We start from the raw sequence: 72,089 nt of genomic DNA, 5'->3' as shown, positions 1-72,089 counted from the left end.
CAAATTTTGAACAAAATATTTTTTTCTTATTTTGAGTAAAAATTACTCAAGTATTGATAATTTCGTTCCTTAACGCAAAAATGATTAGATAGGTGGTAACTCAAGTTTAGAGTACGTGCACTTTTAATGAATATGAGTTATGTGTCACTCAATTTTGAGTTATGTTCAATGAGGGTGTAGCTTCACACCGACGGCCTGTTTGAAGCATTCGGCAGGAGCGGGTAAACTTCCGGACTCACGCAGGCATTCGGTCCAGTTAAACACATGGAAACTTTCATACTGGAATGGTCGATGGAGTAAAAAATTGTAATTAAATAACTCGCAAATATTTACACTACTTACACTTCGAGGGCCACTGCTCGCCATTTTCAAAATCGAGTTTTTTACACTGGAAATTCACGTAGATTGTTTGACGTTTGGTCAATTCACGTAAACCTTATGTGATGACTCTATTCATTTTAGGGGATGTTCGTATAACATTCATTTTCGTCACGTAAAATATTCAATTTGACATTTGAAACCATTCTACACGCTTAGAAAAAAGTTACTCAAAGTTTGAGTACTAGTTACTCATATTCAAATGATACATGGAAACGTCAAAAATTGAGTAGTTATCATCAATGATATTGAGTAACTCCTACTCTAAATTTGAGTTTAACGCATTAACTCGTTTTTTTTTGTTACTATTCGCAAGATCAGTCTAAAAGTTGTAATAACCATTTGTGACAACAGGTTGTATATTTGTTAGTGAGATTGCGTATTTCGAGGGTGAGTCGCTCAACACAAACGGTGTTGTGTCTGCAAAAACCGGAATGATAAACTCCGTGTTGTGCTTTAGAATGAAACCGAATATGCTCAAATGTCATTTCTGAGGAATAAGTGTATGATTGGTGCCTGAGCATAACTGACATGTATGTTAATTTGCGATTAACACACTACTCCAAGCAACCACCACTTGATATAGTATTGAGTTCAATTACTTAATATTTTAATACAATACACTCAGAAAAGGAGCATGTTTTTTGCAAATTTGGTATATGTGAAATAAAATTTCACTCAAAATTTGAGTGATAGTTACTCTATTTTTGGTACATGTACAAATAAAGTATTACTCAGTAAATAAGTAGATTTTACCCAAATATCGTTTCCAGTGGAAGAACTCAAATTTGAGTAACTTCGGAGTTACTCTAAAATAGAGTTGTTCCACTTTTTCTGTAGATGAGTGAGATCTTACTCATTTTTGAGTAACTATTTTTAAGCGTGTTTTTATTTGAGTGTATGATTTTTCAAATGAAGTTGCCCGTATTCATAAGAAATTGTAGAAGCGGTGAAGTAATTAGAAATTTTCCTACCGATTTGACAGCTCTTGCTGAAAGTATTATCTCTTAACAAGCAGCGCCTCTACATTTCAGTTTTGCGACAATATGTCAATTCCTGAAACCCAGACAAACCCAGATAAATGTTTGAGTATTGGTAGGTTTTTGAAAAAATATCCTGGCAACTCTGTTTACACGCAGAGTTATACACTCAAAAAAAAATCACGTTAATTCTACTTGAAAACATACATGAATCTCATCCACCCAACTTTTCACATAAATTCTATGGGGTATCGGATTGTTCATATATCATGCATCTTATTCAATAGGTAAATAATATATCACTTGTCCGTTGGATACAACGTGATTTTCATATGTTTTAACAGAACTTCACGTAATAGTTACATGACTTAAACATCTTTATTGAGCATAGGAAAATCACATAATAATTACATGAAATGGTACATGATTGTATAGTATATAAAACTCAGTTAAAACTAACATTAAAAAGGCATTTATTTGCAGAATGCATTTCTAACGGATCGCTTGTTATTTTACATCTATTTACATATTAATGGTTACATCATCAACCTTAACGAATAGTAACTCAATGAAATTAAACTTATACTTAACTCTAAGTATAAACTTATTATCTACATTTAAAACTATTGTTGGTCGTCGATTAAAATAATCAATACCAGTAATAATGAACCTGATGTTTCAAACGCGACATAGTGCTCATTTTGACCAATGACTACCCATAATTGCAAAATCAAGTGAAATATTTCATCTAACGATAAAATCTCTGATTTCATAGAGTACAGCTTGATCCAATAAAAAAAATATGACAAACTGTCGCTCACCCTCGAAATACGCAATCTCACTAACAAATATACAACCTGTTGTCACAAATGGTTATTACAACTTTTAGACTGATCTTGCGAATAGTAACAAAAAAAAAACGAGTTAATGCGTTAAACTCAAATTTAGAGTAGGAGTTACTCAATATCATTGATGATAACTACTCAATTTTTGACGTTTCCATGTATCATTTGAATATGAGTAACTAGTACTCAAACTTTGAGTAACTTTTTCTAAGCGTGTAGAATGGTTTCAAATGTCAAATTGAATATTTTACGTGACGAAAATGAATGTTATACGAACATCCCCTAAAATGAATAGAGTCATCACATAATGTTTACGTGAATTGACCAAACGTCAAACAATCTACGTGAATTTCCAGTGTAAAAAACTCGATTTTGAAAATGGCGAGCAGTGGCCCTCGAAGTGTAAGTAGTGTAAATATTTGCGAGTTATTTAATTACAATTTTTTACTCCATCGACCATTCCAGTATGAAAGTTTCCATGTGTTTAACTGGACCGAATGCCTGCGTGAGTCCGGAAGTTTACCCGCTCCTGCCGAATGCTTCAAACAGGCCGTCGGTGTGAAGCTACACCCTCATTGAACATAACTCAAAATTGAGTGACACATAACTCATATTCATTAAAAGTGCACGTACTCTAAACTTGAGTTACCACCTATCTAATCATTTTTGCGTTAAGGGACGAAATTATCAATACTTGAGTAATTTTTACTCAAAATAAAAAAATATTTTGTTCAAAATTTGAGTAAGTTCAACTTAAAATTTGAGTTCCTTGCTCTCAAAATGAAGAAATTTTTCTTCGTCAATTTTCATATACAAAGTTATTGTTCTTACTTTTGAATGCACAAATAAGTTATTGAAAACCGTTTCCTTTTGAACGGTTTGGAGTAAAAATTGAATTGTTTTGATATCCTTATGTTGCGCTTTTCACTAAGCATAATTGAAACCACAAAACATCTATGATTAACGTAGATTCATGCTTTTAAAACCGGATCTATGAGCGGCAATGGAAAACGGTGTATTCTTGCATTCATTATTTCGATAAGAATATTCCGAGAATGAAAACACACTGAACTGCAAGAAGTATTTTTTTCACTCAAATGTTTAAAAACTCAACGCTTACTCTAATATATGAATAAATGCATGAGAACTCATGGCAACGAGTTTACATTACTCAAATTTTGACATATTGTTCCAGTTTATGATTTTGAGTCATCGTAACTCAAACCATGAGTTATGTTCGAAGAGCGTGTAGAGACACTGGAACCATGTAATGCGACTTCAACCTGCATCGGTAGTGTTGTGGGAGTTCTTGGATCTTGACTGCGGCTTCGGTTGGATGGCAGTGACAACATAAACGATTTCTGGAGGCTTGTCGATTTGAGATACCACGACGTTATTAGTTGCTTTTTAAGCCATTATAATTGTATGACAATTTTTTGATCATTTAGGGGTTAGCCAAATTTTGTGCTAGGGCACATAACCGTTTTCATTATTTTTACGTTTCGTCTTTGACTCATCAGTGCAGAGCAGTTCAAATTGAACTGCTTAGTGCTAAACTGCCGAGTTTAGCACTAAGCAGTTCAATTTGAACTGCTCTGCACTGATGAGTCAAAGACGAAACGTAAAAATAATGAATTTTTTGATATAAATGTTTTATATTTCATGGCATTTTTCATTTCATAGATTTATATCAAGATCTGGCATCTCCCTTTCGACTTCAACCAATATATAAAATAGTAATTTTCTGGTATCTAAATTTGATATGAACTGATAGATGAATGTGAAATGAACAGTACATTACATTTTATCTATGAAACACGTATCTTTTACTGGATTATGTATAAAACAGCTTTTAAATGCCAGTCCATTAAAACCTACGTGAAATGATGAGTAGAAAATGTAAGTGTTACTACTTTGTAAAATAATTTCTATTCATGTTTCAGTAGAACCAGAAATCAGTAATCATTTTCATCGCTACTAGCTTTGACGCTTTGTTGAAAACGTAGCACATCCCTACATATGCGAGTTGTTTATAGCGAGAAAAGGAAACAAGAAAACCAAATTTAACAAAACTCGCACGAAATCTAGCGAAAGAAAAGCTTTCTAACTAATATTTTTCGCCAAATGCATAGTAAAATCATTTACCTACAATCGTATGTTTTTGATTTTTCATGAATTGGGTTAGTATTTTAGAAATTTGCAATTTAGGGTGAAATTTCAGCGACAAAGCAAGAGGAAGCAGTGAGTTGTCTTGCTTCGACCTGACCATGGCGAAGCGCTACCTTAATACGGATTTCAAAAGAGGCTTAAAAGCTTTTTCGTATGAGCAAACTATTAGTATTAGTGACAAGAAGCAGTCTCGGCATAAAATGCCTTTTGCGGAATTTGATCTTTCTGTTCTTACAGACAGATGGAAAGAATTATTGCTCATCGAATATACAATTCTACAACCATCATGTTTATTTTATTGTCGATATTTAATTTTATTAGTGGAATGCAGATTTTTTATTCAGAGTAAGACAAATTTCCTATGACAAAACCTGGCATCTCTGCTGCAGACAGAGTGGGTGCGAGAAGTTGTTCCGAGCTGGTGACATTAGCACACCTAAAGCGGGAATTATATTAGCATCAAATCATTCAGAACCTACCAGACTCGAGAAATTCGCTCACCTTCCACTCTCCCTTTGATTTGCTATTGCCCCGTTTACTCTTCTGCTTGCTGCCAGTATGATGGTGCCAGTGTACTGCCCTCTTAATAAAAAACGTTCAACTGTGGACCAACTTATTAGATCAAAGAAAGACCACTGTTGAACGTTTTTTTTTTTCTAAGAGTGCAGTACACTGTCACCAGCATGCTGGCAACCAGCAATAGTGTGAACACTACATGTAAGTCAATTTCCCGCGCCAAGTTCGGTTCAACTTACGGCCACCAGACTGTGTCTGCAGGCTAAATAACCAGATCTTTTGCCAGATTAAACCAATATCAGATTAAACATATTTGACTGGATTTTAACACCAGATTTGTACGCTTTTTGCCTTTAGAATTTAAGTGGTGAAACCTTATTATTTGCTCTAAATAAAAAAAAAAGTCTAAAGCTCAGTAAAAATTTCCTTGTATATGTTTTTTTATGCAAAGTTCCAGAGTTAAGCGGTTTTCCTTCTGCGTTTTTTGTATGCGTGGGATCTTGACACCCTGATATTTCGCATAAAAAAAATCGCATAAAAAAGCCGCATAAAAAAGATCACATAAAAAAGACCTTAGTGTATAAAGGGTGAAACAGTCATTCATAAGCCATTTGTTTACGTAAGTTTCGCCTTTCGTGTTCCATGCCAACAAACAATTGTTAGTAAGGAACTAGGACAAGACCTGACAATTGTTAATCCACTTTTATGCCTCGTTTACACTTCTGCTGGCTGCCAGCATGCTGGTGTCAGTGTACTGCCCTCCTAGGAAAAAAAACGTTCAACGGTGGTCCTTCGTTGGTCTAATACTTTGGATCATTGGACCACAGTTGAACGTTTTTTTCCTAAGAGGGCAGTACACTGACACCAGCATGCTGGCAGCCAGTAGAAGTGTAAACGGGGCATTAGGACCAATTTCGGACCAGCTCGTGATTGGTTGAAACTGACATAAGCAAGTACAAGTTGTTGAAATCAAGATTACTGCAGGATGGTAGAAAAAGTGTTGTCAGTATCGTCGGTAACAATGTAGCTTGACATTTGATATTTTATTTTTCGGGTCATCTTCAAAATTATTGATTTCAATAGGATTTAAGTTCAATTTGTTTTTAAATTCTGTCAATGCGGAAAGTATACGAGTACATTCAACAATCACTGGATGATACAAAGAGAAAGCCTGAAATCACGAAGTGTGATATGGACGAGAATATTGATTATGTTGGTTGAGAATAGCACCCAATCTTTGGATACTTCTGTATGTTATTAATTTTCTCAAATAGAATATGTTGAATACTTTAGTTAATAAAGCTGCAAAAAATAATTATTCAAAATTGAGTGTTTTAGAAAAATTTTATTAAGCTGTTTCAACTAAACGTTTTCTTCAAAACAAACATCTGATCAAAATGAATCCAGAGCTATATTTTTGACCGATATAACATTTGTCTAAGTGTTTTCAAATGATAAATAATTACATGTTATAAGGGGAGTAAGTTTTCAGAATGAACAATTATCTCTACTGGCAACAGTGATCGCGAGGCTTTTATTATTTACAGCAGGGAGAAACCAGAATAAGAAGAGAAATATTTATCTGGAAAAAGAAGCCAGTTGTCTGGTCCTGTCCTAGGTAAGGAAGGGCAATCTATGTTAGTTTCGCCCTTCTTTGAAAACCAGCTGAAGTCAGAAACAGATTTTTCCATTAATAGTACACTCAAAAAATAAATCACATTAGTTTTATGGGATTACTCACGTAAATGCAGTGCTTCATTTATATTTGATATTCTACGTGATGTCTATGAATAACATCTGGAAACCAAGTACAAGCTATGTGATTTTCACATAATCTTCAAATGGAGAGTCCCATGATCGAAGTTTAAGTGAATTTGCTCTATGAAAATTCCAAATCTCAAAATGGCTGACATGTTAGTGGCAGGCTTGAACATAATGCATTCGTTATTGGAAGTTTTTAAAGGTAAGTAAAGTTTCAAAACAGCCCTGACCTGGAAGGATTCTTAGTGTCAGTAGGATCTATAGTACTAGCCATGCAATGATTATGTACAATAAGAATCGGCTGCGAAGTCTGTTGAAACAGAAAGGCCAAATTCCACGAAACGAATGTAATGCCCGGACGTTGCTTCTACAGTTTCAAAACTAGTGTAGTACTCAATATACAATTTTGCGCTTAGTTTTAGTAGAATGCGATATTGGCTTGTTCGAGCTCTTGATCTCCGGATGTATTTAGAACCAACAGCATACGAAAATATTTTCGATCTTATAATTTCCGTGAGAAAACAAAATGTAATTCAAGTTTGAAGTAAGAATTTTTGATTAATTGATTTATATTTTCAGAAATCATAAATAGAAAAACTTCTGTCGGTACCGCCGACTCTATTGTTTACAAAGGAATTAACTACAAAATAGGACAGTTTGTCATAATTTTTTTATTGGATCAAGCTGTACTCTATGAAATCAGAGATTTTATCGTTAGATGAAATATTTCACTTGATTTTGCAATTATGGGTAGTCATTGGTCAAAATGAGCACTATGTCGCGTTTGAAACATCAGGTTCATTATTACTGGTATTGATTATTTTAATCGACGACCAACAATAGTTTTAAATGTAGATAATAAGTTTATACTTAGAGTTAAGTATAAGTTTAATTTCATTGAGTTACTATTCGTTAAGGTTGATGATGTAACCATTCATATGTAAATAGATGTAAAATAACAAGCGATCCGTTAGAAATGCATTCTGCAAATAAATGCCTTTTTAATGTTAGTTTTAACTGAGTTTTATATACTATACAATCATGTACCATTTCATGTAATTATTATGTGATTTTCCTATGCTCAATAAAGATGTTTAAGTCATGTAACTATTACGTGAAGTTCTGTTAAAACATATGAAAATCACGTTGTATCCAACGGACAAGTGATATATTATTTACCTATTGAATAAGATGCATGATATATGAACAATCCGATACAATTCATTTATCTACCCCATAGAATTTATGTGAAATGTTGGGTGGATGAGATTCATGTATGTTTTCAAGTAGAATTAACGTGATTTCTTTTTTGAGTGTATAACTCTGCGTGTAAACAGAGTTGCCAGGATATTTTTTTCAAAAACCTACCAATACTCAAACATTTATCTGGGTTTGTCTGGGTTTCAGGAATTGACATATTGTCGCAAAACTGAAATGTAGAGGCGCTGCTTGTTAAGAGATGATACTTTCAGCAAGAGCTGTCAAATCGGTAGGAAAATTTCTAATTACTTCACCGCTTCTACAATTTCTTATGAATACGGGCAACTTCATTTGAAAAATCATACACTCAAATAAAAACACGCTTAAAAATAGTTACTCAAAAATGAGTAAGATCTCACTCATCTACAGAAAAAGTGGAACATTTCTATTTTAGAGTAACTCCGAAGTTACTCAAATTTGAGTTCTTCCACTGGAAACGATATTTGGGTAAAATCTACTCATTTACTGAGTAATACTTTATTTGTACATGTACCAAAAATAGAGTAACTATCACTCAAATTTTGTGTGAAATTTTATTTCACATATACCAAATTTGCAACAAAAATTGCTCCTTTTCTGAGTGTATTGTATTAAAATATTAAGTAATTGAACTCAATACTATATCAAGTGGTGGTTGCTTGGAGTAGTGTGTCAATCGCAAATTAACATACATGTCAGTTATGCTCAGGCACCAATCATACACTTACTCCTCAGAAATGACATTTGAGCATATTCGGTTTCATTCTAAAGCACAACACGGAGTTTATCATTCCGGTTTTTGCAGACACAACACCGTTTGTGTTGAGCGACTCACCCTCGAAATACGCGATCTCACTAACAAAATATACAACCTGTTGTTACAAATGGTTATTACAACTTTTAGATTGATCTTGCGAATAGTAACAAAAAAATACGAGTTAATGCGTTAAACTCAAATTTAGAGTAGGAGTTACTCAATATCATTGATGATAACTACTCAATTTTTGACGTTTCCATGTATCATTTGAATATGAGTAACTAGTACTCAAACTTTGAGTAACTTTTTCTAAGCGTGTAGAATGGTTTCAAATGTCAAATTGAATATTTTACGTGACGAAAATGAATGTCATACGAACATCCCCTAAAATGAATAGAGTCATCACATAAGGTTTACGTGAATTGACCAAACGTCAAACAATCTACGTGAATTTCCAGTGTAAAAAACTCGATTTTGAAAATGGCGAGCAGTGGCCCTCGAAGTGTAAGTTGTGTAAATATTTGCGAGTTATTTAATTACAATTTTTTACTCCATCGACCATTCCAGTATGAAAGTTTCCATGTGTTTAACTGGACCGAGTGCCTGCGTGAGTCCGGAAGTTTACCCGCTCCTGCCGAATGCTTCAAACAGGCCGTCGGTGTGAAGCTAGAGACACTGGAACCATGTAATGCGACTTCAACCTGCATCGGTAGTGTTGTGGGAGTTCTTGGATCTTGACTGCGGCTTCGGTTGGATGGCAGTGACAACATAAACGATTTCTGGAGGCTTGTCGATTTGAGATACCACGACGTTATTAGTTGCTTTTTAAGCCATTATAATTGTATGACAATTTTTTGATATAAATGTTTTATATTTCATGGCATTTTGTCGTGAATACGACTTACTTTACTATGGGGCGCCTTTTCAAAATTAGCCATATGGAAGAATGGGCAGAACTTAATCGCGAATATCTCGACTTGTATTAATGGTAGCAACATAATTCTTTCACCATTTCATCAAAAATATGATCAGGAATTCAGGATAATATTTTGAACAGCGTGCGATAACCACAAACAACTTAAAAATTAAGTTTTCTTAAAATTTGAAAACAACGCGGAAAACTTTTTACTTTCGCTTGGGTTTTTCGCGCAAGGACGACGATTTTGAGATAGTCAGGCACATATCTTCAACTGAATGCGTATAAAAGGGGAACCGTGGTCGAAAATCGATCATTTCTTCTTGTGTGTTCGATGGAAGCAGACGTCGTGGGAGTGGAATCATCAACCAGCAGCGAGAGAGAATGCACCTTCTGCGTGGTTAATAAAAACCTCAAACGCTCAGGTCGCATCTCTCATTCGCTTGCTGGCCATCGAGGCGCGAGGACCAGCCAGCAGCAGCAGCGGGAGTTAAACTTTCCACCAGCAGCGAGAGAGAATGCACCTTCTGCATGGTTAATAAAAACCTCAAACGCTCAGGTCGCATATCTCATTCGCTTGCTGGCCATCGAGGCGCGAGGACCAGCCAGCAGCAGCAGCGGGAGTTAAACTTTCCACCAGCAGCGAGAGAGAATGCACCTTCTGCGTGGTTAATAAAAACCTCAAACGCTCAGGTCGCATCTCTCATTCGCTTGCTGGCCATCGAGGCGCGAGGACCAGCCAGCAGCAGCAGCGAGAGTTAATCAGCAGCGAGAGAGTATGCACCTTTTGCGTGGTTCATAAAAACCTCAAACACTCAGGTCGCATCTCTCATTCGCTTGCTGGCCATCGAGGCGCGAGGACCAGCCAGCAGCAGCAGCGAGAGTTAACCAGCAGCGACGGAGAATGCACCTTCTGCTTGGTTAAAATCCTCAAACGCTCAGGTCGCATCTCTCATTCGCTTGCTGGCCATCGAGGCGCGAGGACCAGCCAGCAGCAGCAGCGGGAGTTAAACTTTCCACCAGCAGCGAGAGAGAATGCACCTTCTGCGTGGTTAAAATCCTCAAACGCTCAGGTCGCATCTCTCATTCGCTTGCTGGCCATCGAGGCGCGAGGACCAGCCAGCAGCAGCAGCGAGAGTTAACCAGCAGCGACGGAGAATGCACCTTCTGCGTGGTTAATAAAAACCTCAAACGCTCAGGTCGCATCTCTCATTCGCTTGCTGGCCATCGAGGCGCGAGGACCAGCCAGCAGCAGCAGCAAGAGTTAACCAGCAGCGAGAGAGAATGCACCTTCTGCGTGGTTAATAAAAACCTCAAACGCTCAGGTCGCATCTCTCATTCGCTTGCTGGCCATCGAGGCGCGAGGACCAGCCAGCAGCAGCAGCGAGAGTTAACCAGCAGCGACGGAGAATGCACCTTCTGCGTGGTTAATAAAAACCTCAAACGCTCAGGTCGCATCTCTCATTCGCTTGCTGGCCATCGAGGCGAGAGGACCTTAACCACCAGCAGCAGCGAGAGTTAACCAGCAGCGAGAGAGAATGCACCTTCTGCGTGGTTAAAATCCTCAAACGCTCAGGTCGCATCTCTCATTCGCTTGCTGGCCATCGAGGCGAGAGGACCTTAACCAGCAGCAGCAGCGAGAGTTAACCAGCAGCGAGAGAGAATGCACCTTCTGCGTGGTTAAAAACCTCAAACGCTAAGGTCGCATCTCATTCGCTAGCTGCTGGCCACCAAGGCGAGAATCAGCAGCGACTGAAACTGGATTTTGAGTGTTACTGGATCTAAATTTAGGTCTTGAACTCAGGGTCCAGTTCTCTATTCCAGACTTCTATTCGGTTGTTCTTAAAACCATAATAATACTCCTAAAGAATTATGCGGAATTTACTTTACTGTACCTCTATACAACCCATTTTTTGTCGTGAATACGACTTACTTTACTATGGGGTACCTTTTCAAAATTAGCCATATGGAAGAATGGGCAGAACTTAATCGTGAATATCTCGACTTGTATTCAAGGCAGCAACATAATTCTTTCACCATTTCATCAAAAATATGATCAGGAATTTAGGATAATATTTTGAATAGTGTGAGATAACCACAAACAACTCAAATATTAAGTTTTCTCAAATTTTGAAAACAACACGGAAACTCTTTACTTTTGCTTGGCTTTTTCGCGCAAGGACGACGATTTTGAGGTAGTCAAGCACATATTTTCAACTGACTGTGTATAAAAGGGAAACCGTGGTCGAAATTCGATCATTTCTTCTTGAGTGTTGGATGCAAGCAGACGTTGTGGGACCAGCAGCTTCGGAGAGTGCACCTTCTGCGTGGTTAAAAACCTCAAACGCTCAGGTCGCATCTTTCATTTGGACTTCAGTCGTCAGGTGGAGCAGTCGGCAATGAAAGCAGAACTTCTGTTCTTGGTTCTAAATTTAGTTCTTGAACTCAGGTCCAGTTCCTTATTCTAGAATTCTATTCGGTTCTTTTTAGAACCATAATAATACTCTCAAAGTATTATGCGAAATTTTGCTTTACTGTACTTTATACAACCCATTTTGATGGTCGAGGCGAAAAACCGTCTTCAAGTTTGAGAGCTTAGCTCCGGGTTTAGAATTCAGAGCCTGTGTGCTGAACTGGATTCTGGAAAAAGATTTCGGAACTGAATTCAGTTTCGAAATTGTAGTTCTAGAACTAAAATCAAACTGAATTCTGAGTCCGTTCTAAGTTCTGAATTTAGTTCTTGAGCTCAGGTCCAGTTCCTAATTCCAGAATTCTTCAAATCGATTCTTTTTAGAACCATAATAATACTCCTAAAGAATTATGCGAAATTTTACTTTACGGCCCATTTTTATTATAAAGAACTATCTATCAAATTTTATTAAGCTGTTTCAACTAAACGTTTTCTTCAAAACAAACATCTGATCAAAATGAATCCAGAGCTATATTTTTGACCGATATAACATTTGTCTAAGTGTTTTCAAATGATAAATAATTACATGTTATAAGGGGAGTAAGTTTTCAGAATGAACAATTATCTCTACTGGCAACAGTGATCGCGAGGCTTTTATTATTTACAGCAGGGAGAAACCGGAATAAGAAGAGAAATATTTTTCTGGAAAAAGAAGCCAGTTGTCTGGTCCTGTCCTAGGTAAGGAAGGGCAATCTATGTTAGTTTCGCCCTTCTTTGAAAACCAGCTGAAGTCAGAAACAGATTTTTCCATTAATAGTACACTCAAAAAATAAATCACATTAGTTTTATGGGATTACTCACGTAAATACAGTGCTTCATTTGTATTTGATATTCTACGTGATGTCTATGAATAACATCTGGAAACCAAGTACAAGCTATGTGATTTTCACATAATCTTCAAATGGAGAGTCCCATGATCGAAGTTTAAGTGAATTTGCTCTATGAAAATTCCAAACCTCAAAATGGCTGACATGTTAGTGGCAGGCTTGAACATAATGCATTCGTTATTGGAAGTTTTTAAAGGTAAGTAAAGTTTCAAAACAGCCCTGACCTGGAAGGATTCTTAGTGTCAGTAGGATCTATAGTACTAGCCATGCAATGATTATGTACAATAAGAATCGGCTGCGAAGTCTGTTGAAACAGAAAGGCCAAATTCCACAAAACGAATGTAATGCCCGGACGTTGCTTCTACAGTTTCAAAACTAGTGTAGTACTCAATATACAATTTTGCGCTTAGTTTTAGTAGAATGCGATATTGGCTTGTTCGAGCTCTTGATCTCCGGATGTATTTAGAACCAACAGCATACGAAAATATTTTCGATCTTATAATTTCCGTGAGAAAACAAAATGTAATTCAAGTTTGAAGTAAGAATTTTTGATTAATTGATTTATATTTTCAGAAATCATAAATAGAAAAACTTCTGTCGGTACCGCCGACTCTATTGTTTACAAAGTAATTAACTACAAAATAGGACAGTTTGTCATAATTTTTTTATTGGATCAAGCTGTACTCTATGAAATCAGAGATTTTATCGTTAGATGAAATATTTCACTTGATTTTGCAATTATGGGTAGTCATTGGTCAAAATGAGCACTATGTCGCGTTTGAAACATCAGGTTCATTATTACTGGTATTGATTATTTTAATCGACGACCAACAATAGTTTTAAATGTAGATAATAAGTTTATACTTAGAGTTAAGTATAAGTTTAATTTCATTGAGTTACTATTCGTTAAGGTTGATGATGTAACCATTCATATGTAAATAGATGTAAAATAACAAGCGATCCGTTAGAAATGCATTCTGCAAATAAATGCCTTTTTAATGTTAGTTTTAACTGAGTTTTATATACTATACAATCATGTACCATTTCATGTAATTATTATGTGATTTTCCTATGCTCAATAAAGATGTTTAAGTCATGTAACTATTACGTGAAGTTCTGTTAAAACATATGAAAATCACGTTGTATCCAACGGACAAGTGATATATTATTTACCTATTGAATAAGATGCATGATATATGAACAATCCGATACAATTCATTTATCTACCCCATAGAATTTATGTGAAATGTTGGGTGGATGAGATTCATGTATGTTTTCAAGTAGAATTAACGTGATTTCTTTTTTGAGTGTATAACTCTGCGTGTAAACAGAGTTGCCAGGATATATTTTTCAAAAACCTACCAATACTCAAACATTTATCTGGGTTTGTCTGGGTTTCAGGAATTGACATATTGTCGCAAAACTGAAATGTAGAGGCGCTGCTTGTTAAGAGATGATACTTTCAGCAAGAGCTGTCAAATCGGTAGGAAAATTTCTAATTACTTCACCGCTTCTACAATTTCTTATGAATACGGGCAACTTCATTTGAAAAATCATACACTCAAATAAAAACACGCTTAAAAATAGTTACTCAAAAATGAGTAAGATCTCACTCATCTACAGAAAAAGTGGAACATTTCTATTTTAGAGTAACTCCGAAGTTACTCAAATTTGAGTTCTTCCACTGGAAACGATATTTGGGTAAAATCTACTCATTTACTGAGTAATACTTTATTTGTACATGTACCAAAAATAGAGTAACTATCACTCAAATTTTGTGTGAAATTTTATTTCACATATACCAAATTTGCAACGAAAATTGCTCCTTTTCTGAGTGTATTGTATTAAAATATTAAGTAATTGAACTCAATACTATATCAAGTGGTGGTTGCTTGGAGTAGTGTGTCAATCGCAAATTAACATACATGTCAGTTATGCTCAGGCACCAATCATACACTTACTCCTCAGAAATGACATTTGAGCATATTCGGTTTCATTCTAAAGCACAACACGGAGTTTATCATTCCGGTTTTTGCAGACACAACACCGTTTGTGTTGAGCGACTCACCCTCGAAATACGCGATCTCACTAACAAAATATACAACCTGTTGTTACAAATGGTTATTACAACTTTTAGATTGATCTTGCGAATAGTAACAAAAAAATACGAGTTAATGCGTTAAACTCAAATTTAGAGTAGGAGTTACTCAATATCATTGATGATAACTACTCAATTTTTGACGTTTCCATGTATCATTTGAATATGAGTAACTAGTACTCAAACTTTGAGTAACTTTTTCTAAGCGTGTAGAATGGTTTCAAATGTCAAATTGAATATTTTACGTGACGAAAATGAATGTCATACGAACATCCCCTAAAATGAATAGAGTCATCACATAAGGTTTACGTGAATTGACCAAACGTCAAACAATCTACGTGAATTTCCAGTGTAAAAAACTCGATTTTGAAAATGGCGAGCAGTGGCCCTCGAAGTGTAAGTTGTGTAAATATTTGCGAGTTATTTAATTACAATTTTTTACTCCATCGACCATTCCAGTATGAAAGTTTCCATGTGTTTAACTGGACCGAGTGCCTGCGTGAGTCCGGAAGTTTACCCGCTCCTGCCGAATGCTTCAAACAGGCCGTCGGTGTGAAGCTAGAGACACTGGAACCATGTAATGCGACTTCAACCTGCATCGGTAGTGTTGTGGGAGTTCTTGGATCTTGACTGCGGCTTCGGTTGGATGGCAGTGACAACATGAACGATTTCTGGAGGCTTGTCGATTTGAGATACCACGACGTTATTAGTTGCTTTTTAAGCCATTATAATTGTATGACAATTTTTTGATATAAATGTTTTATATTTCATGGCATTTTGTCGTGAATACGACTTACTTTACTATGGGGCGCCTTTTCAAAATTAGCCATATGGAAGAATGGGCAGAACTTAATCGCGAATATCTCGACTTGTATTAATGGTAGCAACATAATTCTTTCACCATTTCATCAAAAATATGATCAGGAATTCAGGATAATATTTTGAACAGCGTGCGATAACCACAAACAACTCAAAAATTAAGTTTTCTTAAAATTTTAAAACAACGCGGAAAACTTTTTACTTTCGCTTGGGTTTTTCGCGCAAGGACGACGATTTTGAGATAGTCAGGCACATATCTTCAACTGAATGCGTATAAAAGGGGAACCGTGGTCGAAAATCGATCATTTCTTCTTGTGTGTTCGATGGAAGCAGACGTCGTGGGAGTGGAATCATCAACCAGCAGCGAGAGAGAATGCACCTTCTGCGTGGTTAATAAAAACCTCAAACGCTCAGGTCGCATCTCTCATTCGCTTGCTGGCCATCGAGGCGCGAGGACCAGCCAGCAGCAGCAGCGGGAGTTAAACTTTCCACCAGCAGCGAGAGAGAATGCACCTTCTGCATGGTTAATAAAAACCTCAAACGCTCAGGTCGCATATCTCATTCGCTTGCTGGCCATCGAGGCGCGAGGACCAGCCAGCAGCAGCAGCGGGAGTTAAACTTTCCACCAGCAGCGAGAGAGAATGCACCTTCTGCGTGGTTAATAAAAACCTCAAACGCTCAGGTCGCATCTCTCATTCGCTTGCTGGCCATCGAGGCGCGAGGACCAGCCAGCAGCAGCAGCGAGAGTTAATCAGCAGCGAGAGAGTATGCACCTTTTGCGTGGTTCATAAAAACCTCAAACACTCAGGTCGCATCTCTCATTCGCTTGCTGGCCATCGAGGCGCGAGGACCAGCCAGCAGCAGCAGCGAGAGTTAACCAGCAGCGACGGAGAATGCACCTTCTGCTTGGTTAAAATCCTCAAACGCTCAGGTCGCATCTCTCATTCGCTTGCTGGCCATCGAGGCGCGAGGACCAGCCAGCAGCAGCAGCGGGAGTTAAACTTTCCACCAGCAGCGAGAGAGAATGCACCTTCTGCGTGGTTAAAATCCTCAAACGCTCAGGTCGCATCTCTCATTCGCTTGCTGGCCATCGAGGCGCGAGGACCAGCCAGCGGCAGCAGCGAGAGTTAACCAGCAGCGACGGAGAATGCACCTTCTGCGTGGTTAATAAAAACCTCAAACGCTCAGGTCGCATCTCTCATTCGCTTGCTGGCCATCGAGGCGCGAGGACCAGCCAGCAGCAGCAGCAAGAGTTAACCAGCAGCGAGAGAGAATGCACCTTCTGCGTGGTTAATAAAAACCTCAAACGCTCAGGTCGCATCTCTCATTCGCTTGCTGGCCATCGAGGCGCGAGGACCAGCCAGCAGCAGCAGCGAGAGTTAACCAGCAGCGACGGAGAATGCACCTTCTGCGTGGTTAATAAAAACCTCAAACGCTCAGGTCGCATCTCTCATTCGCTTGCTGGCCATCGAGGCGAGAGGACCTTAACCAGCAGCAGCAGCGAGAGTTAACCAGCAGCGAGAGAGAATGCACCTTCTGCGTGGTTAAAATCCTCAAACGCTCAGGTCGCATCTCTCATTCGCTTGCTGGCCATCGAGGCGAGAGGACCTTAACCAGCAGCAGCAGCGAGAGTTAACCAGCAGCGAGAGAGAATGCACCTTCTGCGTGGTTAAAAACCTCAAACGCTAAGGTCGCATCTCTCATTCGCTAGCTGCTGGCCACCAAGGCGAGAATCAGCAGCGACTGAAACTGGATTTTGAGTGTTATTGGATCTAAATTTAGGTCTTGAACTCAGGGTCCAGTTCTCTATTCCAGACTTCTATTCGGTTGTTCTTAAAACCATAATAATACTCCTAAAGAATTATGCGGAATTTACTTTACTGTACCTCTATACAACCCATTTTTTGTCGTGAATACGACTTACTTTACTATGGGGTACCTTTTCAAAATTAGCCATATGGAAGAATGGGCAGAACTTAATCGTGAATATCTCGACTTGTATTCAAGGCAGCAACATAATTCTTTCACCATTTCATCAAAAATATGATCAGGAATTTAGGATAATATTTTGAATAGTGTGAGATAACCACAAACAACTCAAATATTAAGTTTTCTCAAATTTTGAAAACAACACGAAAACTCTTTACTTTTGCTTGGCTTTTTCGCGCAAGGACGACGATTTTGAGGTAGTCAAGCACATATTTTCAACTGACTGTGTATAAAAGGGAAACCGTGGTCGAAATTCGATCATTTCTTCTTGAGTGTTGGATGCAAGCAGACGTTGTGGGACCAGCAGCTTCGAAGAGTGCACCTTCTGCGTGGTTAAAAACCTCAAACGCTCAGGTCGCATCTTTCATTTGGACTTCAGTCGTCAGGTGGAGCAGTCGGCAATGAAAGCAGAACTTCTGTTCTTTGTTCTAAATTTAGTTCTTGAACTCAGGTCCAGTTCCTTATTCTAGAATTCTATTCGGTTCTTTTTAGAACCATAATAATACTCTCAAAGTATTATGCGAAATTTTGCTTTACTGTACTTTATACAACCCATTTTGATGGTCGAGGCGAAAAACCGTCTTCAAGTTTGAGAGCTTAGCTCCGGGTTTAGAATTCAGAGCCTGTGTGCTGAACTGGATTCTGGAAAAAGATTTCGGAACTGAATTCAGTTTCGAAATTGTAGTTCTAGAACTAAAATCAAACTGAATTCTGAGTCCGTTCTAAGTTCTGAATTTAGTTCTTGAATTTATGCGAAATTTTACTTTACGGCCCATTTTTATTATAAAGAACTATCTAGTTATTTCATTACATTTAATTGCGTTTCAGAATGTTTAATGTAACTAATCTGTAATTTAGTCAAGGCGCATCGCTTAAAATTCTAGTAGTGAAAAAGGGGAAAGTAGCACAATTTACACAATCGATCAACTACCAGTTCGAATTCGGAAGTATAAAGAAAGTGTGTCAGTTTTTATTCGTATTCACGACATCCAGTTATGTCTCTGACATTACACACCCGTACTTTTTCATTTCATAGATTTATATCAAGATCTGGCATCTCCCTTTCGACTTCAACCAATATATAAAATAGTAATTTTCTGGTATCTAAATTTGATACGAACTGATAGATGAATGTGAAATGAACAGTACATTACATTTTACCTATGAAACACGTATCTTTTACTGGATTATGTATAAAACAGCTTTTAAATGCCAGTCCATTAAAACCTACGTGAAATGATGAGTACCAAAATTGCTTGTCTGGATTTGAGCTTCTCTCATAGTGGAAAAGGCTTACTTTTTGTTTTGTAAATCTATTCGCATAGGTAGAAACATGCTCATTCCATCTTCAGATAACCCTGACAAAAATGAAATATGAAATGAAATATCAAAATAACAGAAACAAATGTATGTTCTAACCACCAATTACCACGCACAGGCACGGGACTTTTTGTGCAATAAAAATTACACACTTTGAAAACCTAATATCCGTTTTTTTTAATAAGTACGATCTGGCTATGTCTTGAACCGACAACACTTTTCGAATAATTTTATTATTCTGAGATACAGAGGACACAGATTTACAGTGTGTCTTGTTTTTTGGTATTAACTGATTCAATTTTTGTTAGGAGCTTTCTTTTACGTGATTTCGTTTGTAGCTTTTTCACTAATGGGCGGTCCTGACGGCTGTAAAAATAGCCGCATACAGAATTTTAATGTCGATTATTTCATTTCAGATTTGCATAATTTATTGAAAGAAACTATCAATATGCTGTAGGGATTCGTATCTAGCATTCAGAAGGACCAAATTGAGGAACTCACTACGATATTCATTACTTTTCGGAACATTTTTCTCGAACGATTTGTTGTACAGCAGCAGATATTTTGTTCTCTTTCTCAGAACGCGTTCTGATTGGCTGGTGTTGACATGGGTCAAATGAGACAGGTTTTTCAATAATGTACTATTGAAATACTTCAATGCTATACACGTTTAAGTTGAAAAATTTCGATTCTATTGGTAGTTAGATTATATAAATCCTTCCACAGATCACTGAGCTATGAGCTTTAAAAATACGAGAAAGGCAAACGCGCCGTATGAATTATCCTCTTTGATACTCGTTTATACTAAACATTTCAGAAAAGTTTAATTTTGAACTATTTGAGATTATGTCACACAACTGAAAATTTTATCATAAAATTGTGATCATATTTCCGATGGCAAGTAGAAAAAATTATGTTGATTCGTTAGATACAACAAGAGATATTCACGATCAAAAACTTATCACTCTCTCAGAGGGTAAATTTTGAAAAGGCACCCCATAGTAAAGTAAGTCGCATTCACGACAAAAATTTTGCATCTGAAGCCCTGAAAAATTCCTAAAATTTGAGTGATGAACATCGTTGAACTCAATGTAATTATTAGTTCTTTTATTCGAAATCTGTGTGAAATTTACGTCAATTTATTTCATTGATACAGATCCCGAACAAACATAAATTACTCTGCTATACATTCCAATGAACAATAAGAAAATATTAAACTTTCACATATTGAATGCGAAACAAAAAATGTGTTTATATATAATGAAACGTCTGTGTGTTTGGCAGCCTTGTCGAGCCAATTTTATTTCTCTCTCCTCTTTCAGAATCCTATCAGAAAATCAAAGCGAAGAAAATGGCGGATGCATTGAAACTGACTTTGTTTCGCAGAAAAATACAAGACTTTATTTTTATTGCGATAACGTATATGTTTTTATGTACTAATCGCATCTAAACTAAATTATCTAGACTTTGTCTCGGTAGATTTATGATACAAGCCTTCAAAGCCGATATATTCGATGAGCAAGTAGAGGTATGCATTTCCGAGCGTTCCAATTTTCAGCATTTCTTCAGTTAGATAAAAATACAACATGACCGCTAAACTCGATGAATCATTCTGAAAATTTCACAGAATATTCTCAACTAAATTTCAAAAACATTGTCAGGTGGGTTTTTCTATATTCTGCACCGTTTCCAAGAAAATTTTATTTGAAACTGGAAAATAGCAAAAAACCTACCACTTTACTGTACTGTCCTCAGCCCTTAAGCTGCGATTGACACACTACTCCAAACGATCGACACTTGATATGATATATCGAAGTTAGAAATCAATTGTAAACGGAATAATAAATAAACACAGTATAATTATTTTATGTATTGCGTGTAATATTTTAATACAATACAATTGAAAAAAAGGAGCAATTTTAGGCAAATTTACTCTTTTTTTGGCACATGAGCAAATAAAGCATTACTCAGTAAATGAGTAGATTTTACCCAAAAATCGTTTCCAGTGGAAGAACTCAAATTCGACTAACTAAGGAGTTACTTCTAATATCCACTTTTTCTATACACTCAAAATAATAATCATATTATATTTACGTGAAAAGTTATGTGAATATTTTCCACCCTACTTTTCACGTAGGTTTTAATGGAGTGGCATTTAAAAGCTGTTTAATGCATAATCCAGTAAAAGTTACGTGTTTCATAGGTATAATGTAATGTACTGTTCATATCACATTTATCTATCAGTTCATATCAAATTTAGATACCAGAAATTACTATTTTATATATTGGTTGAAGTCAAAAGGGAGATTTCAGATTTTTATATAAATCTATGAAATGAAAAATGCCATGAAAAATAAAACATTTATTTCAGAAAATTGTCATATAATTCGATTGGCTTAAAAAGCAACTAATAACGTCGTGGTATCTCAAATCCAGAATCCAGAAATCGTTTTTGTTGTCACTACCAGCCAACCGAAGCCGAAGTCGAGATCCAAAAACTCCCACAACACTACCGACGCAGGTTGATGTCGCATTACGTGGTTCCAGTGTCTCTAGCTCCATACCGACGGCCTGTTTGAAGCATTCGGCAGGAGCGGGTAAACTTCCGGACTCAAGCAGGCACTCGGTCCAGTTGAACACATGGACACTTTCATACTGGAATGGTCCGGTCGATTGAGTAAAAAATTGTAATTAAATAACTTTTCTCACAAATATTTACACTACTTACACTTCGAGGGCCACTGCTCGCCATTTTCAAAATCGAGTTTTACACATTGAAAATTCACGTAGATTGTTTGACGTTTGGTCAATTCACGTAAACCTTATGTGATGACTCTATTCATTTTAGGGGATGTTCGTATAAAAATCATTTTCGTCTCGTAAAATATTCAATTTGACATTCAAACCATTCTACATGATTTTTCAAGTGAATCGAACGTGAATTTTTATTTGAGTGTAGACCAATCCACGTGCGAATGTGTTGGTGTGGCTATTCTCAGCAGTTGAAAGGTTAATGTTAGTGTGAGTATGTCGGAATAACCCAGTGAATTTTGTCGAGCCGCATCGTGTCAATTATTGAAGACATATATGCAATAAAAAACACTGCAATGTCAAGAGAGCAGTTGAAAAAGACATAAAATCGTTCATGAAACGTAATGGAACTGTCTTCTACTTGGTTCATTAGTTCATAGCTTACGAAATTCTATATGAATTTTTCGCAGTGTATAATTTGAGTCAAAAATGTTCTACCTCAGTGTAAAATTGAGCCCACAACAAACTTTGACTTCAGCTCGCACACATTCTAATTTCGTATATGAATAGATCTGCGCACTCTGCATCGGTGTGAGTAACAGAGACGTCAAATTGCTCAATAAATGAGATCTTACTCATTTTTGAGTAACTATTTTTAAGCGTTGAAAGTATCATCTCTAAACAAGCAGCACCTTTAGGGCATATTCAGGAGTGTTCTAGTTCTAGATGCATAATTTATGTCAGTTTCAAAATTTAAATCTAGAAATTATAACAAAATAAACTGGCAGCCTCAGCAGCGTTTTATCTGTGTTTCAAATATAGAAAAAATAGAACGGCAATGTATACCAGTTTTAAATTTGACAGTAGAACTGGTCGAATAAATAAAACTAAAACGGATTGCTGGGGATACGTTTGTTTCAGTTTCATTTACATTTTAGATCACCCATATGAATCTTGCAGCTGCTGAATTTGCTCTTACATTTCAGTTTTACGGCAATGTGCCAATATGCACATTGTCGCAAAACTGAATTACTGGTAGCGACACCTGCAAATGAAAAACGGAAAAACAAGAAATGGAAGATTATTCTAAACATGTTCATATCAGCTGCAACGATTTGCAACATTTTTTCGTTTATTCAATAGTGCAAATATCAGCAATGAAATTAAACTCGAAGTAGGAGAAAATCGATTTCAAATTTAACACTACTTTTTTTAGCGTAAACTGCGATTAAATATGAAAAATCATTAGAAATGTGTGAAATTGTACAAGGTTACGTTTCACCGGATCAACATTGTTGTAAACAGAGGCAAGTGTAATGTTGATCGAGTACTAGAATATATAGATCGAGTACCGTTTGTTTTTTGCACGATACTTGTTTTTTACGGCATTTAAAAAAGGTAATGAACTAAATTGAATGCTTCATCCTTTAGTTTTTGTTAGTTTCCGCACAAAAAATTAGGATCAACGTTACCACCACAGAGTAAAATCATTTTCTACCACAGCTACTATGATTTTTATAAAAAAATCGCTAAAAAGTAATTTAAAAAATTCTTTGCGATTACTGAAAGTATCATCTCTTTTACTGAAAGTATCATCTCTAAACAAGCAGGGCCTCGACATTTCATTTTGGCGTCATTGTGGCAATTATACATGATTATTGGAAACGTGCAATTATTTTGCACAGATTATTTTGCACAAATTTATGAAAAATTTTATTCTGATCGGCACCGCAGAGTAAAAACTTTTTCTTCAACTTCTACTACACTCAAAATAATAATCATATTATAATTACGTGAAAAGTTAAGTGAATATTTTCCACCCTAATTTTCACGTAGGTTTTAATGGACTGGCATTTAAAAGCTGTTTTATACATAATCCAGTAAAAGTTACGTGTTTCATAGGTAAAATGTAATGTACTGCTTATTTCACATTCATCTATCAGTTCGTATCAAATTTAGATACCAGAAAATTACTATTTTATATATTGGTTGAAGTCGAAAGGGAGATGCCAGATTTTGATATAAATCTATGAAATGAAAAATGCCATGAAATATAAAACATTTATATCAAAAAATTGTCATATAATTCCAATGGCTTAAAAAGCAACTAATAACGTCGTGGTATCTCAAATCGACAAGCCTCCAGAAATCGTTCATGTTGTCACTGCCATCCAACCGAAGCCGCAGTCAAGATCCAAGAACTCCCACAACACTACCGATGCAGGTTGAAGTCGCATTACATGGTTCCAGTGTCTCTAGCTTCATACCGACGGCCTGTTTGAAGCATTCGGCAGGAGCGGGTAAACTTCCGGACTCAAGCAGGCACTCGGTCCAGTTGAACACATGGACACTTTCATACTGGAATGGTCCGGTCGATTGAGTAAAAAATTGTAATTAAATAACTCGCAAATATTTACACTACTTACACTTCGAGGACCACTGCTCGCCATTTTCAAAATCGAGTTTTTTACACTGGAAATTCACGTAGATTGTTTGACGTTTGGTCAATTCACGTAAACCTTATGTGATGACTCTATTCATTTTAGGGGATGTTCGTATAACATTCATTTTCGTCACGTAAAATATTCAATTTGGCATTTGAAACCATTCTACACGCTTAGAAAAAGTTACTCAAAGTTTGAGTACTAGTTACTCATTTTCAAATGATACATGGAAACGTCAAAAATTGAGTAGTTATCATGAATGATATTGAGTAACTCCTACTTTAAATGTGAGTTTAACGCATTAACTCGTTTTTTTTTTGTTACTATTCGCAAGATCAGTCTAAAAGTTGTAATAACCATTTGTAACAACAGGTTGTATATTTTGTTAGTGAGATCGCGTATTTCGAGGGTGAGTCGCTCAACACAAACGGTGTTGTGTCTGCAAAAACCGGAATGATAAACTCTGTGTTGTGCTTTAGAATGAAACCGAATATGCTCAAATGTCATTTCTGAGGAATAAGTGTATGATTGGTGCCTGAGCATAACTGACATGTATGTTAATTTGCGATTGACACACTACTCCAAGCAACCACCACTTGATATAGTATTGAGTTCAATTACATAATATTTTAATACAATACACTCAGAAAAGGAGCAATTTTTTGCAAATTTGGTATATGTGAAATAAAATTTCACTCAAAATTTGAGTGATAGTTACTCTATTTTTGGTACATGTACAAATAAAGTATTACTCAGTAAATAAGTAGATTTTACCCAAATATCGTTTCCAGTGGAAGAACTCAAATTTGAGTAACTTTGGAGTTACTCTAAATTAGAGTTGTTCCACTTTTTCTGTAGATGAGTGAGATCTTACTCATTTTTGAGTAACTATTTTTAAGCGTGTTTTTATTTGAGTGTATGATTTTTCAAATGAAGTGGCCCGTATTCATAAGAAATTGTAGAAAAGGTGAAGTAATTAGAAATTTTCCTACCGATTTGACAGCTCTTGCTGAAAGTATCATCTCTTAACAAGCAGCGCCTCTACATTTCAGTCTTGCGACAATATGCCAATTCCTGAAACCCAGACAAACCCAGATAAATGTTTGAGTATTGGTAGGTTTTTAAAAAAATAACCTGGCAACTCTGTTTACACGCAGAGTTATACACTCAAAAAAGAAATCACGTTAATTCTACTTGAAAACATACATGAATCTCATCCACCCAACTTTTCACATAAATTCTATGGGGTAGATAAATTAATTGTATCGGATTGTTCATATATCATGCATCTTACTCAATAGGTAAATAATATATCACTTGTCCGTTGGATACAACGTTATTTTCATATGTTTTAACAGAAATTCACGTAATAGTTACATGACTTAAACATCTTTATTGAGCATAGGAAAATCACATAATAATTACATGAAATAGTACATGATTGTATAGTATATAAAACTCAGTTAAAACTAACATAAAAAAGGCATTTATTTGCAGATTGCATTTCTAACGGATCGCTTGTTATTTTACATCTATTTACATATTAATGGTTACATCATCAACACTGAAATGAAAATATTATTTATATTCATTAGATTTGTCATATGAATCATATGCAGAATATAATTCATAGAAATTATATGGAAACTTATAATCTTTATTTAATGTGTACGTCAAATCTAAATGGACGTTATCATAATGAAAGCTAAAAAATATCCCATATAATTTATATGGAAATCCGATGAAAGTCGTAAATAGTTGTGTCCTCGATAGTCATCAACTGCTCCAGACCATTTTTTTCAGGAAGTTTCGCATCTCAATGTAATTTTAAATCGCTGACAAGACAGCTCATCCAACTTCGTTCAAGGATATGCGTTAACGGACCATGAAATATATATCCGGTACGTACATTTCATTACTCTATCTGTCTAGTAAGATTCATTGTTTTATTTTCAGTCTCGGGATCTCACTTCTCTTTCGCAAATATCATGAGGTTCCCTTACCGAATGGAATACTAGTATAGCTTGAATCCTCAAAGAAAAGTAGTAGTTGGCAATTATCTGCTATTCGTATGACCTCCATTGAAAGTTATATATATATATATATATATATATATATATATATATATATATATATATATATATATATATATATATATATATATATATATATATATATATATATATATATATATATATAAAATTTTATAAAACTGGTCATATGGTATATATGAACCTATATAAATAAATTCGAAGTGAATATAATATGCGCTTCATAAATTGTTCCAATGTATGTTGTGCGGATATCTAGTAATGGTTATAAGACGCGCCAATAAATTTGACTCAGACTGTAAATTTCATTCGTTATATGGAAATCCTGTAAAAATAACGTGAGAGAAGAGTTTTATGTTTCATAAGATTATCTCATATATTTGACATGATGTTGAACACATCTTGTAACTATGATTGGAAATGCTCGTCGGTGTTGAACAGTCGTTCGCACCGCACGCGTATAGCTCTTGGCTCCTGGAATTTTTTTTCTGGCTACCTAGAGTTTCATTGATTCAAGGCTTCAGTCTTTTTCAAGGCTACCTGAATCACTAACTAAGTGACTAAGTGATAAAAAGAGTGATATTAGAGTGACTAAGTGATACAAAGAGTGATATTAGAGTGACTAAGAAATTAATCAGCCTTTTTTAAGGCTAGCTAGGAGTCTAATCGAAGACTAATTTAGCCTAGTTAATTTAATTTAAAATTTTCATTAATTTCAAAAATGCCTGCGTCCAACCGGAAAGGCAACAAGCCTAAGTCTAAAAATAATTCAATACGGAATAAATCACAATCCGTTATTCAACATTTTTCTAATAACATTCACGATCTTATAGAATCTGAATGTAAAAATAAAAGACAACGGACGGATTTCCCTTCCGTTGATCCTATGCCGTCTAACAATATTTACGAGATTCTTCCTGAATCCGATTGTAGCGACATAGAAGAAAATTCTTCAAAAATTCCCAAAATGGACGCTTGTCGTTCTGGGAAGAAACAACAATCTATGCCACCAGTGACGGTGATGATTTCCGACTTCAAAGCATTCCGTACTGAGCTTTCTACTTTTCTCCCGGAAGTAAAAGTCTCATTTCAAATCGGACGAAGAGGAGAATGTCGAGTCTTGGTTGATGGATTGGAAGATTACGAACGACTTATTCGATATTTGTCCGAGAAACTTCATAAATTTTATTCATATGATATAAAATCAGACAGACCCTTCAAGGCTGTCTTGAAAGGATTATCAAATGATCAAAGTATTGATGAAATTAAAAATGAACTAAAAGAATTGCTTGGTTTTGCCCCTTCCCAAGTAATACTTATGAAAAAAAGAGCGAATTGTACTTCTAAACCACGCTCTGGAATTTCCCATGAACTTTACCTAATACACTTCAATCGAAGTGATGTGAACAATTTGAAAACTTTAGAAAAAGTACGTTTCATTTCCCACATTAAAATTCATTGGGAACATTATAAACGGCATAATCGTATTGCAAACTTAACGCAATGTCGTCGTTGCCAAGGCTTCGGTCATGGAACCAAAAATTGTCATATGGATATACGGTGTTTGAATTGTGGTAAATCGCATTCGGAAGACGTTTGTCCAATGAATGAAACCACTGATAAATTTTCATGTTCAAATTGCAATGGAAATCATAAATCCAATTATTTGAAATGTCCTGTCAGGGAAAAAATTTTAAACGCTCGTTCGCTTCGACAACAAGTCAAATCAACGACCTTAAATTTACAGAACATACCTGAAAATCAAAAAACCGTTACAAATGCCACGCCTAATTCTTTTAAGGCACTGATTTCTTCGGAACAAAAAACAGGTACGCCTGCGAATTCGTCTTCTAACGAAAACAATTTATTGACAGGTAGATCGACCTCGTCATCATCTTCTTCTAATGTCAGTTATGCTGGTATATTAGGTAGAAATCTATCACCTATTTCTTCTAATGTAAATAATCAAAACACAGGACCGCCTTGCAGTTCTTTTTCTAACGAAAACAATTTATTAATAGGTAGACCGGCCAAATCATCTTCTTCTAATGGCAGTCTACCTACAAATATTCCTTCAATGCCATTCGCTTCTTTAAATGAAGTCGATTTAGGCGATATAACTGAAAATAAAATGATCTACCTACAAGATCAACTTTTTCAAATGATCATCCAAATGAATTCGACTTCATCACTTTTTGAAGCATTTCAAATCGGATGGAAATTTACAAATAATATTATAATGAATTTAAAATTTAACAGTGATGTTAAATAATTATTTGAATATTTTAAATTGGAATGCTCGATCTTTGAAATCGAGTGAAGATGAATTTTATAATTTTCTCAAAGTACACAAAATTCATATTGCCGTTGTGACAGAAACTTTTCTTAAACCAAATGTAAAATTGAAAAGTAATCCACATTATGTGGTTCATCGATTTGACAGGTTTACTGGAATGGGTGGTGGAGTTGCCATTTTTGTCCAACGGCAAATTAAACATCGAATTTTACCTCACTAAATTTCTGTTTGAGCTGTTAGTAGAATGTTGTCACTAATAGTACTGTTGTTGTACCGTTGAATTCCACTATGTTATATCACGTCATTACACTCTCACAAAGTCACTATTTTCACAGTCACTATTTTTCCGAAAGTGTATCAAACGTTACAATACAGATACGTATTTCGGAATGCTATTTGCATCCTTCTTCAGTGTATCGGTTTTATAAGTTTATTGAAAGAATGCTGCAATGAAGTTCCTTTTATACAAACTTAAGTAGGTAGAAACGTAAGTAGGTAAACCACAAAATGAAAGGTAAAAACAGGTAACAGAAAACTGGAAGAGTTAAATGTTTTCTATGTTTGTTTTTATCTTGGATATGGGTAGTAACTGGAAAAGCCAAGAAGATCTATTCCCTTGGTCTCGGTTTAATAAAGAGATGGAGTTATTTTTGAAAATTTCTAAACTTTCTGCTGAATTTAATTTCCATGGATTGGAAATTTGTCTTAAGATTTTTATGTCATTAGTAGAGAGTTCATGATCTTCAAAAAAGGCATGTTCTGCTACTTTTGACTTGAAGTGATGTGGTAGTCCCTTTTCCAATTCTTTGGATGCTTTCGCTATTTCTGAGATATGTTCCATGAAACAAATGTCCAGTGTTCTCTTTGTTTGTCCGATGTATATTTTATCGCAATGAGGACACGAGATTTTGTATACCCCAGACTTTTTCAAATTCTCTGTAGGATCTTTTGTAGAACCTAGTAGAGTTTTCAATTGGTAGTTCATACTGCTGAACACTAAATCTAAACCAAATTTTCTTAGTTTTGATTTTAGTGGGTGTGAAATGTTTTGATTGAAGTCCACTGATATTCTTTTAAAATTTTCAGAAGGGGGGGTCAAAGTTGTAAGTGATTGTTTTTTCAACAGTCTTAATTTTTTATCGAAGATGGTTTGAATTGTATGCTCTGGATATCCATTGAACTTTCCAATTTCGAAAATAAAGTTTTTCTCTTTTATCGCAGCATCTTTTCTAAGGGGCAAGGATAGCATTCTGTGAATCATATGTTAAGGCTGATAAGGGAAACAAAGTGGTAATTATGGACAAAGAAGATTATGATAATCTGATAATTAAAAAAAATCAATGACGGCCCTTATAGGAAACAAAGAGCCGACCCCCTTCCAGATATTATTAAAAAAGTAGATAAAACTCTTCATGAATGCAACCCAAACTTCGATATCAATCTCAGTAGTCTCAAAGTTTCTAACCCTTCTTTATCCAAAATAAAAGGACTACCAAAGGTTCATAAACCTGGTAACGAAATAAGGGAAATCATTTCTTCAGTAGGGGCCCCAACTAAAAAAATATCCAAATGGCTAGTAAAAGAATTCCAATCTATGCCAAAAAAATTCTTCAGTAAATTAGTTCCTAACACACAGACATTCGTTACTCAACTTCAGAATTCAGGCGATATCAAAGATGACGAAATGATGGTATCTTTCGATGTAACCGCCTTATTCCCAAGTGTCCCAGTGAAGGACTCAATCAATCTGTTGGAAGATTGGTTACTTCAACAAAATAGTAGTAGTTTATGGAAATGCAAAGTACGGTCTTATCTTACTCTAACCCGGCTTTGTATGGATGTAAATTATTTCAAATTCAGAGGGGAATTTTATAAACAATTACAAGGGGCACCAATGGGCAATCCACTCTCCCCGTTTTTATGTGAATTATTCATGGCAAACCTTGAAGAACTTCTAAATAAGCAGGGATTATTACCTAATCGCTGGTGGAGATACGTAGATGATATATTTTGCATCATCAAACGCAACGATTTATCGAACTTTTTAGAAATAATTAATAATTTACATAAAAATATTAAATTCACCTATGAGGAAGAGAAAGACAACAGTTTACCTTTCTTGGATATTCTTATTGTCCGGGAGGCAAAATCCTTAACTTTCGAAATATATAGGAAGCCAACCAATACGGACCGTGTCATACCAAATACAAGGTGAGATGAAAAAACTGCAACAAAGTAAAACGCCATAATTTTTTCATTTTTTTTTTAAATTTTATTGAATGAAAGCAAAAAATGTCGGAAATAACATCAAATTTGAGAATCGGTTTAGATTTGTTCGAATTGGCCACCTTTGGCACGAACTATGGCCTTCAAACGGCCAATGAAACCATCACACGCTGCCCGAAAGTGGCTCTGCGGTATTTTGTCCCATTCTCGGCGAAGCGCTTGCTTGAGATGATCGACACTTTGGTATTTTTTAGTGCCAACCTTGCTTTCCAAAATACCCCAGGCACAATAGTCCAACGGATTGGCATCCGGAGATTTTGGTGGCCATTGTGCGGTGGAAATGAAGCGAGGAACCTCATTTCTTAACCATTCTTGGGTGGCGCGTGCTGAGTGCGATGGTGCTGAGTCCTGTTGGAATGTCCAAGGTCTGCGGCCGAAATGTTTGCGTGCCCAGGGCTTCAGAACTCCCTCCAAAATATTTTCGCGATAGATTTGCGCATTTATTTTGACCCCACGGTCGATGAATACGAGCGGCGAGCGACCATCGGCTGTTATGGCGGCCCACACCATCACCATGGCCGGCTTTTGAGTTCTGGTGGCCAACCGAAGTTGCAAATTTTCAGCTGACCTCTCTGGCAAGTAAACACGATCATTTTGTTTGTTTACAAACTGCTGGATAACGAATGGTTTCTCATCGGAGAAAACCAAATTCGGCAGTTCACCACTTTCGGCCAAGCGAAGCAACTCTTTAGCTTTTTCGAGTCTAACTTTTTTTTGCGCATCAGTAAGATCTTGCACTTTTTGGAACTTCAATGGCTTTAGTCCAAGCTCATTTTTCAATATTTGCCGAATGGCATATTGCGATATGTTCAGCTCACGAGCCATTTTTCGGCCACTGCGACGCGGATTTCGTTCAATTCGCTTCTTCACTTTTCGAACCATTTCTGCCGATGTTGCTGTTTTTTTTCGTCCACTTCCTTGACGTCGGGCTACGCTACCAGTATCACGGTAACGAGCGATGGTACGAGACACAAAAGATTTATTCACTTTTAAATGCTGGAGGGCTCTAACGATAGCCACTTGTGGTTTTCCAGCCAAATGCAAAGCAATCACACTATCACACTTGAATTCCATCACAAATAACTTTTTTTCTGAAAAATTCCCACCAAAATGCTTTTGTGCGCTTGTAAATAATATAATGAGCTGTCACTAGAATAAATCTGACAGCTGTGGGACGAGCGGTTTAGAAATGACAGCAGTCTGAAGTTGGTTGCAGTTTTTTCATCTCACCTTGTACTTCTAATCATCCCCATCAACACAAAATGGCAGCATTCCACCATATGATTCACAGAATGCTATCCTTGCCCCTTAGAAAAGATGCTGCGATAAAAGAGAAAAACTTTATTTTCGAAATTGGAAAGTTCAATGGATATCCAGAGCATACAATTCAAACCATCTTCGATAAAAAATTAAGACTGTTGAAAAAACAATCACTTACAACTTTGACCCCCCCTTCTGAAAATTTTAAAAGAATATCAGTGGACTTCAATCAAAACATTTCACACCCACTAAAATCAAAACTAAGAAAATTTGGTTTAGATTTAGTGTTCAGCAGTATGAACTACCAATTGAAAACTCTACTAGGTTCTACAAAAGATCCTACAGAGAATTTGAAAAAGTCTGGGGTATACAAAATCTCGTGTCCTCATTGCGATAAAATATACATCGGACAAACAAAGAGAACACTGGACATTCGTTTCAAGGAACATATCTCAGAAATAGCGAAAGCATCCAAAGAATTGGAAAAGGGACTACCACATCACTTCAAGTCAAAAGTAGCAGAACATGCCTTTTTTGAAGATCATGAACTCTCTACTAATGACATAAAAATCTTAAGACAAATTTCCAATCCATGGAAATTAGATTCAGCAGAAAGTTTAGAAATTTTCAAAAATAACTCCATCTCTTTATTAAACCGAGACCAAGGGAATAGATCTTCTTGGCTTTTCCAGTTACTACCCATATCCAAGATAAAAACAAACATAGAAAACACTTAACTCTTCCAGTTTTCTGTTACCTGTTTTTACCTTTCATTTTGTGGTTTACCTACTTACGTTTCTACCTACTTAAGTTTGTATAAAAGGAACTTCATTGCAGCATTCTTTCAATAAACTTATAAAACCGATACACTGAAGAAGGATGCAAATAGCATTCCGAAATACGTATCTGTATTATAACGTTTGATACACTTTCGGAAAAATAGTGACTGTGAAAATAGTGACTTTGTGAGAGTGTAATGACGTGATATAACATAGTGGAATTCAACGGTACAACAACAGTACTATTAGTGAATTTTACCTTCTTTCAATACTAAAGTTATTGAAAGCTTGGGAATCGAAGTTGAAACCATTCATGGAATTTATTTCATCGCTGGAGCATATTTGCCATTCCAATGCACCGGCGAACAATTAAATTTCTTTAAAGGCGATTTGCAAAAACTCACAAGATATCGATCGAAATTTTTCGTAATGGGGACTTAAATGCTAAGCATGTCCAGTGGAACTGTAGGCAAAATAACAGTAATGGTAAAATACTTCATAATCAACTCTCAGCTGGTTACTTCACAGTTCTTCATCTCAGTAATCCTACTTGTTTCTCTTCCGTGAAAAACCCGTCTACAATTGATCTGGTTCTAACAGATCAAAGTCACATTTGTAGTGAACCGATTACTCATGCTGACTTTGACCAGACCCTGTCAGCTTGGAGCGAAATCAATCTTCAGTTCACCAACGCCATCGCACGGCATCACATTCAATATATTATGTCAATTGTATGGGTGCGCAGTGCTGCTATTTTGGCGCGCACGAATTTGACATTTCTTTCCCCTACTTCTATGTACTAGATTCGATGCGATCTCGTCTGAGGGCGCCATGCTAGCAAAAAATGATGTTGCCAAAGATTTGTTCGGGAAATGTGAGAGCTGGCTATCTTGTTGATATGGTGTCTTTGCTTTGACTCAGACCATCTTCCTGTAACATTCAGACTTTCCAACGAAGCTATAATTAATCCAATTAGTTCTATTTTCAACTATCATAGAGCTAATTGGTTGGATTACAGATCTCACATTGAAAATCATGTGGATCATGAAACTATTTTAGAAAATTCTGCGGACATCGACACAGCAATTGATAATTTGAATCATTATATTATCGAAGCTAGAAATCTTTCAGTTCCCAAAGCTCAAACTAAATTAAATTCTCCTATCATCGATGACAATCTTCAACTGCTCATTCGGTTGAAGAATGTTCGTCGACGACAATATCAACGTTCTCGTGATCCTGCTATGAAAAACATAGTTAAGGATTTACAAAAAGAAATTAAACATAGATTTACTCTTTTGCGAAATGAAAATTTCGCTAAAGAAGTTGAACAAATTAAACCATATTCTAAACCTTTCTGGAAACTTTCTAAGGTTCTTAAGAAACCTCAGAAACCAATTCCTGCTCTCAAGGAAGGAAATCAAATACTTCTTACAAATGGCGAAAAAGCTCAAAAACTTGCTCAGCAGTTCGAGAGTATCCACAATTTTAATTTAAACGTTGTGAGTCCTATTGAAAATGAAGTCTCACTGAAATATGATCATATTTCAACCCAAGTGTTATCACACGATGACATTATTGAGACGAATTTTGATGAAATTAAATCAATTATTAGGAAACTCAAAAACATGAAGGCTCCTGGTAATGATGGAATTTTTAATATTCTTATTAAAAATCTTCCCGATGTTGCCTTGAGACTCCTGGTTAAAATTTTCAACAAGTGTTTTTCATTAGCTTACTTCCCAAAAAGATGGAAAAACGCTAAAGTAATTCCTATCCTAAAACCTGATAAAAACCCAGCAGAAACATCAAGTTATCGCCCAATTAGTTTACTTTCTTCTATCAGTAAACTTTTTGAAAAAATTATCTTGTTGAGAATGATGACTCATATAAATGAGAATTCAATTTTTTTACCAGAACAGTTTGGATTTCGTCATGAACATTCAACTACTCATCAACTTGTCAGAGTAACGAACATGATAAAATCAAATAAATCTTCTGGGTTATCCACTGGAGTTGCTCTTCTAGACATAGAAAAAGCATTCGACAGTGTTTGGCACAAAGGTTTAATAGCAAAAATGTCTGATTTCCAGTTTCCTATTTATTTGATCAAAATGATTCAAAATTATTTAACTGATCGTACTCTTCAGGTTAGCTATCAGAATTGTAAATCTGAATTGCTACCCGTACGAGCCGGTGTTCCGCAGGGTTCGAGTGTAGCTCCAATCTTGTATAATATTTTCACTTCTGATCTTCCAAATCTACCCGTTGGTTGTCAGAAATCGCTATTCTGTGACGACACAAGTCTGTTAGCCACAGGTAGAAATCTAAGAGTGATCTGCAGTCGCCTACAAAGAAGTTTAAATATTTTCAGTGATTATCTGTCAAAATGGAAAATTAAACCAAATGCAGCAAAAACGCAATTAATTATCTTTCCTCACAAGCCAAGAGCTTCTTTTCTTAAACCAAACAATAATCACATTCTCAAATTGAATGGCTTGGAATTGACATGGTCTGATCAAGCTAAATACTTAGGTTTAACGTATGACAAAAAACTCACTTTCAAGGATCACATTGAAGGAATCCAGGCAAAGTGTAATAAATATATTAAATGTTTATATTCTCTTATAAACAGAAATTCTAAGCTCTGTCTAAAAAACAAATTGTTAATTTATAAACAAATTTTCAGACCAGCCATGCTTTATGCGGTACCAATTTGGTCAAGCTGTTGTTCCACCAGGAAGAAAACGCTTCAAAGAATTCAGAATAAAATTCTGAAAATGATTCTGAAGCGTCCTCCCTGGTTTAGTACAAATGAGTTACACAGACTCACAAATATAGAACCATTAGATGTAATGTCACATAATATTATAAGCAAATTCCGACAAAAATCGATGCAATCTTCAATTGAATCGATTCGCCCTCTGTATTAGTTAGTAAGTTAGTATATAAGTTCCTTTTCCCCATTACACAATACAAGTAGGTTTAGAATTTTCCCTACACAAAAATCTCAGAATTGCGGAAGCAAATAATGTCCTCATGGTATCAACCAAATCATATATATAATAGGGCTGAAAAGTCACCACTTGTGGCTGAACACCCAATTTAAATCTTAATAATCTAATTTTAACTCATATTCCAATAAATAGTTATTTAAAAAAAAAAAAAAAATGATTGGAAATGCTAATAGTGCAAAATCATTAGAATATCATATAATGTGAAAAAGAAAATTTAGCTCAGTGAACCTTAACGAATAGTAACTCAATGAAATTGAACTTATACTTAACTCTAAATATAAACTATTGTTGGTCGTCGATTAAAATAATCAATACCAGTAATAATGAACCTGATGTTTCAAACGCGACATAGTGCTCATTTCGACCAATGACTACCCATAATTGCAAAATCAAGTGAAATATTTCATCTAACGATAAAATCTCTTATTTCATAGAGTACAGCTTGATCCGATAAAAAAATTATGACAAATTGTCCTACTTTGTAGTTAATTCCTTTGTAAACAATAGAGTCGGCGGTACCGACAGAAGTTTTTCTATTTATGATTTCTGAAAATATAAATCAATTAATCAAAAATTCTTACTTCAAACTTGAATTACATTTTGTTTTCTCCCGGAAATTATAAGATCGAAAATATTTTCGTATGCTGTTGGTTCTAAATACTTCCGGAGATCAAGAGCTCGAACAAGTCAATATCGCATTCTACTAAAACTAAACGCAAAATTGTATATTGAGTACTACACTAGTTTTGAAACTGTAGAAGCAAAGTCCGGGCATTACATTCGTTTCGTGGAATTTGGCCTTTCTGTTTCAACAGACTTCGCAGCCGATTCTTATTGTACATAATCATTGCATGGCTAGTACTATCGATCCTACTGACACTAAGAATCCTTCCAGGTCAGGGCTGTTTTGAAACTTTACTTACCTTTAAAAACTTCCAATAACGAATGCATTATGTTCAAGCCTGCCACTAACATGTCAGCCATTTTGAGATTTGAAATTTTCATAGAGCAAATTCACTTAAACTTCGATCATGGGACTCTCCATTTGAAGATTATGTGAAAATCACATAGCTTGTACTGGGTTTCCAGATGTTATTCATAGACATCACGTAGAATATCAAATATAAATGAAGCACTGCATTTACGTGAGTAATCCTATAAAACTAATGTGATTTATTTTTTGAGTGTACTATTAATGGAAAAATCTGTTTCTGACTTCAGCTGGTTTTCAAAGAAGGGTAACATAGATCGTCCTTCCTTACCTAGGAGAGTTGAAACAGCTTAATAAAATTTTTCTAAAACACTCAATTTTGAATAATTAATTTTAGCAGCTTTATTAACTAAAGTATTCAACATATTCTATTTGAGAAAAATAATAACATACAGAAGTATCCAAAGATTGGATGCTATTCTCAACCAACATAATCAATATTCTCGTCCATATCACACTTCGTGATTTCAGGCTTTCTCTTTGTATCATCCAGTGATTGTTAAATGTACTCGTATACTTTCCGCATTGACAGAATTTAAAAACAAATTGAACTTAAATCCTATTGAAATCAATAATTTTGAAGATGACCCGAAAAATAAAATATCAAATATCAAGCTACATTGTTACCGACGATACTGACAACACTTTTTCTACCACCCTGCAGTAATCTTGATTTCAACAACTTGTACTTGCTCCAATCACGAGCTGGTCCGAAATTGGTCCTAATGCCCCGTTTACACTTCTGCTGGCTGCCAGCATGCTGGTGTCGGTGTACTGCCCTCTTAGGAAAAAAACGTTCAACTGTGGTCCAATGATCCAAAGTATTAGACCAACGAAGGACCACCGTTGAACGTTTTTTTCCTAGGAGGGCAGTACATTGACACCAGCATGCTGGCAGCCAGCGGAAGTGTAAACGAGGCATAAAAGTAGATTAACAATTATCAGGTCCTGTCCTAGTTCCTTACAATTGTTTGTTGGCATGGAACACGAAAGGCGAAACTTACGTAAACAAATGGCTTATGAATGACTGTTTCACCCTTTATACGCTAAGGTTTTTTTTAATGTGATCTTTTTTATGTGGCTTTTTTATGCGATTTTTTTTATGCGAAATATCAGGGTGTCAAGATCCCACGCATACAAAAAACGCAGAAGGAAAACCGCTTAACTCTGAAACTTTGCATGTTTTTTTTATGCAAAGTTTCAGAGTAGTACAAGGAAATTTTTACTGGGCTTTATGTTCCAGAGCAAATAATAAGGTTTCACCACTTAAATTCTAAAGGCAAAAAGCGTACAAATCTGGTGTTAAAATCCAGTCAAATATGTATAATCTGATATTGGTTTAATCTGGCAAAAGATCTGGTTATTTAGCCTGCAGACACAGTCTGGTGGCCGTAAGTTGAACCGAACTTGGTGCGGGAAATTGACTTACATGTAGTGTTCACACTATTGCTGGTTGCCAGCATGCTGGTGACAGTGTACTGCACTCTTAGAAAAAAAACCTTCAACAGTGGTCTTTCTTTGGTCCACAGTTGAACGTTTTTTATTAAGAGGGCAGTACACTGGCACCATCATACTGGCAGCAAGCAGAAGAGTAAACGGGGCAATAGCAAATCAAAGGGAGAGTGAAAAGTGAGCGAATTTCTCGAGTCTGGTAGGTTCTGAATGATTTGATGCTAATAGTGGCCCTTACACGATCATTAAAAGTGTCATTACTAAGTAATGACACTTCTGCTCAAACGCTCGTCATTACTGCATTACTGTACATCATTACTTTTTAGCATTACACGTTCATTATTAATGATGAGTATTTGTAACTACTCCAGCAATAGAAATAGCAATATTTTTATTTTCGTTTAGCTGAAAATAAATTTATTTGCCATTGAAACGTTAAGGGTAATGAAATAATAACAATTTAAATCTACACTTTGTCATTTTTTCGCGTATAGTTCTAAAAGTATTTAGCACTTCCACAAAAAAAATAAGAAGAAGAAATAATGTTGGTAATGATGGAAAATCCGCAATTCCATCATTACTGAACTCGTAGACCTTACACGATCATTAAAAGTGCCATTACTTTTTAGTAATGACACTTTTAATGATCGTGTAAGGGCCGCTAATATAATTCTCGCTTTAGGTGTGCATATGTCACCAGCTCGGAACAACTTCTCGCGCCCACTCTGTCTGCAGCAGAGATGCCAGATTTTTTCATAGGAAATTCGTCTTACTCTGAATAAAAAATCTGTATTATCTGCATCCACTAATAAAATTAAATATCGACAATAAAATAAACATGATGGCTGTAGAATTGTATATTCGATGAGCAATAATTCTTCCCATCTGTCTGTAAGAACAGAAAGATCAAATTCCGCAAAAGGCATTTTATGCCGAGACTGCTTCTTGTCACTAATACTAATAGTTTACTCATACGAAAAAGCTTTTAAGCCTCTTTTGAAATCCGTATTAAGGTAGCGCTTCGCCGTGGTCAGGTCGAAGCAAGACAACTCACTGCTTCCTCTTGCTTTGTCGCCGAAATTTCACCCTAAATTGCAAATTTCTAAAATACTAACCCAATTCACGAAAAATCAAAAACATACGATTGTAGGTAAATGATTTTACTATGCATTTGGCGAAAAATACCACTGCTTCCTCTTGCTTTGTCGCCGAAATTTCACCCTAAATTGCAAATTTCTAAAATACTAACCCAATTCACGAAAAATCAAAAACATACGATTGTAGGTAAATGATTTTACTATGCATTTGGCGAAAAATATCAGTTAGAAAGCTTTTCTTTCGCGAGATTTCGTGCGAGTTTTGTAAAAATTTGGTTTTCTTTTTTCCTTTTCTCGCTATAAACAACTCGCATATGTAGGGATGTGCTACGTTTTCAACAAAGCGTCAAAGCTAGTAGCGATGAAAATCATTACTGATTTCTGGTTCTACTGAAACATGAATAGACATTATTTTACAAAGTAGTAACACTTACTTACATTTTCTACTCATCATTTCACGTAGGTTTTAATGGACTGGCATTTAAAAGCTGTTTTATACATAATCCAGTAAAAGATACGTGTTTCATAGGTAAAATGCAATGTACTGTTCATTTCACATTCATCTATAAGTTCGTATCAAATTTAGATACCAGAAAATTACTATTTTATATATTGGTTGAAGTCGAAAGGGAGATGCCAGATCTTGATATAAATCTATGAAATGAAAAATGCCATGAAATATAAAACATTTATATCAAAAAATTGTCATACAATTATAATGGCTTAAAAAGCAACTAATAACGTGGTATCTCAAATCGACAAGCCTCCAGAAATCGTTTATGTTGTCACTGCCATCCAACCGAAGCCGCAGTCAAGATCCAAGAACTCCCACAACACTACCGATGCAGGTTGAAGTCGCATTACATGGTTCCAGTGTCTCTAGATTCATACCGACGGCCTGTTTGAAGCATTCGGCAGGAGCGGGTAAACTTCCGGACTCACGCAGGCACTCGGTCCAGTTAAACACATGGAAACTTTCATACTGGAATGGTCCGGTCGATGGAGTAAAAAATTGTAATTAAATAACTCGCAAATATTTACACTACTTACACTTCGAGGGCCACTGCTCGCCATTTTCAAAATCGAGTTTTTTACACTGGAAATTCACGTAGATTGTTTGACGTTTGGTCAATTCACGTAAACCTTATGTGATGACTCTATTCATTTTAGGGGATGTTCGTATAACATTCATTTTCGTCACGTAAAATATTCAATTTGACATTTGAACAGAGATGCCAGGTAAAAATTTAAAATATCTGAAGATAGGGTCTGTAAATCTGAAAAAAATTCTGCAGTCACAAGATGTCTTGCTGGCAGCAATTTCTCTATAAAGTATGACACGCAAAACTGACTTGACGAGCAAAAAAAAACGGTCGCGGAAATTTCAAAAGTCTGTTAATATAGACGAAAGTCTGCGAGAATTTCAAAAGTCTGCAAAAGTCTGCGAGAATTTCAAAAGTCTGCAAAAGTCTGCACAACAAAAAATGTCTGCAGCACTATACTCAAATCTGCAGATTTACAGACAAATCTGCAGACCTGGCGTCTCTGCATTTGAAACCATTCTACACGCTTCGAAAAAGTTACTCAAAGTTTGAGTACTAGTTACTCATTTTCAAATGATACATGGAAACGTCAAAAATTGAGTAGTTATCATGAATGATATTGAGTAACTCCTACTTTAAATTTGAGTTTAACGCATTAACTCGTTTTTTTTTGTTAGAATTTGCAAGATCAGTCGAAAAGTTGTAATAACCATTTGTAACAACAGGTTGTATATTTTGTTAGTGAGATCGCGTATTTCGAGGGTGAGTCGCTCAACACAAACGGTGTTGTGTCTGCAAAAACCGGAATGATAAACTCCGTGTTGTGCTGTAGAATGAAACCGAATATGCTCAAATGTCATTTCTGAGGAATAAGTGTATGATTGGTGCCTGAGCATAACTGACATGTATGTTAATGTGAAATAAAATTTCACTCAAAATTTGAGTGATAGTTACTCTATTTTTGGTACATGTACAAATAAAGTATTACTCAGTAAATAAGTAGATTTTACCCAAATATCGTTTCCAGTGGAAGAACTCAAATTTGAGTAACTTCGGAGTTACTCTAAATTAGAGTTGTTCCACTTTTTCTGTAGATGAGTGAGATCTTACTCATTTTTGAGTAACTATTTTTAAGCGTGTTTTTATTTGAGTGTATGATTTTTCAAATGAAATTGCCCGTATTCATAAGAAATTGTAGAAAAGATGAAGTAATTAGAAATTTTCCTAACGATTTGACAGCTATTGCTGAAACTATCATCTCTTAACAAGCAGCGCCTCTACATTTCAGTTTTGCGACAATATGTCAATTCCTGAAACCCAGACAAACCCAGATAAATGTTTGAGTATTGGTAGGTTTTTGAAAAAATATCCTGGCAACTCTGTTTACACGCAGAGTTATACACTCAAAAAAAAAATCACGTTAATTCTACTTGAAAACATACATGAATCTCATCCACCCAACTTTTCACATAAATTCTATGGGGTAGATAAATGAATTGTATCGGATTGTTCATATATCATGCATCTTATTCAATAGGTAAATAATATATCACTTGTCCGTTGGATACAACGTGATTTTCATATGTTTTAACAGAAATTCACGTAATAGTTACATGACTTAAACATCTTTATTGAGCATAGGAAAATCACATAATAATTACATGAAATGGTACATGATTGTATAGTATATAAAACTTAGTTAAAACTAACATTAAAAAGGCATTTATTTGCAGAATGCATTTCTAACGGATCGCTTGTTATTTTACATCTATTTACATATTAATGGTTACATCATCAAACTTAACGAATAGTAACTCAATGAAATTAAACTTATACTTAACTCTAAGTATAAACTTATTATCTACATTTAAAACTATTGTTGGTCGTCGATTAAAATAATCAATACCAGTAATAATGAACCTGATGTTTCAAACGCGACATAGTGCTCATTTTGACCAATGACTACCCATAATTGCAAAATCAAGTGAAATATTTCATCTAACGATAAAATCTCTGATTTCATAGAGTACAGCTTGATCCGATAAAAAAATTATGACAAACTGTCCTATTTTGTAGTTAATTCCTTTGTAAACAATAGAGTCGGCGGTACCGACAGAAGTTTTTCTATTTATGATTTCTGAAAATATAAATCAATTAATCAAAAATTCTTACTTCAAACTTGAATTATTTATATACATTTTGTTTTCTCCCGGAAATTATAAGATCGAAAATATTTTCGTATGCTGTTGGTTCTAAATACTTCCGGAGATCAAGAGCTCGAACAAGCCAATATCGCATTCTACTAAAACTAAACGCAAAATTGTATATTGAGTACTACACTAGTTTTGAAACTGTAGAAGCAAAGTCCGGGCATTACATTCGTTTCGTGGAATTTGGCCTTTCTGTTTCAACAGACTTCGCAGCCGATTCTTATTGTACATAATCATTGCATGGCTAGTACTATGGATCCTACTGACACTATAAATCCTTCCAGGTCTGGGCTGTTTTGAAACTTTACTTACCTTTAAAAACTTCCAATAACGAATGCATTATGTTCAAGCCTGCCACCAACATGTCAGCCATTTTGAGATTTGAAATTTTCATAGAGCAAATTCACTTAAACTTCGATCATGGGACTCTCCATTTGAAGATTATGTGAAAATCACATAGCTTGTACTTGGTTTCCGGATGTTATTCATAGACATCACGTAGAATATCAAATATAAATGAAGCACTGCATTTACGTGAGTAATCCCATAAAACTAATGTGATTTATTTTTTGAGTGTACTATTAATGGAAAAATCTGTTTCTGACTTCAGCTGGTTTTCAAAGAAGGGCGAAACTAACATAGATCGCCCTTCCTTACCTAGGACAGGACCAGACAACTGGCTTCTTTTTCCAGAAAAATATTTCTCTTCTCATTCCACTTGCTACATTGTTACCGACGATACTGACAACACTTTTTCTACCACCCTGCAGTAATCTTGATTTCAACAACTTGTACTTGCTTATGTCAGTTTCAACCAATCACGAGCTGGTCCGAAATTTGTCCTAATGCCCCGTTTACACTTCTGCTGGCTGCCAGCATGCTGGTGTCAGTGTACTGCCCTCTTAGGAAAAAAACGTTCAACTGTGGTCCAATGATCCAAAGTATTAGACCAACGAAGGACAACCGTTGAACGTTTTTTTTCCTAGAAGGGCAGCTTTCTAACTGATATTTTTTACCAAATGCATAGTAAAATCATTTACCTACAATCGTATGTTTTTGATTTTTCGTGAATCGGGTTAGTATTTTAGAAATTTGCAATTTAAGGTGAAATTTCGGCGGCAAAGCAAAAGGAAGCAGTGAGTTGTCTTGCTTCGACCTGACTACGGCGAAGCGCTACCTTAAGAGGGCAGTACACTGGCACCATCATACTGGCAGCAAGCAGAAGAGTAAACGGGGCAATAGCAAATCAAAGGGAGAGTGAAAGGTGAGCGAATTCCTCGAGTCTGGTAGGTTCTGAATGATTGGATGCTAATATAATTCCCGCTTTAGGTGTGCTAATGTCACAAGCTCGGAACAACTTCTCGCGCCAACTCTGTCTGCAGCAGAGATGCCAGATTTTTTCATAGGAAATTTGTCTTACTCTGAATAAAAAATCTGTACACGCAGGGAAATAGAACACATTAGATTCTAATATATTGAGTCTTTAAGTCAACTTCAAACAATTTTTTGAATCAAATAAAACAATTTTTGAACTGAAATTTAAATCTAATAAAACACTTTTTGAATCAAATTTAGTGTGGCAAAGTATATTAGATTCAAATATATTGAGATATGGATTCAAATTTCCAAATTTTATTGAAACAAATCAAAAATGTATTTGATTCAAATGCTTGTTACAGTACATTAAATGTATTTGAATCAAATATGTCGTTGAATAGATTCGAATAAGATAATATGTTGACGCTTGAGTTTAATTGAATTAAATGTACTTAGTCTTAGATTCAAATTCTTGGAATGAAACTTTTCGTCCTTGAATCAAATGCCAGAGATTATTGATTCTAAAACATTTTCATTGAATCAAACGTTTGTACTGGCTGATTTTATGAAATTTAACACAACTTTGGCTAAGATTGAAATCGATCGAATTGTGCGATACTATAGTGAGTGCTTTCATAGGATAGGTAGGTTATGAATTCTTATCTAACATTTGTATTCATTCCAGACAGCGGTTTCACATTAGAGCTTTTGGAAATTATTGAACGAAAGGAATCAGAGGAGTCAATCCCGCAACCGTACTCAACTGAGCGCACAAAATGCATTCAATAATAAATAAAAAAATAATTTACAATAATTAATATTTAATTTACAATAATTAGTCAAAAATTCTTTTCAAATAACAATTTATTGAATTAAAAAAAACATCATTGAATCTACACACAGTCGCCCGAAAGCCTGATTTTAGAAACAAAACTAATTTGCTTTGAATCAAATAACAATTGTATTTAAATCAAAGTGAAATGATTTTAGAAACAAAATTATTTTGTTTGAATCAAATAACAATTGTATTTGATTCTAAGTGAAATGAAATTCAGGTGGAAATAAAATATATTTGAATTCAAAACACAATTTATTTGAATTTAATGTTTATTTTGTTTATTTCTGTGTGCGTAGAAATAAAAATAATTTGCTTTGAAGTAAATATCAAATGTATTTGAATCAAAGGAAAATGAAAATAAGCGCTGATTCAAAATAAAATATCTTTGAATTCAAAGTGTAATATATTAAAATTTAAAATAAATTTTTCTGCGTGTATTATCTGCATCCACTAATAAAATTAAATATCGACAATAAAATAAACATGATGGCTGTAGAATTGTATATTCGATGAGCATTAATTCTTTCCATCTGTCTGTAAGAACAGAAATATCAAATTCCGCAAAAGGCATTTTATGCCGAGACTGCTTCTTGTCACTAATACTAATAGTTTGCTCATACGAAAAAGCTTTTAAGCCTCTTTTGAAATCCTTATTAAGGTAGCGCTTCGCCATGGTCAGGTCGAAGCAAGACAACTCACTGCTTCCTCATGCTTTGTCGCTGAAATTTCACCCTAAATTGCAAATTTCTAAAATACTAACCCAATTCACGAAAAATCAGAAACATAGTAAATGATTTTACTATGCATTTGGCGAAAAATATCAGTTAGAAAGCTTTTCTTTCGCGAGATTTCGTGCGAGTTTTGTTAAAATTTGGTTTTCTTTTTTCCTTTTCTCGCTATAAACAACTCGCATATGTAGGGATGTGCTACGTTTTCAACAAAGCGTCAAAGCTAGTAGCGATGAAAATCATTACTGATTTCTGGTTCTACTGAAACATGAATAGAAATTATTTCACAAAGTAGTAACACTTACTTACATTTTCTACTCATCATTTCACGTAGGTTTTAATGGACTGGCATTTAAAAGCTGTTTTATACATAATCCAGTAAAAGATTCGTGTTTCATAGGTAAAATGTAATGTACTGTTCATTTCACATTCATCTATCAGTTCGTATCAAATTTAGATACCTGAAAATTACTATTTTATATATTGGTTGAAAAAAAAAAAAGATGCCAGATCTTGATATAAATCTATGAAATGAAAAATGCCATGAAATATAAAACATTTATATCAAAAAATTGTCATACAATTATAATGGCTTAAAAAGCAACTAATAACGTCGTGGTATCTCAAATCGACAAGCCTCCAGAAATCGTTTATGTTGTCACTGCCATCCAACCGAAGCCGCAGTCAAGATCCAAGTACTCCCACAACACTACCGATGCAGGTTGAAGTCGCATTACATGGTTCCAGTGTCTCTAGCTTCACACCGACGGCCTGTTTGAAACATTCGGCAGGAGCGGGTAAACTTCCGGACTCACGCAGGCACTCGGTCCAGTTAAACACATGGAAACTTTCATACTGGAATGGTCCGGTCGATGGAGTAAAAAATTGTAATTAAATAACTCGCAAATATTTACACTACTTACACTTCGAGGGCCACTGCTCGCCATTTTCAAAATCGAGTTTTTTACACTGAAAATTCACGTAGATTGTTCGACGTTTGGTCAATTCACGTAAACCTTATGTGATGACTCTATTCATTTTAGGGGATGTTCGTATAACATTCATTTTCGTCACGTAAAATATTCAATTTGACATTTGAAACCATTCTACACGTTTAGAAAAAGTTACTCAAAGTTTGAGTACTAGTTACTCATTTTCAAATGATACATGGAAACGTCAAAAATTGAGTAGTTATCATCAATGATATTGAGTAACTCCTACTCTAAATTTGAGTTTAACGCATTAACTCGTTTTTTTGTTACTATTAGCAAGATCAGTCTAAAAGTTGTAATAACCATTTGTAACAACAGGTTGTATATTTTGTGTATGATTGGTGCCTGAGCATAACTGACATGTATGTTAATTTGCGATTGACACACTACTCCAAGCAAACACCACTTGATATAGTATTGAGTTCAATTACTTAATATTTACACTATTATTTATAATACACTCAGAAAAGGAGCAATTTTTTTTGCAAATTTGGTATATGTGAAATAAAATTTCTCTCAAAATTTGAGTGATAGTTACTCTATTTTTGGTACATGTACAAATAAAGTATTACTCAGTAAATGAGTAGATTTTACCCAAATATCGTTTCCGGTGGAAGAACTCAAATTTGTGTAACTTCGGAGTTACTCTAAAATAGAGTTGTTCCACTTTTTCTGTAGATGAGTGAGATCTTACTCATTTTTGAGTAACTATTTTTAAGTGTGTTTTTATTTGAGTGTATGATTTTTCAAATGAAGTTGCCCGTATTCATAAGAAATTGTAGAAAAGGTGAAGTAATTAGAAATTTTCCTACCGATTTGACAGCTCTTGCTGAAAGTATCATCTCTTAACAAGCAGCGCCTCTACATTTCAGTTTTGCGACAATATGTCAATTCCTGAAACCCAGACAAACCCAGATAAATGTTTGAGTATTGGTAGGTTTTTGAAAAAATATCCTGGCAACTCTGTTTACACGCAGAGTTATACACTCAAAAAAGAAATCACGTTAATTCTACTTGAAAACATACATGAATCTCATCCACCCAACTTTTCACATAAATTCTATGGGGTATCGGATTGTTCATATATCATGCATCTTATTCAATAGGTAAATAATATATCACTTGTTCGTTGGATACAACGTGATTTTCATATGTTTTAACAGAACTTCACGTAATAGTTACATGACTTAAACATCTTTATTGAGCATAGGAAAATCACATAATAATTACATGAAATGGTACATGATTGTATAGTATATAAAACTCAGTTAAAACTAACATTAAAAAGGCATTTATTTGCAGAATGCATTTCTAACGGATCGCTTGTTATTTTACATCTATTTACATATTAATGGTTACATCATCAACCTTAACGAATAGTAACTCAATGAAATTAAACTTATACTTAACTCTAAGTATAAACTTATTATCTACATTTAAAACTATTGTTGGTCGTCGATTAAAATAATCAATACCAGTGTTAGCCGCACTTGTGGGTTCTTCCGCGAAGGAAAGAAGAAACACCACGCTAACTGTTAGAATTTTGGGCGCCCTTTCAGATAGTGGATTTAGACGTTTGCTTAAGAGATACTACGTTCAGTATTCTAGTCGCAAGTACAAAATTGCACACTGAAGACGCTTTCGGATCGTGCGGTTGTTTTCGGATAATAACACTGACACCGTGATTTAGACTTAGACTGAACTTTATTAAAACACAAATAGAATTTATATACAAATGAAATTAATTTAGTACTTCTAAAATGAGACAGAAACTTGAATCAGATAGACGTTTTTACATATACATCCATATTTCGGCTCTACCGAACATCGTGATCAAACTGTCATTCGTAACCGAATGTTCGAAGTGAGCACACGCGTTTTTTAACAATCGACATCGGTAAGACGAAGGTGCCTATCACAGCAGAGGCTGTAGTATAGGCATTAAATAAAAGTGATAAAAAGTAGCATCCCCGCAAGTGAGTTCTGTCTGTGCACCGGTTTTGTATCGGTATCGACAGTAGGCGCTATTGTGCTATCCTCGGGCAGCAGTTATTTCTATTGTTTGCTACCCGCATCGCAGCAGCCAAATCCTGAGTCAAGGTCACGCTGAAGCACAACGAAGGAGTGAAGGAGCAACTCACCTAACAGCTTACCGTGACATACTGTTAAGTATTTTCTCAAACTTTTTCTTTCAACTTTTACTATTCATATATTTTCTTTTCATTTTATTTCTTTCTTTTTCATTTCAAGTGCGGGAGACTTCTTTACTCCCGCACTTTAAATATGAATATTGATGACAGTGGGGGTGTCTCGGAGGAGGGCGAAGCTGAACGAATGAACGAAGAACATTTAGAGGCTGAGTTTGCTTCCGAGATGCCATCTACCCCTCCTATACCATCTCCCCCTCCGATACCATCTCCCCCTCCGATACCATCTCCCTCTCCGATGCCATTTCCCTCTCCGATGCCTCCATCTCCCTTTAAGATATTGCCTGCTCGCCAAAAAGTTTACCAAGACGATGGCTCGGGGGGTCCGTGGGTGGTATACTTCCGGCCCAAATTAAAGTCTCTCAGAGTTTTAAATATTGCTCGGGACCTGGAAAAACATTACTCGGCAATAAAAACAATAGATAAGGTTTCGCCAAACAAGTTACGCGTTGTTGTGTCCGACCTGAAGCAAGCAAACGGGATTGCTACCAACGAGTTGTTCACGAAGGAGTACCGCGTGTACGTCCCGTCTCATGTGGTGGAGATCGACGGTGTGGTCCGTGACGAAAGTCTGACAATCGAAGATCTGATGAAGGACGGGGTAGGCCGTTTCAAAAACCCCGACCTTCAACCAGTGAAAATTTTGGAGTGCAAGCAATTGCACTCCAAATCGATAGATGGTAAATTTTACCAATCGGACTCATTTCGCGTGACTTTTGCCGGATCTGCACTTCCAAATTATTTGGTAGTGAGTGGAGTTCGTCTACCTGTTCGGCTGTATGTACCGCGGGTAATGCATTGTACAAGCTGCAAACAGCTAGGTCATACGGCAACCTATTGTTGCAACAAACTGCGATGCGGCAAATGCGGAGAGGCCCATGAGGACGATCTCTGCAGAAGAGCAGTGGAAAAGTGTTGCTACTGCGGGGAGAATCCTCATGATCTTTCGGTGTGCCCTACGTACATACAGCGTGCGGAGAAATTGAAGCGATCCGTGAAAGAACGTTCCAAACGTTCTTATGCGGAAATCTTAAAAAGAACCACTCCATCGACCCCTGAGAACCCGTTTGCAATCTTGCCAGTTGAAGAGGATACCTCTGACGACCCAGGCGAAGGACCTTCCTACACACAGGTTGAAGGAAGCAGGAAAAGACAAAATCTGGCTTCTCCCAAGCTTCCTCGTAAAGGCCTCAGACTGTCCTCTTCGTCACAAAAGAACCAAACGGAAACAAAAAGTGCTGACTCAAAACCGAAGCAAACACCTCCTGGGTTCAAAAAACTTAGGGATGATAAGGAGTACCCAGCACTTCCTGGGGCATCAAAAACCCCGAATGACCCCAAAGCACAACCAGAAAATCCAACAAACGCTGGATTATTGAAATTTTCTGATATCGTGGACTGGATATTAACAGCCTTCAATATTACTGATCCTCTGAAAAGCTTCCTAACTGCTCTACTGCCAACAGTAAGGACATTTTTAAAACAGTTGACTGAACAATGGCCCCTCCTTGCAGCGATCGTATCTTTTGATGGATAATTTACCACTGAGAATCGAAGATATGATCATTGTGCTTCAGTGGAATTGCAGAAGTATCATCCCAAAACTTGATTCTTTCAAACACTTAATACATACTCATAATTGCGATGTATTCTCCTTGAGTGAAACTTGGCTTACTTCTAACATCAACCTCGACTTCCATAATTTTAACATAATCCGCCTGGACCGAGAAGACTCTTATGGAGGGGTACTTTTAGGGATTAAAAAGTGCTATTCATTTTATCGTATTAACCTCCCCTCGACACCGGGAATTGAAGTTGTTGCTTGCCAAATTAATATTAAAGGCAAAGATCTATGTATAGCTTCTATCTACATTCCTCCCAGAGTCTCGATAGGGCATCGTCGGCTTGCAGACATCATAGAACTTCTTCCTTCACCGCGGCTGGTTTTAGGGGACTTTAACTCGCATGGTACAGGATGGGGCTGCTTATATGATGATAATCGTTCTTCGTTAATTCAAGATCTGTGTGACAACTTCAATTTGACAATTCTAAACACGGGAGAAATGACACGGAACCCTAGACCACCAGCACAACCAAGTGCGCTGGATTTATCCCTTTGCTCGACTTCGCTACAGTTAGATTGCAAGTGGAAGGTAATCTGTGATCCTCACGGTAGCGATCACTTGCCGATCATAGTTTCTATCACCAACCGTGGAAGACCATCGGAAACAATCAATGTTTCGTACGATTTCACACGAAACATTGATTGGAAACGTTACGCGAGCTCGATGTCTGAGAAACTGGAAACATCACAGGAGCTTCCTCCGGAGGAAGAGTATACATTTTTGGCTGGCTTGATTCTTGACACCGCAATTCAAGCTCAGACGAAACGAGTACCTAGCGCGCAAACTAGTATGCGTTCTCCCAACCCATGGTGGGACAAAGAGTGCTCAGAGCTGAAAACGAAAAAAGCTTCAGCCTTCATCTCGTTTAGAAGGAACGGAACTCCAGATAATTATCGGAAATACGCGGCGTTAGAATTTCAAATGAAAAGTCTGATTAAAGCTAAGAAACGCGGTTACTGGCGAAGGTTTGTTGACGGATTAACGAGAGAAACAGCAATGAGCACTCTTTGGAATACGGCCCGTCGCATGCGCAATCGAAATCACGCGAACGAAAGCGAGGAATATTCTAACCGCTGGATATTTGATTTCGCTAAGAAAGTATGTCCTGATTCTGTTCCGGAACAGAAGATATCCCGCGTCGCGACATTGAATACAAACGAAACACCGTTTTCGATGGTAGAGTTCTCACTTGCGCTCTTGTCGTGTAACAATAGAGCCCCGGGGTTAGACAGAATTAAATTCAACTTGTTGAAAAATCTGCCCGACTCTGCCAAAAGGCGCTTGTTGAATTTATTCAACAAGTTCCTCGAGGGTAATATTGTCCCACACGAATGGAGAGAAGTGAGAGTTATTACTATTCAAAAACCTGGAAAACCAGCCTCCGATCACAATTCGTATCGGCCGATTGCTATGCTTTCCTGTATTCGGAAATTGTTGGAGAAAATGATTCTCTTCCGTCTAGACAATTGGGTCGAAACAAATGGATTGCTTTCAGGTACACAATTTGGGTTCCGCAGGGGCAAAGGAACGAACGATTGTCTAGCGTTGCTCTCAACAGAAATTCAAATGGCATTTGCTCGTAAAGAACAAATGGCATCAGTTTTCCTCGACATCAAGGGGGCATTCGATTCAGTTTCCATTAACGTTCTATCTGAGAAGTTGCATCAGCATGGTCTTTCACCAGTTTTGAACAACTTTTTATATAATCTATTGTCCGAGAAACACATGCATTTTGAGCATGGTGATTTGACGACAAAGCGATTCAGTTACATGGGTCTTCCTCAGGGCTCATGCTTAAGCCCCCTTTTATACAACTTTTACGTAAATAACATTGATGAATGTATCAACACATCTTGCACGCTAAGACAACTTGCCGACGACAGTGTTGTGTCTATTATAGGACCCAAAGCTGCCGATCTCCAAGGACCATTGCAAGATACCCTCGACAACTTGTCGACATGGGCTTTTCAAATGGGTATCGAGTTCTCTACGGAGAAAACTGAGCTGGTTGTATTTTCAAGGAAGCGAGAACCTGCGCAATTACAGCTACAACTAGGGGGTGAAACCATAGCTCAGGTTTTCACATTTAAATATCTCGGGGTCTGGTTCGATTCCAAAGGTACCTGGGGATGTCACATTAGGTATTTGAAACGAAAATGCCTACAGAGAATCAATTTCCTTCGTACAATAACCGGAACTTGGTGGGGCTCTCACCCAGGAGACCTGATCAGGTTGTACAAAACGACGATATTGTCAGTAATGGAATATGGATGTTTCTGTTTCCGCTCCGCTACGAATATTCATTTCATTAAACTGGAAAGAATTCAGTATCGTTGTTTACGTATTGCCTTGGGTTGCATGCAATCAACCCATACGATGAGTCTTGAAGTGCTGGCGGGCGTCTTACCGTTGAAAAACAGGTTCTGGGATCTCTCATATCGACTGCTAATCCGATGCGACATTTTGAATCCGATGGTGATAGAAAATTTTGAAAAGCTCGTCGAGCTTAATTCACAAACCCGTTTTATGTCCTTGTATTTTGACTACATGGCTCAGAATATAAATCCTTCTTCGTTTGTTCCCAATCGTGTTCATTTTGTGGATACTTCTAATTCTACTGTGTTCTTCGACACATCCATGAAAGAAGAAATTCGTGGAATCCCGGATCCTGTACGCCCTCAAGAGATCCCAAAAATTTTTAATAATAAATTTAAAGAAGTCGACTGTAATAAAATGTTTTACACTGACGGATCATATCTAGACGGGTCCACTGGCTTCGGTATATTCAATGTAAATTTCACCGCTTCCTATAAACTCAGTGATCCAGCTTCAGTTTACGTCGCAGAACTAGCTGCAATTCAGTATACCCTTGAGATCATTGACACTCTGCCCACAGATCACTACTTCATTGTATCGGACAGTCTCAGTTCCATTGAGGCTCTCCGTTCAGTGAAGCCTGGAAAGCACTCACCGTATTTCCTGGGGAAAATACGGGAACAATTGAGTGCTTTATCTGCAAAATCATACCAGATTACCTTGGTTTGGGTCCCCTCACATTGTTCCATACGGGGCAATGAGAGGGCGGACTCGTTAGCCAAGGTGGGCGCACTAGAAGGTGATATCTATGAAAGACCAATCTGCTTCAATGAATTTTTCAGTTGCTGTCGTCAGAAAACTCTAGCTAGCTGGCAGAATACATGGAATAGTGGAACTCTGGGACGATGGTTACACTCAATAATCCCACAGGTATCGACGAAAGCTTGGTTCCGGGGGTTGGACGTGAGCCGAGACTTTATTCGTGTAATGTCAAGGCTCATGTCTAATCATTATATGTTCAGCGCGCATCTCCGTCGTGTGGGGCTCGCTGAGAGTGGTGTCTGCGTTTGCGGTGAGGGTTATCATGACATCGAACATGTTGTTTGGACATGTGTCGAGTATTGTGATGCCAGGTCCCAACTCATAGGTTCCCTTCGGGCCCGAGGTATACCACCCTTCGTACCAGTCCGCGACGTCTTGGCAACTCGAAATCTTCCTTATATGACTCTCATCTATAACTTCTTGAAAACTATCAATGCTCAAATTTAGTGCTCTCCCTATCTCTTTCTCTTCTACAGCTCTACCGCACTCTTCTTTACGTTGCTGGAAGTATGGCCTGTGTAAACGATGCTTCGGAGCATGCACCTGCCTTGAACTGACTGAGTTGCTGGAAGCTACCCAAAAACGTCACATCAACGTCAGAACACACCAACGAAGCATCCCAATCCAGAATAATCTCTTCATTGCTACAAGCTGAAAAACATGAAGATTCATCGAACGCAAAATGTGTCTAAAAGATGTATGCCACAAACCAACGATGTATTCAAATTTCAATTCAATACTGTGTAGGTCCCACCCTCCCTATGTCCCCTTACTAACTGGGGAGTATGCCGCCCCGTAATACGGCATCCCTTTCTCTCTCCCTAACAACAAGACAATCGGCCACGTTAAGCTAAAGCAAATGAGCCTAATAAAAATTTTATTTGAAAAAAAAAAATCGTGATCAAGTGCATTATCGTGTTCCTTTTCTAGCCTTCGATCATAAATCAAATAAACATAGATTTCTCACAGTACGTTGACACTAACAGCACCTCTAGTGACAAACGGGTGTACTTTTTTCCATTAGCTACTGTGGTTGTGTTAAATGCGCAGGCAACTTTTTGCATGCATTTTAGGAGCATTTACGCACCCATTCTCCACCAGACGGTGCTTTTGGTGTCACGGGTTTCTCAACTACATTACTATTACACTGGGAAATCTATGTTTATTTGATTTATGCTTCGATGGTACCTAGCCTTCGACCGAGCTAGTTCGGTCGGCCCTTATCTTTCTTTTTGGGTCTGAGCTGAGCAATAAAAAAGTATCAGATACCGAGTCCAAACGGCGTGTCGGCTCATACAAAGTTTCATCCCTTGAAGAGGGATGAAACAAACAATTCATGTTTATTCAGGATAAGGTCGGATAAGGTTATAAACAAAGTTAAGTTTGGTCTGTGTTTATGACTCAAAGGTCTGCTCATTTAGTATATGACCTTGTTTGTTCTATGTGTGTGGTGCATACTTTATTTGTTGTACAGTTCTGCATTTTGAGTCTGAAACTGATTTTTCGTGTCTTGTAAACTAAAGAAATGTACCCGAATTGAATGAAATAGATTCTGATGAATTAATCGTAACGATCGTCATCGTTATAACCAGTAATAATGAACCTGATGTTTCAAACGCGACATAGTGCTCATTTTGACCAATGACTACCCATAATTGCAAAATCAAGTGAAATATTTCATCTAACGATAAAATCTCTGGTTCATAGAGTACAGCTTGATCCAATAAAAAAATTATGACAAACTGTCCTATTTTGTAGTTAATTCCTTTGTAAACAATAGAGTCGGCGGTACCGACAGAAGTTTTTCTATTTATGATTTCTGAAAATATAAATCTAAAAATAAATATAAATATACATTTTGTTATCTCCCGGAAATTATAAGATCGAAAATATTTTCGTATGCTGTTGGTTCTAAATACTTCCGGAGATCAAGAGCTCGAAAAAGCCAATATCGCATTCTACTAAAACTAAGCGCAAAATTGTATATTGAGTACTACACTAGTTTTGAAACTGTAGAAGCAAAGTCCGGGCATTACATTCGTTTCGTGGAATTTGGCCTTTCTGTTTCAACAGACTTCGCAGCCGATTCTTATTGTACATAATCATTGCATGGCTAGTACTATGGATCCTACTGACACTAAGAATCCTTCCAGGTCAGGGCTGTTTTGAAACTTTACTTACCTTTAAAAACTTCCAATAACGAATGCATTATGTTCAAGCCTGCCACTAACATGTCAGCCATCTTGAGATTTGAAATTTTCATAGAGCAAATTCACTTAAACTTCGATCATGGGACTCTCCATTTGAAGATTATGTGAAAATCACATAACTTGTACTTGGTTTCCAGATGTTATTCATAGACATCACGTAGAATATCAAATATAAATGAAGCACTGCATTTACGTGAGTAATCCCATAAAACTACACTCAAAATAATAATCATGTTATAGTTACGTGGAAAGTTATGTGAATATTTTCCACCCTACTTTTCACGTAGATTTTAATGGACTGGCAATTAAAAACTGTTTAATGAATAATCCAGTAAAAGCTACGTGTTTCATAAGTAAAATATAATGTACTGCTCATATCACATTTACCTAGCAGTTCATGTAAAATTTAGATACCATAGAATTACTATTTTATATGCTGGTTGAAGTCAAAAGGGAGATAGATATTTACATAAATCTAGGAAATGGAAAATGCCATGAAAAATGCAACATTTATTTCAGAAAATTAGCATAGAATTTTAACGGCTGAAAATAAAAAGCAACTAATAACGTCGTAGGATCTCGAATCGACAAGCCTCCAGAAATCGTTTTGTTGTCACTGCCATCCAACCGAAGCCGAAGTCGAGATCCGAGAACTCCCACAACACTACCGATGCAGGTTGAGTTCGCATTACATGTCTCTAGCTTCATACCGATTCTGAACTTGTTTTTCGGTGGACCAACGGCCTGTTTGAAGCATTCAACAGGAGCGGGCACACTTCCGGACTCACGCAGACACTCGGTCCAGTCGAACACATGGAAACTTTCATACTGGAATGGTCCGGTCGATGTAGTAAAAAATTGTGATTAAATAACATTTCTCGCACTTTGAGGGCCACTGTTCACCATTTTCGAAATCGAGTTTTTCACACTGGAAATTCACGTAGATTGTTTGACGTTTGGTCGATTCACGTAAATCTTATGTGATGACTCTATTCATTTTAGGGGATGTTCGTGTAACATTCATTTTCGTCACGTAAAACATTCAATTTGACATTTGAAACCAGTTTACGTGATTTTTCAAGTGAATCGAACGTGAATTTTTATTTGAGTGTAATGTGATTTATTTTTTGAGTGTACTATTAATGGAAAAATCTGTTTCTGACTTCAGCTGGTTTTCAAAGAAGGGCGAAACTAACATAGATCGCCCTTCCTTACCTAGGACAGGACCAGACAACTGGCTTCTTTTTCCAGAAAAATATTTATCTTCTTATTCCGGTTTCTCCCTGCTGTAAATAATATAAGCCTCGCGATCACTGTTGCCAGTAGAGATAATTGTTCATTCTGAAAACTTTCTCCCCTTATAACATGTAATTATTTATCATTTGAAAACACTTAGACAAATGTTATATCGGTCAAAAATATAGATCTGGATTCATTTTGATCAGATGTTTGTTTTGAAGAAAACGATTAGTTGAAACAGCTTAATAAAATTTTTCTAAAACACTCAATTTTGAATAATTAATTTTTGCAGCTTTATTAACTAAAATATTCAACATATTCTATTTGAGAAAAATAATAACATACAGAAGTATCCAAAGATTGGGTGCTATTCTCAACCAACATAATCAATATTCTCGTCCATATCACACTTCGTGATTTCAGGCTTTCTCTTTGTATCATCCAGTGATTGTTAAATGTACTCGTATACTTTCCGCATTGACAGAATTTAAAAACAAATTGAACTTAAATCCTATTGAAATCAATAATTTTGAAGATGACCCGAAAAATAAAATATCAAATGTCAAGCTACATTGTTACCGACGATACTGACAACACTTTTTCTACCACCCTGCAGTAATCTTGATTTCAACAACTTGTACTTGCTTATGTCAGTTTCAACCAATCACGAGCTGGTCCGAAATTGGTCCTAATGCCCCGTTTACACTTCTGCTGGCTGCCAGCATGCTGGTGTCAGTGTACTGCCCTCTTAGGAAAAAAACGTTCAACTGTGGTTCAATGATCCAAAGTATTAGACCAACGAAGGACCACCGTTGAACGTTTTTTTTCCTAGGAGGGCAGTACACTGACACCAGCATGCTGGCAGCCAGCAGAAGTGTAAACGGGGCATTAGGACCAATTTCGGACCAGCTCGTGATTGGTTGAAACCAGCCCCCTGCTATGACGTCATGAAACTGTGGCCAGCATCATTCTGCAAAAACCAAAACAATGAAGAAGAATGGCTAACAAAAATTTGGATATTACAAACTACTTGTTTATTCAGAACCCTTTAAAGCACTTCCCCGCAAATTATCGATCAGAATATCATCACTACGATAAGGAAATTAAGATTTTACTCGAATTGAAATGCTCGAATGTTTGTTTACCGTACTTTGAGCGCTCTGATTGCCCACCAAATGCCCCAGATGTTGGCCACGCTAGCACTTGCTGGAGCGCCCTATCCTTGCCACCGGGCTGGTTGAAACTAACATAAGCAAGTACAAGTTGTTGAAATCAAGATTACTGCAGGGTGGTAGAAAAAGTGTTGTCAGTATCGTCGGAAACAATGTAGCTTGACATTTGATATTTTATTTTTCGGGTCATCTTCAAAATTATTGATTTCAATAGGCATGCTGGCAGCCAGCAGAAGTGTAAACGAGGCATAAAAGTGGATTAACAATTGTCAGGTCCTGTCCTAGTTCCTTACTAACAATTGTTTGTTGGCATGGAACACGAAAGGCGAAACTTACGTAAACAAATGGCTTATGAATGACTGTTTCACCCTTTATATACTAAGGTCTTTTTTTATGTGATCTTTTTTATGCGGCTTTTTTATGCGAAATATCAGGGTGTCAAGATCCCACGCATACAAAAAACGCAGAAGGAAAACCGCTTAACTCTGGAACTTTGCATAAAAAAACATATACAAGGAAATTTTTACTGGGCTTTATGTTCCAGAGCAGATAATAAGGTTTCACCACTTAAATTCTAAAGGCAAAAAGCGTACAAATCTGGTGTTAAAATCCAGTCAAATATGTTTAATCTGATATTGGTTTAATCTGGCAAAAGATCTGGTTATTTAGCCTGCAGACACAGTCTGGTGGCCGTAAGTTGAACCGAACTTGGCGCGGGAAATTGACTTACATGTAGTGTTCACACTATTGCTGGTTGCCAGCATGCTGGTGACAGTGTACTGCACTCTTAGAAAAAAAAACGTTCAACAGTGGTCTTTCTTTGATCTAATAAGTTGGTCCACAGTTGAACGTTTTTTTATTAAGAGGGCAGTACACTGGCACCATCATACTGGCAGCAAGCAGAAGAGTAAACGGGGCAATAGCAAATCAAAGGGAGAGTGAAAGGTGAGCGAATTTCTCGAGTCTGGTAGGTTCTGAATGATTTGATGCTAATATAATTCCCGCTTTAGGTGTGCTAATGTCACCAGCTCGGAACAACTTCTCGCGCCAACTCTGTCTGCAGCAGAGATGCCAGATTTTTTCATAGGAAATTTGTCTTACTCTGAATAAAAAATCTGTATTATCTGCATCCACTAATAAAATTTAATATCGACAATAAAATAAACATGATGGCTGTAGAATTGTATATTCGATGAGCAATAATTCTGTCCATCTGTCTGTAAGAACAGAAAGATCAAATTCCGCAAAAGGCATTTTATGCCGAGACTGCTTCTTGTCACTAATACTAACAGTTTGCTCATACGAAAAAGCTTTTAAGCCTCTTTTGAAATCCGTATTAAGGTAGCGCTTTGCCATGGTCAGGTCGAAGCAAGGCATTTAAAAGCTGTTTTATACATAATCCAGTAAAAGATACGTGTTTCATAGGTAAAATGTAATGTACTGTTCATTTCACATTCATCTATCAGTTCGTATCAAATTTAGATACCAGAAAATTACTATTTTATATATTGGTTGAAGTCGAAAGGGAGATGCCAGATCTTGATATAAATCTATGAAATGAAAAATGCCATGAAATATAAAACATTTATATCAAAAAATTGCTGGCTTAAAAAGCAACTAATAACGTCGTGGTATCTCAAATCGACAAGCCTCCAGAAATCATTAACTTTTCGTTTGAGTGTTTGAACAGAATGATTTTACAAGGATAAATTTTTGATTATTACCATTTAATTCTGTTATAAGTATATCACGTCACTATACAAATTCACTATGTATCTCACGACACTATAAATCTTGTATAATAAACGTCACATCACATATGCACATTTCGAATACAATTTATATTCATCTTCAGTGTGATAGTTTTGTTTAGTTATTGAAAGAATGCTGTAATGTTGTTCCTTTTATATGAAACGGAAGTAGGTAGATTCCTACAACAGGTATAAACACCTCGAAAAAATTATCTAATTTGTTTAGGGTAGGGAGAGATTAAGTGTTTTCTATGTTTGTCTGTCCCCCGTGTGTAGGTAGTAACTTAAAGAGCCAGGAAGACCTATTTCCTTGGTCTCTGTTTAGTAAAGAAGTGGAATTGTGTTTGAAAATTTCCAAACTTTCTGCCGAATCTAATTTCCATGGGTTGGAAATTTGTCTTAAAATTTTTATGTCATTTGTAGTGAAATCATGGTTTTCGGAAAAGGCATGCTCAGCTACTTTCGACTTGAAATGGTGTGATAAACCCCGTTCCAGATCCTTGGATGCTTTCCCTATTTCCGCTATGTGTTCCTTGAAACGGATATCTAATGATCTCTTTGTTTGTCCAATGTATAATTTATCACAATGAGAACATGAAATTTTGTATACCCCCGATTTTTTCAATTTGTCAGTAGGATCTTTAGTAGATCCTAGTAAAGTTTTCAACTGGTTGCTAGTACTACTGAACACTAAATCCAAGCCAAAGGGTTTTAATTTTGATTTAAGTGGATATGCCATGTTAGAGTTGAAGTCTACCGATATTCTTTTCAAGGTTTCTGATAGGGGGGTCAAAGTTGTAAGGGATAATTTTTTCAATGATCTTAATTTCTTATCGAGGATTGTTTGGATTGAGCGCTCCGGATATCCATTGAGCTTTCCAATTTCGAAGATAAAATTTTTCTCTTTCACTACCGCATCATCTCTGAGGGGTAATGTTAGCATTCTGTGAAACATATGGTGAAATGCTGCCATTTTATGTTGGTGAGAATGGTTAGAAATATTAGGTATAACTCGCTCTGTATTGGTTGGCTTCCTATATATTTCGAAAGATAAAGTTTTCGCCTCCCGTATAATGAGAACATCTAAGAAAGGTAAACTGTTGTTTGTCTCCCTCTCGCAGGTGAATTTTATGTTCCTATGTAAATTGTTGATTGTATCCAAAAAATTTTCCAAATCGTTACGCTTGATGATGCAAAATATATCATCAACGTATCTCTACCAGCGATTTGGTAGTAATCCTTGTTTATTTAAAAGTTCTTCGAGGTTTGCCATAAATAATTCGCATAAAAATGGGGAGAGCGGATTACCCATTGGGGCCCCTTGTAATTGTTTATAGTATTCCCCTCTGAATTTGAAATAATTTACATCCATGCAAAGCCGGGTTAGAGTAAGGTAATCGAGCCAAATCCTCGATAAGAAATTAAGATCATTGAAAAAATTATCCCTTACAACTTTGACCCCCCTATCAGAAACCTTGAAAAGAATATCGGTAGACTTCAACTCTAACATGGCATATCCACTTAAATCAAAATTAAAACCCTTTGGCTTGGATTTAGTGTTCAGTAGTACTAGCAACCAGTTGAAAACTTTACTAGGATCTACTAAAGATCCTACTGACAAATTGAAAAAATCGGGGGTATACAAAATTTCATGTTCTCATTGTGATAAATTATACATTGGACAAACAAAGAGATCATTAGATATCCGTTTCAAGGAACACATAGCGGAAATAGGGAAAGCATCCAAGGATCTGGAACGGGGTTTATCACACCATTTCAAGTCGAAAGTAGCTGAGCATGCCTTTTCCGAAAACCATGATTTCACTACAAATGACATAAAAATTTTAAGACAAATTTCCAACCCATGGAAATTAGATTCGGCAGAAAGTTTGGAAATTTTCAAACACAATTCCACTTCTTTACTAAACAGAGACCAAGGAAATAGGTCTTCCTGGCTCTTTAAGTTACTACCTACACACGGGGGACAGACAAACATAGAAAACACTTAATCTCTCCCTACCCTAAACAAATTAGATAATTTTTTCGAGGTGTTTATACCTGTTGTAGGAATCTACCTACTTCCGTTTCATATAAAAGGAACAACATTACAGCATTCTTTCAATAACTAAACAAAACTATCACACTGAAGATGAATATAAATTGTATTCGAAATGTGCATATGTGATGTGACGTTTATTATACAAGATTTATAGTGTCGTGAGATACATAGTGAATTTGTATAGTGACGTGATATACTTATAACAGAATTAAATGGTAATAATCAAAAATTTATCCTTGTAAAATCATTCTGTTCAAACACTCAAACGAAAAGTTAATGACAATGGCTACCAAGCCTAGTGAGTTAAATAGGTTTTTAAAGTTAAGAAAGAAAATTGCGGGATTATCGAAAGATATTGCATTTTTGAAAAAGTGCAAGAGCTTTGGAATTATTCCGACATGCTGTAAAATACGGGGTAGGAAATCTTTCTCTAATAACATTATGGGTAAAATTCAGAGGGAAATTTTAAAAGAAAATTTAAAAAAGTTGTATAGCATCCAAAGTGTAAAAACCTTGGAATGTTATAATCTCCATTTAAAACTAGCAAAACAATACCCCCATGGTTTCGAAATTTTTCTAGCCAAAGTAAAGTTTGCTGAGCACTGTGAATCAGAACGCAAACGAACTCTACTCAACAAAAAATTTGAAAATTTACTTTCCCAAAACCGTATGGTCCATCCTCCAAAACCTTCGGTACATTTTTCAGAAAACTTCCTAGTTAATCGTTCATCACAAAATTTCACACACGAACAAACAAATCTTCTCAACTTGGGGTTAAATTATGCCATTTCTTCCAAAGTTAATCTCGAACAGGTTATTATAGACGTTGAAACAGGTCTAGATAGCTGTAACCTTCCTTTTTCGAAAATAAATGACGCCAGGACTATTGTAGCTGAAGTCATTAAAAATACTCCATTAAGAAATGAACAAACCAAAAATGAAAGAGAGTTAGTTAAACAATTGCGGGAAAAGCCAGTTTTTTATGTTAAAGCTGACAAGGGAAACAAAGTTGTTATTATAGATAAGGATGATTATGACAGCATAATCATCCAAAAAATTAATGACGGACCATATAGGAAACAAAGATCCGACCCCCTTCCAGAAATTATCAAAAAAATAGATAAAACTCTCATAGAATGTAACCCTAACTTCGATATCAATCTCAGCCGCCTCAAAGTCCCTAACCCTTCATTACCAAAAATCAAAGGATTACCTAAAGTCCATAAACCTGGGAATGAAATAAGGGAAATCATCTCTTCAGTAGGAGCCCCTACCCAAAAAATCTCCAAATGGCTAGTGGAAGAATTCAAAAATATGCCGAAAAAGTTTTTTAGTAGATCCATTCCCAATACACAGGAATTCGCTACTCAACTTCTGAACTCAGGTGAAATCGAAGATGACGAAATAATGGTATCCTTCGATGTAGCCTCCTTATTCCCAAGTGTCCCGGTGAAGGACTCAATCAATCTGTTGGAAGATTGGTTAGTTAAACAAAAGAGTAGTAGTTTATGGAAATGCAAAGTAAGGTCTTACCTTACTCTAACCCGGCTTTGCATGGATGTAAATTATTTCAAATTCAGAGGGGAATACTATAAACAATTACAAGGGGCCCCAATGGGTAATCCGCTCTCCCCATTTTTATGCGAATTATTTATGGCAAACCTCGAAGAACTTTTAAATAAACAAGGATTACTACCAAATCGCTGGTGGAGATACGTTGATGATATATTTTGCATCATCAAGCGTAACGATTTGGAAAATTTTTTGGATACAATCAACAATTTACATAGGAACATAAAATTCACCTGCGAGAGGGAGACAAACAACAGTTTACCTTTCTTAGATGTTCTCATTATACGGGAGGCGAAAACTTTATCTTTCGAAATATATAGGAAGCCAACCAATACAGAGCGAGTTATACCTAATATTTCTAACCATTCTCACCAACATAAAATGGCAGCATTTCACCATATTTTTATATATCTATAAAACTTTAAAAGGGTTTTCGGATTACTAATAAACACGCGTACAAGTTTCGAGATACAAAATACGAATGAGCCTGCTCATCGTTGTCGAACGCTTTATTTGCACGAATCGAACGCGCTCTCAATTTAGCATTGAGAAAGAGTTCCTCCTCTCAGTCTGGTATGCACCATTTAATTGGTCATTTCAACTTCTTCACCCTTTCAGATTTTGAGTATGATTCCTTTCAAATATAAACTTCGACATTTAATTACATAAAATGGTATAAATTTTCATAAGTTTTCAAGCAGTTATAAGCTTTATAGTTATTCGTAATTCACTTAATAATTTTACAAATTCATGAATCTTTAAACTTCGATTTTGCTTTTGCAATAAATTGATATTTCTATTCTCGAGCGATAATACATTATCATTTAAATCATTAATTTATTTTCTGTAAACTTTTTTTTTCTTCTTACTCAACCTATCTGATCTTCTCGGTCTCGTTTCTAATTTTAAGTTTGCATCACTTTCAGGTTTAAAATTTTCACTCGCAAATCCTCTAAAGGTTTCCCCGCCAATGGTCGAGAATCCTCGAAAACCGTTCCCCGTACCAAAATTGCTATCGTCGTGTCTTGGTATTTTGCTACTGATGACTTCATCGTTGTCTATTACGGAAGGAGCCCTCGCTCTTTTCCTTCCTTTTTCGCATGCATTTGAATTACTGTTCTTGTTCATATTTTGTGTAACAATGGGTAGGAGAATGTTCCCCCGAATTCGATGTTTTATTTCATTAGGTGCGTGCAGTTGACTGCGATGCGCCATCAGGGTAGCGTTTCCAATTTGCACCTGGAATGTGTTCAAGGAAAATCGTTTCAAAAATGTTGCTTTCAACCATCTAGAAAAATCGTTGGATTTATGATTTTTATAATAAACAATATCACCTACTACTAGCTTATCAATATTGTCTTGTTTTGTTGGTTTAACTAATGTTTCATTTGAATCCTCATTGAAACTCTTCGGTGCAGGGCTTAAAAATTGTTTGAAGTGTAGTTTGGGGTTGATCAAATCTATCAATAATTTTGGTCTGTATTTAAATATTCTTTCAGATGGAAATTTCCCATCAGAAGCTAAACAAGTGTTCCTATAATTAAATAAAAAAATATTTATCTGGTCCTCCAAGTCCAAATTCTTAACGTTTGACTCCAGAAGGAATGTCTTCAGTACCTCTTTCACGGTTCTTACCGACCTTTCGGCTTGTCCGTTGCTGGATGGATGGTAAGGTGGGCTTTTCCAAACTTTAATACCTTGTTTTTCTAAAAAGGAAACAAAATGTGCGGAATTGAATGGAGGACCACCGTCTGTTACTAAAATGTCTGGTAAACCAAACCTGGCAAAAAGGCTTATTAATTTTCGTAAAACTGCTTTCGTATCTGTACCATGTTTCATTTGCTCTATCTCTATCCACTTGGAATAACTATCAACAACTAACAAAAAAGTTTTTTGCTCAAAATAAAAGAAATCTGCATGAACTCTACTGAAAGGCCTTGTAGTAGGAGTCCAAGAAGAGCTGATTTTGGGTTTAGATACAATAGCCATTCTATTACATGGTTCACATGAGCCTACAAAAACCTCAATGTCTTTATTTATACCGAACCAGTAAACAGAGCGACGCGCAAATTGCTTCATTTTAACGATACCTGAATGATTCGCATGTAATAGTTTTAGAATTACGTGCTGCATTGATTGTGGAATAAGTACTCTATCCTGAAACAATAAACAACCATTATAGAATTCTAAATCTTGTTGGCTTGCATAGACGTTTTTGAGTTGTTTATCTACACGTTTTGGCCAGCCATTAATCAAATAACTCTTGATCTTTTGTAAAAATGTGTCTTTTTCTGTCTCAAGTGCCACACGTGTAAAATCAATCGGTAATTCATCGCTAAAATTAATATTTTTTATAAATTCCTTATCTAAATCAATTGGAACCGTTTGTGTTAAAGGAAAACGAGAACAAAAGTCCGCATTACCCATGTTAGCGGCCGGTCTGTATCTAATTTCAAAATTATAAATAGACAATTCTAAAACATAGCGTTGCAACCTTGTTACAAAGATCGAATTTTTGCCAGTTTTACCAAAAATGCTCACTAAGGGTTTATGGTCGGTATAAACAATGAATTGATGTCCATATAAATATTTATGGAATTTCTTGATGGTACAGACTAAAGCTAAAGCTTCCAGATGTAGAATAGGGTACTGTTTTTGAGCTGTGTTAAGCGAAAATGATGTGAATGAAATGGGTTTTTCTTCTCCTTCCACTATATGCGATATCACTCCCCCTAAACCGTAATTACAGGCGTCGCTAACCACAACAATGGGTTTGTATGGATCATAAAACTCTAAAATATTTGCATTGATCAACTCAGTTTTACTGTTTTCGAAGGCTCTGTTGCATTTATCATCCCATACAAATTGTGTTTCTTTTTTTAACAATTTGTATAGCCAGTATAATTTGCTGGACAAATTTGGAACAAATTTCCCATAGTAATTAATAAGCCCTAAAAACGATTTCAATTCTGAAACATTTTTGGGAACCTGCGCATCACGTATTGTTGCTATTTTATCTGGAGATGGCAGTATGCCTTTGTCTGAAATAATATGACCCAAATATGGTAGAGATGAAACGAAGAATTTGCATTTGTTCCAGTTTACCTTGATATTCGCTTTTTCTAATCTATCTAATACTTGAAAAAGTTTTTCCTTACATTCATTCACATTACGTCCTGCGACTAACACATCATCTAAATAGCATGAAACATTTTCCAAACCCACTAAAACTTGGTCCATCACTTGCTGGAAAATTGCAGCGCTAGATGAGGCCCCCTGGGGTAATCGGTTGTAAGTATAGAGACCTTTTATTGTATTTATCACCATGTATTTACGAGATTTCTCTGACAAGGATAGTTGAGTATACGCTCCTTCCAAATCGAGGGCGCAGAAAACTGTGCAGCCCGATAACCCCGCAAAAATATCTTGCGCGACAGGCAAGGGGTAAGTGTTTGGAATTATTATTTTATTGATTGTTACCTTGCAATCAATCACCAATCTAATCTCCTGATTTTTTTTTATCACCGCTATAACAGGTGAAGCCCATTCACTTGTTTTAATTGGTGTGATAATGCCTTCATACTCTAATTTGTTCAAATGTTGGAGAACTTTTTCTCGCAATCTATAGGGAACATCATAATTTTTTTTAAAAATTGGAGTTTCGTCTTTAAGCACTAGATCGGCCTCAAAACCAATTATTGGCGAGGATAAGTTGTCATTAAATACGTTTACATATTTTTGCTTGATATCACTTAAAAGTTCGTCGTTATATATTGAAACACTTAAATTATTGATCGAATTAAAACCAGTAAAATACTGTCTCCAGTCCGGATAAAACACATCAATCCATTTTCTGCCCATGAGTGGAGTAAAATTTGAATCATAATCTAACACAACCAAACTCAAAACTTTTTCTATTCCTTTGAATAGCACATGCACTTTAACCTTTCCTAAAACATTCAGTCGGGAACCATTTACAACAACTAATCTCTTTTTGCAATTCACCAGCGACAAATTAAATAACCTGCAGAACATAGTTTTTCCCATTACTGTTACCGAGGAACCACAGTCAATTTCCATTTTAATATATTTTCCCTCTATTTGTAATTTTAGATATAAAGGTTCACTTATTTTATTTATAGAATGTATCTGCATGCACTCAAATTCACCTGAGTCATTTTCGCTGGATGAATCCCTTTTCTGCATTGCCAGTTTGTTGAACATGTTCGTTACTTTGTCATCGCCAAAACTGACGTCCTTCAGTTCATCTACAAATTTAACTGAATTACGCTTAATATTTTTCCGTTTAAAACAAGTACGAGTAATATGGCCCTTTATGCCGCAAAAATCGCATATCAAGTTTGCATAACGATTTCTGTGCGATTTTTGTGTGTGATAAGCGCGGTTGAAACTTTCACTTCTGCTTCTACTTCGGAACCTCTTGTTTTCATTATTTTTCCACTGTTCATACTGCTCCTTCCTTCCGAGCCTGGATTTTATTGGACCTTTTATTGATGCAATTTGATAATTATTATCACTGATCATTCGTGATCTGTTTCCCGCTAACTCATAAGTGACGATCATTTTTTCCGCGGTAGCTAAAGTTAAATTTTCTTCGTTTAATAATTTCTGTTGTAGTACTTTATCGCTTACACCCATAATAAGTTTATCTCTAATTGCGGTATCTCTGAATTCTCCAAAATTGCAGAACTCAGCCTGCAATTTGATCGCTAAAACGAAATCTTCGGCTTTCTCTCCAGCTTTTTGAATTCTGTTGTAAAATTTGTATCGTTGAATAAGGTCAGAGTCAACTTTGTCCAGTCTTTCTTTAAGTTTTTGTATTATTGTGTCATAACTTAGGGTCGCAATGTCGGTTGAAGGATATAGTAATTTCAATTCATCAAAAACGGTAGGCCCACTGAGTGTAATGAATAGTGCTTTTTTTTGTACAGCATCTTGTACCTCGTTCACCTCAAATAGATAGCTCAATCTTTCAATGTAGTTAGTGAACGACATGCCGCTTATAAATTGCTCTATAGAGCCAACTAATATTTTATTCGCCATCTATACGGTGTGGATAAATAATACCAAACAAAACGTATATATATACACAATAGAGCAATACAAATTATTCAACACAAAGATGAACAAATGGTGTTGTGAGAAATAGTGTGTGTGTAATTGTAAAAAGAGAATACACTTACCACTTATTACTTTTGATCCAAAAGCAGGGAAACGCTCTCTCTTCCTTCAAATCTGTTTTGCCAGTCTTTGCTAGTGAACTCTCACCGATTGGCAAATGATCGCACACACACAGCTCGAATGACTCGAAACACTGCTCTATATGCTCACTGTTAGAACTTTCAACGTATTGTGTGATTACACCACCACGTTAAAATAATATTATTTAGCCACACGCGGGTCGGCGTCCAAAATGGAGGAAATGGCGTCACTTAGACTTTCTGTCAGCCACTCACTTTTTTTTTCTAGATTTCTAGATTTTTTTTTAACTCAATATATATAGATAATAATTTTTTTTTATTGAAGATTCCTTTTTTTTTTCAGTTGAATTCACTTTTATCAATAAACTTTATTAAACACCACGGATCACTACCTTGTTAAACACCACGGTATCACTTGTTCGGCGAAGACAATTTTTTTTTTGCGCACTATTTCATTTGTGCCCATAAAATAATTTTGCGCAAATATTAATCACTAGATCACTAATGACTTTGTCTTTACTTTTAATTTTATACTCGTCGCCAGTTTTTATATATCTATAAAACTTTAAAAGGGTTTTCGGATTACTAATAAACACGCGTACAAGTTTCGAGATACAAAATACGAATGAGCCTGCTCATCGTTGTCGAACGCTTTATTTGCACGAATCGAACGCGCTCTCAATTTAGCATTGAGAAAGAGTTCCTCCTCTCAGTCTGGTATGCACCATTTAATTGGTCATTTCACATATGTTTCACAGAATGCTAACATTACCCCTCAGAGATGATGCGGTAGTGAAAGAGAAAAATTTTATCTTCGAAATTGGAAAGCTCAATGGATATCCGGAGCGCTCAATCCAAACAATCCTCGATAAGAAATTAAGATCATTGAAAAAATTATCCCTTACAACTTTGACCCCCCTATCAGAAACCTTGAAAAGAATATCGGTAGACTTCAACTCTAACATGGCATATCCACTTAAATCAAAATTAAAACCCTTTGGCTTGGATTTAGTGTTCAGTAGTACTAGCAACCAGTTGAAAACTTTACTAGGATCTACTAAAGATCCTACTGACAAATTGAAAAAATCGGGGGTATACAAAATTTCATGTTCTCATTGTGATAAATTATACATTGGACAAACAAAGAGATCATTAGATATCCGTTTCAAGGAACACATAGCGGAAATAGGGAAAGCATCCAAGGATCTGGAACGGGGTTTATCACACCATTTCAAGTCGAAAGTAGCTGAGCATGCCTTTTCCGAAAACCATGATTTCACTACAAATGACATAAAAATTTTAAGACAAATTTCCAACCCATGGAAATTAGATTCGGCAGAAAGTTTGGAAATTTTCAAACACAATTCCACTTCTTTACTAAACAGAGACCAAGGAAATAGGTCTTCCTGGCTCTTTAAGTTACTACCTACACACGGGGGACAGACAAACATAGAAAACACTTAATCTCTCCCTACCCTAAACAAATTAGATAATTTTTTCGAGGTGTTTATACCTGTTGTAGGAATCTACCTACTTCCGTTTCATATAAAAGGAACAACATTACAGCATTCTTTCAATAACTAAACAAAACTATCACACTGAAGATGAATATAAATTGTATTCGAAATGTGCATATGTGATGTGACGTTTATTATACAAGATTTATAGTGTCGTGAGATACATAGCTCCAGAAATCGTTTATGTTGTCACTGCCATCCAACCGAAGCCGCAGTCAAGATCCAAGAACTCCCACAACACTACCGATGCAGGTTGAAGTCGCATTACATGGTTCCAGTGTCTCTAGCTTCACACCGACGGCCTGTTTGAAGCATTCGGCAGGAGCGGGTAAACTTCCGGACTCACGCAGGCACTCGGTCCAGTTAAACACATGGAAACTTTCATACTGGAATGGTCCGGTCGATGGAGTAAAAAATTGTAATTAAATAACTCGCAAATATTTACACTACTTACACTTCGAGGGCCACTGCTCGCCATTTTCAAAATCGAGTTTTTTACACTGGAAATTCACGTAGATTGTTTGACGTTTGGTCAATTCACGTAAACCTTATGTGATGACTCTATTCATTTTAGGGGATGTTCGTATAACATTCATTTTCGTCACGTAAAATATTCAATTTGACATTTGAAACCATTCTACACGCTTAGAAAAAGTTACTTAAAGTTTGAGTACTAGTTACTCATATTCAAATGATACATGGAAACGTCAAAAATTGAGTAGTTATCATCAATGATATTGAGTAACTCCTACTCTAAATTTGAGTTTAACGCATTAACTCGTTTTTTTATTTACAATTCGCAAGATCAGTCGAAAAGTTGTAATAACCATTTGTAACAACAGGTTGTATATTTTGTTAGTGAGATCGCGTATTTCGAGGGTGAGTCGCTCAACACAAACGGTGTTGTGTCTGCAACAACCGGAATGATAAACTCCGTGTTGTGCTGTAGAATGAAACCGAATATGCTCAAATGTCATTTCTGAGGAATAAGTGTATGATTGGTGCCTGAGCATAACTGACATGTATGTTAATTTGCGATTGACACACTACTCCAAGCAACCACCACTTGATATAGTATTGAGTTCAATTACTTAATATTTTAATACAATACACTCAGAAAAGGAGCAATTTCTTGCAAATTTGGTATATGTGAAATAAAATTTCACTCAAAAATTGAGTGATAGTTACTCTATTTTTGGTACATGTACAAATAAAGTATTACTCAGTAAATGAGTAGATTTTACCCAAATATCGTTTCCAGTTTAAGAACTCAAATTTGAGTAACTTCGGAGTTACTCTAAAATAGAGTTGTTCCACTTTTTCTGTAGATGAGTGAGATCTTACTCATTTTTGAGTAACTATTTTTAAGCGTGTTTTTATTTGAGTGTATGATTTTTCAAATGAAGTGGCCCGTATTCATAAGAAATTGTAGAAAAGGTGAAGTAATTAGAAATTTTCCTACCAATTTGACAGCTCTTGCTGAAAGTATCATCTCTTAACAAGCAGCGCCTCTACATTTCAGTTTTGCGACAATATGTCAATTCCTGAAACCCAGCCAAACCCAGATAAATGTTTGAGTATTGGTAGGTTTTTGAAAAAATATCCTGGCAACTCTGTTTACACGCAGAGTTATACACTCAAAAAAAAATCACGTTAATTCTACTTGAAAACATACATGAATCTCATCCACCCAACTTTTCACATAAATTCTATGGGGTAGATAAATGAATTGTATCGGATT

General features: G+C 36.1%; 2 long non-coding RNA genes across 2 annotated transcripts; one reads left to right on the top strand and one right to left on the bottom strand.

The window, feature by feature from the left end:
• Positions 1-8,912: 8,912 nt before the first annotated feature.
• On the top strand, positions 8,913-9,523 carry LOC131432252 (uncharacterized). Its single transcript, XR_009229820.1, has 2 exons — positions 8,913-9,149; positions 9,213-9,523. It is a non-coding gene; the product is annotated as an uncharacterized LOC131432252 (long non-coding RNA).
• Positions 9,524-46,190: 36,667 nt separating this feature from the next.
• On the bottom strand, positions 46,191-46,737 carry LOC131432686 (uncharacterized). Its single transcript, XR_009229942.1, has 2 exons — positions 46,568-46,737; positions 46,191-46,499 (listed from the first exon to the last, which is right to left on the bottom strand). It is a non-coding gene; the product is annotated as an uncharacterized LOC131432686 (long non-coding RNA).
• Between the last annotated feature and the right edge of the window lie 25,352 nt (positions 46,738-72,089).

The sequence above is a fragment of the Malaya genurostris genome, chromosome 2 (assembly GCF_030247185.1).
Source record: "Malaya genurostris strain Urasoe2022 chromosome 2, Malgen_1.1, whole genome shotgun sequence".
In the NCBI taxonomy this organism is placed as follows: Eukaryota; Metazoa; Arthropoda; class Insecta; order Diptera; family Culicidae; genus Malaya; species Malaya genurostris.
This window is presented reverse-complemented; position numbering and strand designations above follow the sequence as displayed.